Below are 72,089 nucleotides of genomic sequence, written 5' to 3'. Positions count from 1 at the left end.
AGTTAGTTGAATAAGTTAGTGGATTATATGTCTTACTTATTATATAATAAAATGTGAGTAGAATAAGTTGATGGAATGTGGGGTCTACTTACCATTTATGTAAAAGTGAAATGTGATTCTTATTGTGAGAGGAACTGAAATACAACATCCGTCCACAAAAAACAAACAAGTTTTACCATTTTGGGCCGTCCACCAAAATTAGGCTAATTCTAAAATTAGAATGTTTTAAACAAATACTAACTCTACATATCATTCTAAATGTGGACGCCACAATCCACTAACACTACTTCCACCACACTTTCTCGTCCTTTCTCTTACCTTACCAATTACGTATTAAAACCCGTGTCATTTACAACTTTGTGTATTTTTTAGGAAGAAGATAGTGGCAAAATGTGACTCTTGTTATAGAACTGATGTAGTATTTAATTTTAAAAAATTAATACATTTGTCAGTTGTACGATTCAATCAAACTGAGTTAACCAGCCTTAGATTCCGGCATTTCAAACTCAATATCTAAATATTAATCCTATAATGAATTAAAAGAACGTGTTTTGGTGAAGTTTTATCATCATAAACATATACTCCCTACGTCTCACTTTAGGAGTGATAGGGCTCGTTATAAGCATGGTTTTGTAGGGTTTGTTACACTAACAATGTGATAATGTGCGAAAAGAATGGTGAATTTGAGTGTGCAGGGGCTAAAATCGTAGAAAACGGCGAGCGCAGGAATAACTTGATCAACTCGGAAAAGAAGTGAAAATGACCAGAAACGGAGCTAAATTGATCAGTTGTGCCGACAAATTGATCCAGTGGAGTCTATCACCTGAATTGATGAGTCACATGAGAGAGAAAAAGCAGATGCAATCTTAGAGGGGCATAATTGTCAAAGATAGAATGGGCTTGCCCTAAGGATTCGGGTCCAACATCGTCCTATAAATATGGAGAGAGTGCACAGAAATTTGGAGTATGATCGATCATCATTTCCAGTCACCTCAAAATTCACTTAGTTTCTTAGCATGGAGTGAGGAGTCAGCTAGCTGCAGCAGGGCGACAGAGTTCATCTCTTCTTCCTCGACAAGGAAGGAGGGACTCGGATCTGCGTAGAAGTCTTCTTAGTTCGAGCTTTTGTAGCACTCCGACGGGTTAAAACAATTCCAATTCTGTTTTTAATTTATCGCGTTCATAGATTAGTTGTTTTCCATGTTTATTTTCAGCTACTACTCTAGTTTCCTTTCCGTTGATGCTCGATCTTTACATTTTGTGCTGGAATTCTGTTTTGTTGCCTTTTACCGAAGATCCTTTTATGAAATGTAGTTTTTAGTTCAAGTTGTTTCAGATCTGGTGTTTTCTGCTTTGATTGCTTTTATTTGCTTTAGTTCAGCGTTGTTTATGCTTTCGCATAAGTAGATTTACATTTCGGACCGCCAACTTGCATGAGAATAGGTTAGGTAGCTTAGATATGTTCTTATTTACATAATTTTCATATGGATCTATGTTCGTTTTGTCTGATTTCATGTTTTACGCTTGTGTTTTGTTCTAGATCTGCTTTCGTTGTTCTTATTTAGTTCCTTAGTGAGGAAGAAGATAGAAGTTTGTTAGAACTGCAATCTCTATCACCTTTTAGATGTTTACAGCTTTTAAGTAGTGCGCGCGTTTCGTGTCATTGATTCCGAGTACTTTTTGTCTTTCTATTTTTAGCTTAGTTGATCAAGTTACTTTTCTCAGTTCATGGCGTCTCTAGTTTAGCTTGATCCGTTTAGTAATTTAGTTGATCAGTTCTGCCCCTTAGTTTAAACTTAACCTACTTAAAGCATGGCCGTAGTCAATCTTCTAAATGTCCCAATCCCAACTCCACTTGCATTCATCTCTGAGGGATTCGACGCTTACTTCTGTTTACTAGTTTAATAGTATTGTGTGTTAAGGTCTTGAAGCACCCTGAGTCTCTCTGTTCACACACCCAGCGACCAGTAGTTATCATCCAGCTTGACCCGTCTGTCTTTTGATCTGATCAAGTTGTGCATGTTCTACGTGTTTTCAATTCATTTGTGAAATCAGTTTGACAACATGACAAACCAAAAAAAAATCGCTTCAAGGAGTCTCAGTCACTTTTCTGCACCCGTATAGTAAAAATGGTACTACCTCCGTCCCACAATAGGAGTCACATTTAGAGTGGGCACGAGTTTTAAGAAATGTAAAGAAAAATGAGTTGAATAAGTTAGTGCACTATGCGTCCCACTTATATATATTTGTTTTATAATAAAATGGAGTGGAATAAGTTAGTGGAATATGGAGCATATTTACCATTTGTAATAAAAGTAAAATGTGACTCTTATTGTGGGACGGAGGTAGTAATAAAGAGTTAAAGTGAAGAAATGGTATATAAGAGAGAGAATAATGTAGAGAAGACTTTTCAACATTATTCTCTTGCTTTACCATTTCTCTATGGGTGCAGAAAAGTGACTGGGATTCATATAGTGAGATGGAGAGTGTATTATTTTGTATGTCTAGAGCCTAGACTATGAAATATTATTTTCATAAAAATAATTCATATTCATTTAAAGCACTTATCCACTGCACTATTTCAATAATTTTTTTTCATTCTTATTTTATTAATTGCGTACATTATTAAAATTTGTGTCCCTCTCCAAATAATCTATAAATAGTATTCAACAAATACATTCTTAGATTTTAATCGTTTTCTATATTTCCATTTTGTTCTAAAAACCATAGCACTCATAGATATTATTATATTAATAGTCATGAAAAGTGAAAACAGAGAACTTGAAATTGACTAAACTCAAACCGAATTTGATAATAATTCACTAAATTATTTTAATATATAGTCTGTACGATGTTTATGTTTACAAGGTGTATTTTAAATGCCAAATATTAGGAATTTATTAAAATTTCCACTAATAAAATAAGAATCAACAGAAAGAATACGTCTATTATATTTGTATCTCGTATATGGAATACATCAATAAGAATCGTACCATCATCATCTGCGTATTTCCAAAATGAATCAATTAAACTCCACAGAAGAGAGAAAAAGAATTCAAAATTAAGAATCAACTAGGAACGATAGTTTCGAAGCAGTGAAGGCCGTCGAGCTCCACAGCAAACCTCGGCGCTCTCGCAGCCTTGGAAGACGCACCCGCACCTTCGCCCTTGCTCTTCTTCAGATCATCAATTTTGACAGCGGAAGAAGACCATGAAAACCCGAGTTTCTCGGCCCAGAACGAGCTGAACATGGACGTTGACATACCTGATTTGATTTAATACAACTTCAATCGAATTGGATGTCGGGGCTCAGAAGGAAAAAAGGAAAGGCGTGGAGAAAGTAGTGGAGAGGAAGGACAATTTATAGAGACACAGAAATAAATTAACGTTTCAGTATTTGAAACGGAATACCCTCGAAATTTCTTTCCTTTCTCGTCATTCCAATTGCTGCCGAATTTGATCACAAATACTCCATATAAATTTATTTGACCGAATCATTGACGTAATATAAAATTGACTCACATAAATATTTATAACACTGTATTTTGTATTCATAATAAAGAAAGAGATTTGCATTATTGCTTTTTAATTAGTTATATAGATAATGATAATTATTTATTGATTTTTTGCAAATAAGTATGCATGATTATCTTATAGCACCCTAATTCAGAATTAAGACCAAATCTCTACCTTTAGATTTTAAAATGAGTGGATGAGATTAAATCTTACGAATCTCAATAAATAGTAGATAAAATATCAACAAAAGAGTAATATCGTCATTATGTTATCATATGATAATTTTCGTGAATGTTTTTTATATTAACATAGTGTATTACAAATATCAACACTAGTACAAGGAAATATCAACACATATTTATAGAGATTTTTATATGGTTTTATTGAGATTTTTACATGGTTTTATTGAGATTTTTTGTTGTATTTGTTGATAAAAATCTAGTTATCCATATTTACGAAAACTAAAATAAAAAATATCAAATTTCATCATCCGAACGTCGTCGGAACATATGCAATTGAGATCTCGTTGGAATCCTTATAAAATTATCTTTAATTTGATATTTTTTTGCGAAAAAATAATTTAAATCGAGAGAGTTGCGTAAATTTAAAGTTTTAAGATGATTTTAATGAGATGGAATTGACATTAATACCCTCTAATTTTATTTATTAATTTTCTTAATTAAAAATATAACCCATGTGGCATTATTTTAGCCACTAGATCTTCTAATCTAACGACTAAGATTTAGTCTTAGTTTAAGATTATTAATTAGTTAGCAATTGATCACTCCCTTATTTATTTACTTAGATGAACGAGTATATATTTAAAAAGTAAAAAGAAATTTCCTTATACCGACAAAATATAAAGACCACATACAGCAGGGACGGAACTAGAAACTTGAATAAGCCTGTGCTAAAACTATAAAAAGAAAATACTATATATATAATATTTAAAATTATGGAGCATTTTATTATTCATACCCCCTTTATTGTTAAGATTATAAAATTTAGTAACTTTTTGTCAGTCTTATAAAATTTAAAATCAGAATATTAAATAGTATTCCCTCCGTCCTACAATAAATGTCACATTTGTGGGATGGCACGAGATTTTGTTTTGTGTGTTAAATGGAGAGAGAAAATATAATTTTTATATTCATGTGAAAGAGAACTTTTTTCAAAAAGGGAAATATGACATCTTTTGTGGGACAAACTAAAAAGGAAAGTATGACATCTTTTGTGGGACGGCAGAGTAATAAATTTCAATTATTTTTACATAATTTATGATCATATCCAGATAGGGATGTCAATCTAGCCCGAAACCCACGGGTCGATCCGAGTTACCCGGTAAAATCATAGGGTTAGGGTCGGAAAATCGCAACCCATATTCAGAAGCGGACTACACGGGCTAACTCGTTCGGGTCGACGGGTTATACGGGCTGGCCCGGGTGGGTTGCGGGTTAGCCCACGGGTTGAGCATTTAATATAAAATATAATTAAAATTTTGGATTATATACTTATATGAAGTATATTTGGTAATATCAATATTAAATATAATACAACATTTGATATGAAGAATATATGGTAATTATGTCTTATCTCTCAAATTAAGTTAGGGTTATATGAAATGCATGATTTCCATTTAATTGTACTCAGATTCATGTGTGATATTAGTTAAACGAAATGTTTATCTATTTTGTTTCAATTTTCAATTGCTATTATTTTCTCTCTCTTCATCACTTTGATAATACTTTACTATTTGCGACAATCTACTTTTTAATAATTTAGAATATTGGATTGGATAGAAAGTAACATATAAGATTACTATTGACCCGAATAGCCCGTGGGTTAGCTCTAAACCCGAAGATTTAGGGTTAGGGCCGAAAATATATAACCCGAAAAATTCACAGCCCGAACAACCCGCACCCAAATAGCCCGACAACCCGAGTGGATTGGCCCGAACCCGAGCGGATTAGCCCAATTGACATCCCTATATCCAGATACAGTTAATGTTTTTAATGATGTTTAAACAATAGTGTTTTGATAAAATTCATATTTTATATGTTACTTTCATATAAAATTAACTAGATTAACTAAATTTTAAAGGACTACTAACATTTTTATAATAAAACAGATTACATAAATTATGATATTATGAATATATGCAAAATAATCTTTTCAAAATAAATGCAAGGAAATAAGCCTACATTATTATTCCAAAATTAAAAATAGTGCAAATTCTAGTAATTAGTAGTAATAATGTTTATGTATTTCCAAATCACTCGATACGAATTGCTCCTATATAATTATGGAAATGCATTCCCAATATTACTTAGACAGAGAAAAAATAAAACATAAATTAATAGTGGACACACAACCGTAAATCCAATGATCATAATTAACTCTATTCCCTTTCCCCTTCCACATTCCCAACCTTCATTCTTTCTGAAGACGAAACGTAAAAAATATATGTATCATAGCAGGCTGCCATGGTTGAAGTACGGGGACCAGCACTGGCCAGGTCCCCGCTGGAGCGGCGGCTTGGCCTTTGCTAGGTCCGTCCATACTTATGGGTGACTTTAGTCCAATGTCACAGAGTCACGACGTAAGACCAAATACGATTGAAAAAATACAATGATTCATTTTCTTGTTTCACTTAAATACCAAATACGAGTAAAAATTAAAATGATGCTATTTTCATATATTTCACTTAATATATATATATAGGAATTGGGATAGTGATTAATACTGAACTAATTGTAAATAATAATCCAATGTAGACTATAATACTCTTGTAATCTAATAATTAATTAATTGGCACAAAATATAAAAATAATGACAAAGGGACTATCAAATGTTTTGTTAGTTATGTGAGGTCAGTACAACATTTGCTAATCCTTGAAATTTCAGGCCGATCTACCAATATTCAACTAAAACCGATTGACTTCTCACACAAAACAAAACAAAACAAAACAAAAACAACGCACATCATTGAAATTTCAAGGCGATCAAGATTCATGCAAAATAAACCAATACAATCCTCTAAATAACAATAACTACGCATATTATTGAAATTTCAAGCCACATCTATAAGCATATCCTCACATATCACATTTCTTACTCCAAGCATAATAGCATAATATCCTCACATATCACATACCTCCTTCTTCCTCCAAGTACTCTCACTCTTACTCTATCCATGGATAATCATGTTGGAGACGAAGCCTTCAGCGACAATATCATTCAACTTGGTATTGAGGCCGAAGCACGACGTAGTGAGAACAGGCGCCAACTCAATGTTGGAAGAGATCTCTTCGTTGATGAGACCAAATACTTCTCTCGCATTAGCACCATTGGCGTATCCTCCTACGGGGAAATTAACGGCGTTCGAGTCCTCCTGAATCAACATTGGAATTGGGTCGGCACTCTGATCGAATTAGAACGGTCGAATTGACCATTTCATTTGACGCCTATTATGTGAATTTAAATTTAAATTCGTTCCAAGACATGTTTCATTTCTTTCAAGAAATTTTCAAGCCCTATGGTTTACCTAAAACCTCTTAACCCATGTAATCCTTCGAAGGGACGTGATAAGTTCAATTGAACTTAGTTCCAGTTTCCTTATAAACCAATCATTGCGAGTTAGCAATTTTAATTCACAAAGTAACACCGGAGATGTTATTCTTGCCACCTTGGGTAATTTGAGTACTCTCCCAAGACCGTGATTTCTTTTCAGTATTTCATTGATCTAAAATCAGTATCATCCAAGTTAAGGCTGTTTGACTAAATTCCTAATGCAAGACTCTCAACGAAGGCAAAGCCTTAATCCTTTCCACATAGGTATGAGAAATAAGTTATGATGGACAGACATGGGTAAAAATGATCCACCCAACGACCCCGATCATGCCGCACGAATTAGATAAGAATAGTTGATCGAGGGATACACATATAACGAATAGAAGTAAGTGAGTGACAGGCCCTAGAAGTGCAATGCGGTTTGTGCTGTGTGATATCACTCGATCTAACAGGTCTAGAGGATTCGACTAGACTTCAGAGGCTAGAAGATCATGAAACTATCAGAAAGGGGTCGTTGGGTGCACTCTATTCCTTCAAAAACCTCAACCCACTATACTACAACTTAGCACAGGGAAGTAAAGGATCGATCCTACGAGAACGAAGGTGCTACGAAACTGCATTTGAGGATGTTTTGGGAAAAGGGGTTGGCTGCTGCCATGCAATTTTGTGGGTCGAGAACTTAAAACTACTGGGTCTAATAGATCAGAAGAAATTTACTCTACCTACTGTTGGGGTTTGGTGCCCTTTGCACAGCGGAAGACTTGTACAAAACAAATAAATCAGACGTATGATCTATTTGATCGATTATGCGATTAATCAATTCACATGTTAAACAGATAATTGCATGCTAGAACGCAAATAATTCATGCTTAGAAAATATAAATCCTAAACATGATTTCTACGGTTTAGAGTTACCGATTTGATTCTCCAAAGAATCGTCGATTGCTCGCGCCTTCTCCACGTGATGATCTTCAATACTAGACCACGGATCTTCTGACCGGTTCCCGAACTGTATTCCGATATCATGGTGGGCTGATCTTATCAAAATACTAGGACTCGAATAAAGAAGACAAAAGAAATCCTTTTGAGAATAGGTGAAGAATTCAAAATTCTCCACAGCTGGAGATTTTCAAAATTTTCGAAAATTTTTGAGAATAAAAATTGTGTTAATTATGTCTCCTTTATTCTCCTATTTATATTAAGTTCCTTTTGGGCCCAGACAGGGATCTATGGAAGGTTTTGGATATGGGCTCCCCCAATTAGCTTTTTACTAATTAAATTGAACCCACAATTTAATACAAGCCTATATTGGAATATTACGAGCAGCCACTACAGAAGTAATATTGAACTCTCCCCATCCAAATCCGAAATTACAAGTAATCCGGGTTTCCACTTTGTTTATTATTTATTTCACGCGCTTAAGATATAAATGTCCATTGATTAATTAATGTCTGCATTGGACTTAATTCATTTATATCTTATTAATTCCAAGAGTGGACTTAGCAAGAAACATTTATTTATTATTCATAGAGTAATAAAACTCCAACTGGCCAGTTTTCCGAATAATAAAACCTTGTTCGAGCTCCTCTTGAGGACATTATCAAACGAGACTCACCTCGCGCACGTTTCAACATAATAGCAATCCTAGCACCGCTAGATATTAATCACCACTACCCAATATATCAGGATTATTGGGTTGCGAAAAACCCGCATCATTTGATAAGTCAAAGTAGTGCATAATCAATACCGTATGCTCAATGCTAACATATGTAGATTAAGAAATAGTATTTTATCAAGAACTAGTCTTTCAGTAGATAGCATAAAGACATGTCTTGCTGTTAGATCCGTTCAGTGCTATACCACACTAATGTCATCTTATTTCAGTAAGGCTTAAAAATATGCGGACTGACATTGCAACCTTTCACGATAGGTAGCCAAAGCCTATGTAGGTTGTGAAATTCTTCTTTTTCTTTTGCAAAGCATTGCATAGATCTGACCATGTTACCTTAAAGTGGACGACGCCCACAACCGGTCTACTAAACAAAAGACTTAGACTTTGTTTACTTCTTATGCATTTAAATGTTTGTAAAACATCTTATAAATGCACAAGCAAACACAATGTAATAATAATAGTGATTCTATCCATGCGAGACTGCTCGAATAATACTGAATCGGGTTAAAAGTGGATTATAGAGTTTTACGTATACAAGCAAGATTCTATTCGAGCGAAACTTGCTCGAAACATGCTTTTCAGTATACCAAACCTAACAATCTCCCACTTATACTCCAAACATGCTTTCGAGTATACCCACTGCCAAAAACTCTCCCACTTATACACAAAGCAGGTATTGATACTAGATATATCGAACTACCATTCATTTCACAAGGTGAAAGAAAAATCTGCTTGGTTGTTCTCTGATAATATCTTTTTCACCATAATGTCTTTGCTGCGTACTTGATCTTTAATTAATTTCATCCCCATATGTGATTGCTTAGCTTAATAAACTCGTGTGTCCCTTGAGTTAGCCTTTACTAGAGTAATCCAAAAATAATACTCGTAGGCGTACTCAAACTTACGATTAAAGCTATTAGGAAGATATTCCTAAGGTAAACACATATTCAGAGGATGACTTACTCGATCACTGATTAGTCATAAAACTAAGACAGTGTAACCCCAAGGACATTACATGAATGACTGGTAAACTAGAATATAATTACTAGTCTTTCTCAAGCACTAGGGTATATTCATTACCTCAATCAAAATCCTTTGTCATGGTTAATATGATATATACTTGCTATACATAAGCACAACTAATATCAAACTTAGTACACATTATAGCATACATGAGACAACTATCTCCGAAACTAGTCTCATAATTCTTGATCTCGCTAAGCGTCAAACGACACTTGACTAGAGACAAGACAATTCCATCTTGAGAGGTATAAACCTTTTCATGGAATTTCTAATGCTTAAATGTTCCAAGCAATATGTAGATATGGGATTCCTAAGAGAATCTCAACATTCTTTCTAGCATCTTAAAAAGGACTTAGATGCTAAGAATGTAATTAGTTTCTCTTAAATCATTTATCTTAAACTGGGTAGACAACCAGTTTCCTACACTAGATGTCAATCTTAGTTGTTTGCAACTTTTGTAGATTTCATCATCGTAGAGTACCAATAATACCACATTTAATGCACTTTCAACTTCCTGGTGCTTACAGCACTGCAATGGGCAAAAGTCAAATTCCAGACATTTGACAATTTTGATAAAACACATATACTCTGATTTAGATGCTTGCCTAAGACCACGAAGGTCTTTATAAGCTTCCAATCATGCGTTTCTTGCCCCTAATTACATATCCATTAGAATGTTCTAGTAGATGATTTCCTCAAGACTTCTATTTATAGAAGGCTGTCTTGACAATCATAATACATACATTCTAATTTATGTAAGTTCTAATAGACAATAGGATCAAATAAATCCTGGCACAACGATAGCGAGAAGATAATTCTCTTTGGGCATAACCCATTGTCATTGTCTAGCCTTTTGAGATCCATATTTACACTTGCAAATATACTAGCTCCCACTGACTGACACAACCTATAGGTAATTTTGCAAGTCTTGTAAAACATGTTGTCTATCTTAGATTGTAGTTTGAAATCTATCACCTTTTCAAGGATGAATATCCAAATGAACCAATACTACATTGTAGTTAAAGGGATTATGTTCAAGTTGATCTAAGACTGAGTCTTACGACACTCTAGACCCATGAACTTGTTGTGTTCCAGTGGAACGCTCCCACTACGATATGATTCTTACAATCTTAGGTACTGAAGTTGATTTTATTAGTGCAAAAGTTTATAATGGTATGACTTCTTGGTAATGTGGAAAATCTGATATCTCTCTCTTTATTTTGAGAGTTATCACGTTGTTAGGCTTGTAGTTCATCTCTTGATCTTCATACAAGAATTATATCTTTGAAGATTACAGAACTTATAACCATACATCATTTGGGACAAACCTTAAAACATGCCTCAGTACTCAACTCCAATTTCTTGGACACTTTTCCAACACGTGTTGGAACAACATTACACCTTGAGATGTGCTAGACTAGAGACGCTCTAGTCCACAACTCGTGTTTTGTAGAAGGTACTTATGTTGGTAGTTTCTTTAATGTTTATCCCATCAATGGATTTTAATGAGTACAACTCATCACATAATCAAACTTGTCTTAGAAAGACTTTAATTCCTTCTTACATAACTATCCCATTCATTGATGAATGCTTGGATTCGTTAATGGAGATTAGACTCCCACTACTGATCATAATCCTTTGCTCGTCTCCTTATGGTGTAAAACATTAAGACTTGCTAGTCTTTCTATGTTGCACTTCTATAAGTATTCTGAATCTCTTGAAAAATCAAATGATTCTAACTCATAGTGCATCAAATAGACTTTCTCAACTCTCAAGCTATTTAACGATATGTTAAATTCTTGATAGTCTAGATCAGTTCGAACAATTTCTAAGTATTTTCTTGGCCTTAAGGCTAAGAGCCATAAATACTTTATCATTCAATGATTTAAGAAGTTGATGGATTGTTGAATACTCAACCTTGTAGCACTTATATTATTTTAATACTATGATGCTTTAAGCATCAACCATAAAACAACAGTTGAGCATTAATAGCTCCCACTGCAACAATAACCTAACTGGATCAAGATCTCTTACTTAGAAGTTGCATTGTCATGTAAGTCATTGTCCTTCTATAAAATAGGTCAATCCAACTCACAAAGCATCTTTTCTCGTTTTAAACAAACTTCGATGACAATCCAGGCTCTCCCTATTTCCATATCTAGTCTTTTGTTCAAATGAACTAGGACTTAAAAAAAATGCAGCCTTTATGAATTCGTCATCTATCATGTTACTTTCCTCTAATAGTAACACAACGACTATTATTTTGAAGATTTTCTACTTTTCAGTTAAACCTTCTTGTAGTCATTTCTTGTTACTTTAGGCGATGACTTGTGCCAGAAACTATTTGAGTGATCAAAAGATCCTCAAAACATTCTGTCACTCTAGGATATTCCAATCGAATCATCTTAACAGATTCTATTGATATCCATCTTTCATGGTCATTAACCAAGACTTGTCGAGCTACTTAAAGGAAAATAGTTTGACCTTATTCCTCAAAGAGCTTGTCAAGTACATGCATAATGCATTCTCGAACATTCTTCGTGGAATTATGTCGAGGAAATGGAGGACATGAATCATTGAGTATAAACTCCAAGCTTTCAGCGATGAGAATTTTATCCATTTTCGTTTCCGGTCTACATAATTTAGGCATTCGAGTTTTCTTTCTTTAAGGATCGCAGACAAATATTAAATGACATAATGAAGATTTGGCAAAGAAACTTATTATCACATACTCATGCTCAATACATAATCACAAATAACCACAAAACAATTATGTATCTTACAACAGCAAAATTTATAAATTGTATCCTCCTTTAGAGGTTAATACGCATTAAAGTTTTGACAATTTTACTGGTCACAACACCGACGCATTAAATTGTATCCTCCTTTGGAGGTTAATACGCCTAATGTTGCCTAAGCACGACCATCAGATTTAGCATTACAGAATTTTATTTCTACAACACACTCCCATGACAATGTTCATGTGATGATAACAAAACCAAGCTATCTCATAAATTTTGATTGAACCCTGAAACTTGCAGTTCCTTAGGATTATTGTCCCTACTTTGCAGGTGGCAATAATATTGGGAACCACTTTCTAGTTCATTCTATTTATTATGTGAGAAGTCCGCCCTTATGAACTTACTGTTTTCGTAGGATTTTTGTCCCTACTTTGCAGGTGGCAATAATATTGGAAAATCAGCTTTACAAAATTTGGAAGTCCAACCGATGGAGACCATATACAACGCACTTGTTGTAATCATCACTTAGATATTTTGTATGGTTTTTGCATAATTATCACATAAGCAGATAAAGCAGATAACCCACTTAAAATAGATAAACACCAAATAAACAGATAAATCCATTTAATGCATGGCATTTAAAATCACATGATAATTAACGACAATTATTTAATCTAGTCAAGGGAGAATCAATTAAATAATTAAGTTTTATCTTGGATAATGTTTATCCAATTCATTTAGGATTTATCAAGATAGATGTACTATCTAAACCCATTTAGGATTTATCAAGATAGATGTACTATCTAAACCCATTTAGGATTATTTTAGATTTTATTTCGATAAAATCATATTCTACAATTCAAGATAACGTTGATCTATGATTATCATTATTTAAATCGTACTAGGATATTACCAGATAGAAACAATTCCACCATTATCCATAAGATAAAAATAAAATCCTATCAACCAAGATTTATACAAATCTAATTCTATTTAGAATAGACATCCAGAATATATCAAACATTTCTTAGGATTTCTTAGATAAATAAATTTATTTAAATCCAATTAAATAAGTATTTCTTATATATCATCAACATCCTAATCTATCTAGGACATAAATCCAAAAGATAAGGATAACTTGGATTAATACTTATTTTAATCCATCTAGGATTTGTCTTAATAGAATAAAATCTATTCAAATCCATAGGTTAAAATAAATTAATATAAATGTTTATTCTAATTCATCTAGGACTTATCTTGGAATAAATTTATATAAATCCATAAAATAAGATAATATTATATTATATTTATTCAAATCTATCTAAGATTTAACTAGGAACAAATCCATATAAATCTAAAAGATAAGAATAAAATATTATATTATCATTATCCAAATCCACCTAGAATTTATCTATGAATATAATTCATATAAACTCATAGAATAAGAATAAAATAATATTATCATTATCTATATCCAACTAGGATTTGTCTAGGGATAAATCCACATTAATCCATAGGATATAAATAAATGTTAGATTGTCATTATCCAAATTTAACTAGGATTCATCTAGGATTTAAATCCCTACAAATCCATAAAATAAGGATAAAATCTATAATTAATCCATGATTTAATACAAAATCAAATCTTATATAATATATAAAATCCACAAAAGATATATTCAAATTTTATTTCCAAATTAATCTTGAATTATTTCCAAAATTGAATCCAAGGATTTGGAAACCCTAATCAAATTTGGAAACCGAAGTCACGGGACAAGACATCGCGACGTCGCGCGGCTGCTCACGGAGGGACGCTGCTGCTTCGTTTCCAACGCTGCTCCTGCGTCACCTCCGACAGCCTGCTGGGTATCGCAGCCGCTGATGCCCGGAACTCCGGCGCTGCTGCATCCTCTCCGCCGGCGCCTGCTGCTGCTGCGTCGACTTCGCTACTGCGACGTCGCCTTTGCAGCGCTGCAACTCGCTGCGCACGGAGCTCCCACTGCTCCGCCGGCGCTGCATGTTCACCGCAGCTACTGTCACAACAGCCCGTGTACTCGCGAGTCCGAATCATCACCGGCGTCACGCTGCTGCTATGCGTCGCGCAGACTGCCCAGCCCGAGAGCTTGGGCTGCGGACACAGCTTGGCTAGCTTGCCGATGATCGTACTACCTTTGCGAGCTATCACCGATTTGGGGCTGCTGCTGCCATGATCGACCAGACAGCCATCGCTGCTGTCACGATCATAGGCCAGCCCCACCGCCGAATGAATTGATTCACGGTTGGCGCAAAAACAATATTGCATACATCAAAGAATTGATTCACGTACACAATAATTGTTGTAATCACACACGCCATCATATAACATATGCATAATCATAATTCCTAGTAATCATGGCGTAAAGATTACTTTATTATGAGAATTAGTTTCCACCGATTTCTCCAAAAGTCACGGATAAAAACAACGCAATTTGGCGAGAATTGGTTTCGCAATTTATCAAACCACGCAACGAAGAAAACATGCATTCAAGCAATTCACATAACATGAAATTAATCCACATAATCAGAGCCAAACCTGGCTCTGATACCAATTGTTGGGGTTTGGTGCCCCTTGCACAGCGGAAGACTTGTACAAAACAAATAAATCAGACGTAGGATCTATTTGACCGATTATGCGATTAATCAATTCACATGTTAAACAGATAATTGCATGCTAGAACGCAAATAATTCATGCTTAGAAAATATAAATCCTAAACATGATTTCTACGGTTTAGAGTTACCGATTTGATTCTCCAAAAAATCGCCGATTGCTCGCGCCTTCTCCACGTGATGATCTTCAATACTAGACCACGGATCTTCTGACTGGTTCCCGAACTGTATTCCGATATCAGGGTGGGCTGATCTCATCAAAATACTAGGACTCGAATAAAGAAGACAGAAGAAATCCTTTTGAGAATAGGTGAAGAATTCGAAATTCTCCACAGCTGGAGATTTTCAAAATTTTCGAAAATTTTTGAGAATAAAAATTGTGTTAATTATGTCTCCTTTATTCTCCTATTTATATTAAGTTCCTTGGGCCCAGACAGGGATCTATGGAAGGTTTTGGATATGGGCTCCTCCAATTAGCTTTTTACTAATTAAATTGAACCCACAATTTAATACAAGCTTATATTGGAATATTACGAGCAGCCACTACAAAAGTAATATTGAACTCTCCCCATCCAAATCCGAAATTACAAGTAATCCGGGTTTCCACTTTGTTTATTATTTATTTCACGCGCTTAAGATATAAATGTCCATTAATTAATTAATGTCTGCATTGGACTTAATTAATTTATATCTTATTAATTCCAAGAGTGGACTTAGCAAGAAACATTTATTTATTATTCATAGAGTAATAAAACTCCAACTGGCCAGTTTTCCGAATAATAAAACCTTGTTCGAGCTCCTCTTGAGGACATTATCAAACGAGACTCACCTCGCGCACGTTTCAACATAATAGCAATCCTAGCACCGCTAGATATTAATCACCATTACCCAATATATCAGGATTATTGGGTTGCGAAAAACCCGCACCATTTGATAAGTCAAAGTAGTGCATAACCAATACCGTATGCTCAATGCTAACATATGTAGATTAAGAAATAGTATTTTATCAAGACCTAGTGTTTCGGTAGATAGCATAAAGACACGTCTTGCTGTTAGATCCGTTCAGTGCTATACCACACCAATGTCATCTTATTTCACTAGGGCTTAAAAATATGCGGACTGACATTGCAACCTTTCACGATAGGTAGCCAAAGCCTATCTAGGTTGTGAAATTCTTCTTTTTCTTTTGCAAAGCATTGCATAGATCTGACCGTGTTACCTTAAAGTGGACGACGCCCACAACCGGTCTACTAAACAAAAGACTTAGACTTTGTTTACTTCTTATGCATTTAAATGTTTGTAAAACATCTTATAAATGCACAAGCAAACACAATGTAATAATAATAGTGATTCTATCCATGCGAGACTGCTCGAATAATACTGAATCGGGTTAAAAGTGGATTATAGAGTTTTACGTATACAAGCAAGATTCTATTCGAGCGAAACTTGCTCGAAACATGCTTTTCAGTATACCAAACCTAACACCTACTGGGTCTAAGAACTGAGAGCGTACGGGACATACATGACTGAGAGAAAATGAGATATTTTAAAGTTCTAAGACAATTGGAGTAAACTTAACTAGACAGACTTTCCTAATTAGGACAGACAAGCATAAAGCGAAAAGTAAAGACAAATTTCCTTAAACTACCAGGGTCTGTAAAAGCATGCAGAAAAGTAAAAGAGACAAAGCAGATCGTACTGACAGGGTCTGGAAGATATGCAGAAAAAGTAAAGTACATGCAGAAAAGTACTGACATAAAGCAGATCTGGTTCTAACTACCAACAACTTCATCTTCTTCAGGAATCAAACGAGAATAGCAGATAAAACAGAGTATTAAACACCATGAAAACAGAGCAAACTTTAAATATAAACTTAAGACGAGAAACTAAAGTCTAAACTAATAGATCTACGCTACTGGACCTAAAGGATGCAGAAACAGAAAGTAAATAGCCATAATCATGCACAACGTAAACATCAAGCACCAAATATGCGAAACTTCAACTCTTAAAACATCACGATTCAACAAATCCAGACATCTCCATACGCAAATCCCCAACCTCCAACAACAAACCAACAGATCTCAGCTCCAAACATCCAACAATAAACAAAGAGCAAAAGTAAAGGCAAGAAATAAGATTAACTCAGCGAGATCCAACAAAAGCAAACATAAACTTCCATAATAACTAGAAATGGGTCTGAATCCAGTAGATCAAAGTCAGAAACTAGAGTTACGAACTTAAAAACCACAAAGTACTAAACGAAAGCAAGTAAGATTGTTTCTTCGCCTTCACAAGGCGGTGTTACACAGCAAAATAACGATGATAACGATGAGAACCACGGTGGCCAGATCCTCCATGTCCAAGTGCGCAGCAGACGAAATGAAAATTTGAAGTGTGGAACTAGAGCTAGAGCTAGGAAAGTGCAGAAGTGCCGTTCACGGTCTCTCTTGTTCTTCACGGTCTCTGGTGATTTTACACTCTTGCCCTTGAGTAAGACTCTTTAAAATAATCTGCTCTCGCTCCATTCTGCTCTTGTCGCTAACTTTTGATTCTCCCAGGTCCGAACGACAACGTCTGATTTTTACTTCAATTCCATCTCTTTTGCATCTGCCAGGTCAGGTAACAGCAACTCCTGGGTCCGACAGATTTACTACGCACCTGAACTCATAAATGCACATTAGCGCCCCAATTGCACAGAATTTTAACCCTAAACCGATGCATGAAACGAGCCTTATCAGTGAGCTACGAGGAAAGGCCAAAAGCAATCATGGACAGAAAAGTGCAACAGTTAAGAAATAAGTTGATCACTTCGGTGAAGGTACTTAGGAAGCACCACGGGAAAGAAGAAGCCACATGGGTTTGGAGGATAAGATGAAGAAGTATTACCCCGTGCTTTTCGAGTAGAGCAGCGCAAATTTCGGGACGATTTTTTTTAAGAAGGATGGAATGTGACGCCCCAGAATTTCGTTCCTTACCTTCGAGATAAATCGGATTTATTAACTTAATTAATTTTCGATTAGAAGATGTGTGAACGTAGAATTTCCGTTGTGGAGAATAAGAAATAAGAAGTTATTCATGCAAAAAGGAAAAGAGAATAAATTAGTACAATACTTTATGAAGAGGATTTACATATCTTGGAGAAAGTTATGGAAAAGGACTACACAATATTATTGATATATGTGAGATTTTTGCTACACAATGGGTATATGTTGAAATACAAAAGTGGAAGCTACAACTTAGCATTTCAAAGATGCCAAACAACAATATTTGGATACTAGCCTAATAGAGCAACTATATCTAAGTGTTTCCCTCATTCCCATCTCGATTTTCAGCCTCCACAAGCTCCAAGGATGACAACCCATATATCTACAAATTAGCACCGAAAAGGATATTAGAAATAGGCTTCACAAAGACTCAAGATTGGAGACTTCTTCAATTAGTTAGTATGACAATCTATACAATGCATCATCAATCTTCCAAGAAAGAAAAAAAGACAAGAATGAGCAAGGAGTGAGCTCATCCCTAAGGCCTTTTAGAGGCAACATCAGATTCTCTTTCCTCATCAACCGAGGCTGAGATAGCAGCCAAGAGAGGCAGCCCCAACTTACACCAAAATAGCATACCAAGCATAAACATCAAGTTCGAAAGGGAGCAAGCTGGCAGCCAAAAATGGGAGTCTTTGTCCCCAAGTTTCGGCACAAACAACAAAAATAGAGCACTATATAAGCAGCCCTATCTCCCTTCCCCTCTCCTCTTCTTTCGACACCACAAATTCACTCAAAATCAAGGAGTGCAGCAAGGAAATGAGAGGAGCAAGAAGGCGAGGAGAGGCAGCGGCGAAGGGGAGGAACAACTGCATAAACCGAGGATCAACCGAGTGAGGTAAATACCTCAACACCCCAACACCTTATCTTGCATCATGTGTAGAACAACCACAAGTAGTAGCCAAGGACTTAGAATTTTCAATAGGAATCTCATCTATTAGCAACAATAAGAACGACTCAGTGATCAAGAATCAAGCTTTTTAAATGGCAATATAGGTTACTGGAACTAAGTAGTGCGATTCCCAAACTTTGATCACACAAGTAATGAAAGCAATAATCGATCGAGAACTCCGAAAAGTTATGTAATAATTAAAGGGGTAGTGGGGAAGGGTGACTTAGCTTGAGAATGAGGGGTTGTCCGGCGACGAAGCGAGTGACGATGCGGCAGAGGCGGGATGGTCAGCAGCTTCGCTCGCCGAGACTGACGGCGTAGGCGCGATGACGACTCCGGAGTCCCACGCATGACAGAGAAAGAGATGGAGGGAGAAAGGCGATACCTTTCCGCTGGAGAGGAAAGGCGGCGATGGCTGGTCCACTGGAGCCGGCGGCGAGCGACACAGCAGGCGGCAGCCCTGCTCGTCAAAAGAAATATGCACATTCCTCAACAAGTCATCCACTCCATTTGCCACTTTATCATCCTGTAGAGATTGTATAGCTCTGAAATACCCAAAATCCAATACATTACAATCTGGGGATTGTGGTGGTTGGCACCTGATATGGAACTTGAACCCATCTGTGGAAGCAACAGCTAGAAAATCTGCATCATTGCGATTTATATGAGGCTTGGCATTGTCTTGTTGGATGAATATCTTCTTGCTTATATTATCTGGTCATTTCTCCTTGATTGCTGGTATGATCTACACATATATGATCTGTTACTGTTTGATTAAATAAGTAAGGGAAAAAATGTGTACCTTATGAATGAGGCAGTCTCTCATCACCTCCTTGTTCATTGATTCAATGGGTTTAGTCTCCATAGTCCCTTTTGGCCTGTTCTTTGAATTTCTATTTGCTGGCTCCATAGTTGTGAATGGAAAAATGCCTATTTTTCCATCAAAAAGTACTTGTTCATCTGCTGCAATTACTGGTCTACACACAGCACACATGAACATCACCTTTGTGATGAACCGCTTTGACTTACGTGCTCTATATGGCTCAATTTCATCGGGCAGAAGGTAGTATCTATCTGTAGCCTTAGTCATGTAAAACCATTTTTCATCTATGTGCACAACATTGTGCATTGAGTGATATTTTAGCTTACCATCCACTATGGTTGGTTGAACATGGCTGAGACACAATCTCATTCTTGCTAATTTGTTTGAGGCAGTAAGTAATGGCTTTATAGCATTTGTGTGTGGCCTAAGATGCCCTGCTTTCACAAACTTACCTACTGTGGTCTTACTTACCTCAAGTTTTGCAGCAATTTTGTGAATGTTAGATCTTTCAAGAACTGAAAATTCTTTTACCTTGGCAGCATCAAGCTCAAGTTTGTCTTTGTGATTGTAGCCTCTAAGTCTGTCTACTATGTTGACAAGTAATCCACTCTCTATTTGGAGCTGAGCTTCTGCCCACATTCTGTGGACTGTACCCCTGCTTACTCCAAACGCTTTTGTTGCCTTTTCAATTTCTCCATGTGGTAATACTCATGCCTGCATCCCTCGTAGCAGACTCTGATTTTTTTTGGTGCCTCCAACCGTGCGTGTTTCTATTCCAGCAGGCTCCTCCATTGCCCAGTGATGAAATTTTTCTGAGGGTACTAGTACTAAAAGTCTCATTTTGAAGATGTAGCTATTACTTTTATAGATAGGTGTGGTTTGAATTTCCCTCCACTAGTTTGAATTAATTTTCCTCCTAATTGTAGTAGGTGGTTGGGATTTCCCTCCCCAAAAATTCTAAAAATGTATGGATTAAGGTGGCAACACCTATATTTGGATATGGATATGCATCAATTGTTTTATGAAATGTTAGTGTATTTAATCCCAACTGAAATGGGTATGTTTCATTTTCCAGAATTGTTAGCTTGTTGTATTTAATCAATTTTCAGATTTTTCGAAAAAAAATTTAATTACATCAAAATCTGCATAAATTGATCGCAACAAAAAAAGGTTCTCAACAATTTAAGAATAGCCTTTACACCTCATTTCATAGCCAAGAATAAAAGAATACAAATAATGTGGGACTCAAACTCCACGACACACCTTCATTTAATACAAAGTCAAACAACTTCTTAAAACATGTGCCGGGTCAAACCGTGTCAAGCTTTGGGGGACGGAGGTAGTAGTATATTATCTAACTCTTCATATTGATCTATTATCTTCCTAGATTTTTATTTGAATATTAAAATGCAATTGTCCGGGCCTGGATTAATCTATTTTTGGCTGCTCGATTTACCAAATGTAATTGCTTTTCGGATGTATCAAAATCAAATGTAATTGCAAATTCTTGCAATATCTCAAATTCTACCTTTCCTCTTTTTTTTTTTTTTTTGTTTCTTTGTACATATAACGGATACCCCCCCTGTCCCATTAAAAATGAAACGTTTTCCTTTTTAGATTGTCCCATTAAAAATGAAAAGTTTTCTAAAATGGAAACATTTCTATCTCTACTTTTTCATATCTTTTACTTTACTCTCTTTTTTTTTCTTTGTACATATGGCAGATACTCCCTCTGTCCCATTAAAAATGAAACGTTTTCCTTTTTAGATTGTCCCATTAAAAATGAAACGTTTCCTAAAATGAAAACATTTATATCTCTACTTTTTCATCTCTTTTACTTTACTCTCTCTTCATTAACTAACAAAACAACACTACATAAATACATGTGTCGATTCCCAAATGTTGCATATTTAATAGGACGAAAGGGAGTATTTTTTATTCATGATTTTCTATTGTCTCCACAGAGTAAAGAAAGTGTTTAATTTCTGCTATTTTGCACTTTCATAATTTTGGAATTTATATTAGTAAAAAAAATTTGTTTGGAAGAGCATCTACGGGGTTTTCATTGACAATTAAAGAGGGCCTTAAAATTTGGTTCTAGTTGAATCTTTATGGATCTGGCTTGAAATTTTAATAATATGCGTAGTTATTGTTATTTAGAGGATTGTATTGGTTTATCTTGTATGAATCTTTGATCGCCTTGAAATTTCAGTGATGTGCGTTGTTTTTGTTTTGTTTTGTTTTGTGTGAGAAGTCGATCGTTTCTAGTTGAATATCGGTAGATCGGCCTGAATATCGGTAGATAGGCCTGAAATTTCAAAGATCAGCAAATGTTGTATAGTTTTGTTCAACGTGTCTTCCTCTTACACTTTCTTAGTCCATTCAACTACTCCTACTTTTTATTTAACTGCATTTTATTTATTATACTCCCTTCGTCCCGGCTAAGATGACACATTCCTTAGCCGGCACGGGATTTTAGGAGTTATTGGTTAATGTATTTAATTGGAGAGAGAAAAGATGGGTGTAAGTATTAAAATAGAGAGAAAGAAAGATGAATATTTAAATAAAAGTAAGAAAAAATGATTGGGTGTATTAATTGAAGAGAGAAAGTTATCAAAAAATGAAATGTGTCATCTTGGTTGGGACAAACTAAAAAGGAAAATGTATCATCATAAGTGGGACGGATGAAATACTTTCTATTTTATAGTTATTATATTTCTATTTATTTTTTGAAAATATAACTTTTATATACTTCCTCCGTCTCATGTTACTTGAGTCGTATTTCATTTTGGGCTGTCCCAAGTTACTTGAGTTATTTCTGCTTTTTTTTTTGCTAAAAACAAAACATTTAATCTCACTTACTTTATTCTTTCATTTACTTTACTTTTTGTACTTTATCTTACTTTATTCTCTCATCTACTTTATTTAACTCACTAAACACAACTTTCTTAAATCTCGTGGCGAAAAGAAACGCATGAAGTAACAGGGGAGGGAGAAAGTATTAGTTTTGAATATATAATTACATATATCCTTTTTATTCTAACTTTTTAAAAGAACTTTCAATTTTAATATTTTATCTCTCTCAATTTAATTAATTTTATTGCATATAATATAGTACTATCAAATTAAATGTGAATTTATGATGTTTCTAGTAAAATCCTAATTGCATATTTTCCCATGAAGTAAACAATGAGCTAAAGAAGGTTCAGTCCAATTATCCAACACAATACAGGAAACAACATAATTAACTTGAAATCAGTAAATTGTAACTATTACAAAACAAGGGCATAGTACTATTACTATACAACCAAAAAAAACATATATATTGATTACTATTTGTAACTCAAATTAGTCTGTGGCCCAAGACTTTGAAATTCCTAATCAAACAGTCTGAATCTCATGTCATCATCGCTCTCCTCTTTGGCTTCTTCCTGCAAAAGTTCAATAAAATCAAAAAATCTCTTGTTAACTCCAAACCTGTTGGAATCGTAGTCCGGTCAACGCAATTGGACCGGGTCGTACAAGTGACGGATTATTTAATTTTAAAATAATTAAATAATTTATAATCGATCTACGCTTCGAGTAGATGATTGTAGTATATTCACTTTCTCTAAACCGATTCCCGGTGAGTGTGAAATAATATACTCCCTTCATTTCACTATAGTTGAGTCATTTTATCATTTCGGGAAATTTCTTCATAGTTGAGTCATTTCCTTATATGGTAACTTTTTCTCTTTCTTACTTTACTTTCTCTTAGTTTACTCTCTCTACTTTATTCACTTCATACTTTATTCTCTCTACATTTTCATCTCTCTTACTTTTTTATCTATTTATTTAACACATTCAATATTCATTTCTAAAACTTCGTGTCGAAAAGTTTCGCCTTAACTATGGCGAAACAGAGGGAGTATTAAAGTATGTCATGATATATGGAGATATGTAATTAATTATTTAAATAATTAATTAATATTATTTTGGACACGTAGATAAAATAATGTGGCTTCGTAGAATGCGTGCACATTGATCGGGTCGTCCAGATATATTTCTGGAATGAACAACTACGTGAGAGGTGTCTAGATACATCCGTCCAGGTTCATGCTCCATTGTTGACGTTTATAACGTCCGTAGCGGCTAGTAACCCCTGGCGGTTACAATCTAGTCATTATGACACACATTATGAGTGTTGACTCCATCAATTCAAATGAGTGGACTTGGCCTATAAATAGGCATGCATACTCTTGCATTGTAGACATCAATTCACAAGCATTCTACAAAGCATAAGCTCTCTCTCTCTCTCTTGCATTGTTCTTCTGTCGAAGTTATGTCCTCACCTCCATCCAGTTCGCCAGAGCTCTGCTGATAGCAGTGCTGCTTCATCAGAGACGTAGTCGTTTTATCTTTGGGGACGAAACGTCAATCCGAATAGCACTACTGGGGCGTATCTCGTCTTGCAGAAAGAGGACTCCTCGACTCCGCTAACAACTTTCACGGTTTACTTGTTTCGAATTTTTCTTGCTTCTTGGGTTGTATTACGCCCGACTAATTTTATCTCTTGTAATACAGAATCCCCAACAAAACCTGCAACTAAGTTTGACATACATTCACACATAAGAAACTTCTTACAAAAAATGAGATAAGCTCATTGATAAGGCTAGTTTCATGCATTGGTTAGGGGGATGAATTTTGTGTTTTCCTGGGTCTAACAAGGTTTTATAAGCCAAGTGTGTGTAGAGAAATCGCCAGCCCCAGGAAAAAGACGAAGATTGCCTGGAAGAAGAAGTTGGCGGGAAAAGTGAGCGGAAGAAGGAAGAGTTACTAGACTAAGGAGCCTCCAAATGGAGGGCAAAATGGGAATCACAAGAACAGTCTAGAAGCTCTACCTACTATAAATAAGAGCACGCGATCAACATGAAGATATCTCTTTTTCCACCTCGGCTCTTAGCTTAGCTCTTCCATTTTCTCTACACACACTTTGAGGGGAATCATCTTGGGGAGTTCACGTTTCAGATTTAGTTGTGGTGTAACACCGTCTCTACGGAGGCGAAGATACAATCGTTATTTGCTTTGTGTTTACATTTTGTATTTCTCCGAGTCTTCGCTGTTCAAAGCTCGATTGTGCTTTGTTATTCTCTCGTTGGATACTTCGTATTTTGCTATGGAGATTGCTATTTTGGTTTCAGTTATGATATTGTCCTTTTATTTGTTTGTTTTGGTGGATATTGTTGGCTGATCTGAGTTTGGAGTTTGAATTGCATGGAGATTTGTAGTTGATCAGTTGAATCTAGTTGAATCTATGAAGATCGGAGATGGAAATGGTGTTTGATTGTTGTGGATGGCTTGGATCCGAAGTGGATGAAGCATCCGACGTGTAGATCTGTTCGCATTTGCATGGTTATGATATTTTAAATTCTATTTACTCGTTTGCCTCGTCTAGCAGTCATAGATTGTGTTAGTTTCAGTAGTTCTTTGTGTCAATCGGTTTAATTTCGTTTGCCCTGTTTCGATCTTTGTTTGCTCTATTCTTCACCGGTTGTTTCGTGATAAAAGTTAGAGAAGATGATGTCGCTGTTAGTAGGGCTGGGGAAAAATATCGAAAAAATGATATATCGCTCGTATCGTATTGAAAAATATCGAAAAATTATCGAATTTTCGATATATCGTAATTTTCGATACGATACAATATTGTATCGTAAGTTTTCGATACGATAACGATATGAATTTCCTTATATCGCGATATATCGTTTCATATCGAATATACTATATATATCGATATTTTCGATATATCGTTTCATATCGAATATACGATATATATCGTATATATCGAAACATATTGAAATTCAATACATATTAAAATTTAAAATTATAAATATATATAAATCTATTTAATTAATTAATATATTTATAAAATATATACATGAAACCCTAAATCCCTAGGATTTGGAACCCTATCGCTCACCTCACGCTCACGCCGTCTTTATCTCAAATCTCAATCTCACTCTCACGAATACGATTCTCTCACAATTCATCGTCCACGCCTCCACGGTCCATCTCCGGCGACGTCCTCCAGCTTCTCTCATGCTCCCCACCGCATCTCTTATCTCCGGCGAGCGGCTGCAGGCTTGCAGCTCCTATATTCTACAACCCTTCAGCTTCAGTAGACTCAAATTAATTAAGTGAGTATTTTAATTTATGTTCTATATAAGCAATTTCATGGTTTATAAACTTCCAAGATGATTCCATTCTTTAATTATCTTACCAAATTAAGTTGGTCACTTTTTATTTGAAGCCAAGTTGTTGTACAAATGTGGTATGCTATTTATTTGCAATGGATTTAATTAAGTAGTGATTAAATATGAATGCATCAGCATCATAAACGGAAAGTATTCAGTATACTCCAAATCCAATCATTCTCAATATGTCTTTAATATGTGTGAATATTAAGGAGCAATAATCAACTGTTGTGTTGTCTGTTCTAAAGCAACAATCAAATTATAAGTATGTATGTTTCTTGGTGTTGTTCAGGTTCTATGGAAAAATTTTGAAGGATGATTACCTTCTCCAGATGCAGATACAGACAAATCCCCACTTGCATTTGATGGTCCCTGCATAAGATATTAAAACTCATTCATTAACTCTGAAAAGGTAAAGTTATACAAGTTACTGAATCTTATTTTATACCATAAGTTGTTTTAATGAGATTATAAGCTCAAATGAGATAAGATAAGAGACATAAGATATTCACTTTGTTGTTATTTTTTCAGAATGGAATCAGAAGCTTCTCATGCGCTTCCACTGCCACCTACTTCTGAACCATCAAAGCAACAAAGCACTTCAACAAATGATGAGGGTACTAGTAGAAAACGATCAGCAGAAGATTCCTCAGAAAAACCTCCTTTAGCTCCTACAAAGAGAGGTAGAAGTCAATATTGGACGCACTTCGAAAAAACAACGACGACAACGAATAAAGGAGAAAGAAAAACAGGGATATGCAACTACTGCAAAGCTGAAGTACCAACTCCTACTGGGAGTACTACTGGACTGAAGTATCACTTGGAGAAGAAGTGTGAATTAAGTCCATTTTATGGTGCGAGTGGAAATGACAAGGGTCAAACTGTGTTGACAAAGGAGACTATGGGAAAAGGAAGTCAGATAGTGCCTCATTCTTTTAATCAAAAAAGGTGTGAGTTGAAGGTCACGGAATATGTTATTACAGATGAAGTGTCCTTTCGGGCTGTTGAGGGAAAAGGATTCGTTGCGCTTGTCCACGAATTAGAACCAAGGTTTCGAATTCCCGACCGAAAGAAGGTAGCAGGTATGGTTTTTGAATTGTTTTTAGATATGAAGAAGAGAATTAAAAGTGTGCTCAATGGGCAAAGAGTGAGCATTACTACTGACACATGGACTTCAATTCAGAATATCAATTACATGGTCATTACTGCTCACTTTCTAGATAGAGATTGGAAATTACATAAGAGAATAATTAATTTCACGAAAATCACTAGTCATGTTGGGGAAGAAATAGGAAAGATGATTGAGTTTTGCTTGAGAGAATGGGGGATAGAAAGAATATTTTCCATTGTGGTTGATAATGCTTCTTGAAATGATACTGCGATTGATTATTTGAAGAAAAGATTGCATATTGAAAACACATTGCAATTTGATGGAAAGTATTTGCATTTGAGATGTGTTTGTCATATACTCAACTTGATTGTCAAAGATGGATTAAAGGAGCTTAATTGTGCAATTAAATCTATAAGAAATGTTGTTGTGTTTATTCATTCTTCCACTTCTAGATTGAGTAAATTTAGAGAGTATGCAGTACTTGCCAAGTTTCCTTGTATGTCAACGGTGCCCATGGATGTGAAAACGAGGTGGAATTCAACATATAAAATGCTTGATGTTGCATTGAAATACAGAAGGGTGTTTGAAAGAATGGCTGAAGAATGGATTCCTTTCATGAGATACTTTGAAGAAAAGGATGATAAGGGTAAACAAAGAATGGGACCTCCACTTAAAGAAGATTGGGATAATGCAAAAGCATTTGTTCATTTTCTCAAGAATTTTTATGATGTCACTTTAGAGTTAACTGCATCAAAAACTCCTACATCCCAAATGATTTCTGTGTCTATGTTTGCTCTACAAATCGAGATTGAAAAAAAATGTGATGATTCAGATCAGATTATGTCAAAGGTTGCAAAAGCAATGAAGGTGAAATTTGACAAGTATTGGGGTGATTGGAATAAAATGAATCCAATTATTTTTATTGCCAATGTTTTGGACCCGAGGAACAAGCTGAAAATGCTTCAAGTTAGTGTGAAGAAATTGAAGAGATTTGGAGATTCTAACCAAGAGGTTCAAGAGTTGTGTGACCGATTTAAAAATGACTTGGTGACTTTGTGGGTCGAGTATAAGGGAGTGAGTGATACATTGGTTACTCAGATACCACTTCTAGAAAATAGTGGTGATGGAGATGATACCGGTCCATGTGGTTCGGGTCTTTTTGATGAATTGTATAATGGAGTTCAAGAAGAAGTTTCTCAAGACCAACTAAATCAAATATCTAATGAAGTGGATAAGTACTTAGCCGATGAGATGGAGAAGCGATCTAATCCTTGTTTTGATCTTTTAGAATGGTGGAAAGTAAGTGGAACAAGGTATCCAATCCTTTCGCTCATTGCAAAAGATATCTTTGCAATTCCAAGCTCAACCGTAGCTAGTGAATCCGCCTTTAGTTTGGGCAAAAGAGTTGTAGATCCTTTTAGGACTAGTTTGAGTCCAAAAATGGTTGAGGCATTGGTGTGCACCAATGATTGGCTCAAAGCGGATGATTTTAGCTTATACAAGGATCCAACCGATGACGACCTTGCTTTTTATCAAGAAATTGAAGAAATTGAAAAAAGTAAGTGTTTCTTTAATTTATGAACTTTATTTGTCATATACTCCCTCCGTCCCATTAAATATGCAACATTTGCTTTTCGTCACGAGATTTTATGTAGTGTTGTTTTGTGAGTTAATGAAGAGAGAGTAAAGTAAGAGAGAAGAAAAAGTAGAGAGGGTAATATTTCCATTTTTAGAAACGTTTCATTTTTAATGGGACAGACCGAAAAGGAAAACGTTGCATTTCTAATGGGACAGAGGGAGTCTTATTAATTCCATTTTATGTTTTTTTTAGGCTCAAGTCACTCAACCATTACTCAAGAGACTCGAGATAGTTCTCTAAATGTATCTTCTACTAGTTGATCCACCAAATGATGAGGTATTAGTCTTAAATTTGGTTGCTATCTGATATGTGGTGGCCATTAGGCTTCTTAATTGAGATTGAGTTCATAAGTAAATTATATGAGTTGATATGACTGGATTGGTCTATTATTATAGACTTTGATTTATAAATTGTGATTAAGTTCATAAGTGGTACTACATGAGAAGATATGGCAGGATTGGCCGATTGGTCTATTGTTCTAGACTTTGATTTTAGCTTGTGTTTGCAGAGCTCTCATTTTGCTAAAGCAGATAGTTTAAATCATTAATTTATTTGATAACATTGATATGAAGCTCACTGCATTAAACTGTCTGCTAACATTGAGTCATTAGTCTAAGTGACTAAGTTATCTATGACAAAATTATTATGTAACACTTCAAGCAATATATAGTCAGTGCTATTCTCTTATTTGTGTTTGTAATTTGTCAATTAAATGTCCACTTCTTTGTGGTGTATATCTAATTGTATATGCCCATTTTATTGTTCAATTCTAATCTCTCATCTCTTTTGATCTTGGATTATGTAGGTTAATATTTCTAGATGATTTCGACAAGATGAAGGGTTCGGTGTTCAAGAATCAAGATCAAGATCAAGACAACTACTAGTTTTTTTTTGGAATGTCATAGTGTTGTATTTTGATTATGGAGATAAGAACACTATTTATTTTATTGTATTGATGTTTTATTAATTTTGTGTCATTTTTCAGTTTTGAAATCATTTTTTTTATATACAGGTTTTCGATACGATACGATACAATATTTCGATATATCGTACCGAAATTCGATATAGAACGATATATCGAATTTCGGTACGATATATCGAAATATCGATCGATAACGATACAAATATTATCCGTATCGAAATTTCGGTATATCGAAACTTTAGATACGATAACGATATGAAATTCTTTCATATCGATATTTTCGATACGAAACACGATACAACATTTTCGATACGATATATCGTATCGACACACCCCTAGCTGTTAGTTAGCCCTTTAGTTGGTTAATCTGCAGCTTTTTCCGTCGTACTATGCCATTTAAGGAAATGGTCCCCACGTTTAGCTTTTCCTATGTCTAGGCTAGCTTAGGAAGTTGTTTACCCAGTCAAGTAGTTGTTTCAAATACTTTTAGTCATTATGCATGTCCCTGCCTAGATCTAGCTGTTAGAGTAGAATATTTCATTTACCAAGTCTAGAATTAAATCTCAACCCCGAAAATTGCGTGGCAGAAGCCAAAAATAGTTTTCAGGTCTTTGAGCATGTTTACTTGCACATCTGTCTCTGTGGATTCGATCTCTGCTTCCCTGTACTAACCTTTTTAGCAACAGCGGGTTGAGGGTTTTGAAGGGCGAAGGAAGTGATTGTGTCCCAACGACAGGTAACCCAAGGATTCTCTGAGTTCTTAGACCCGGTGCCTAATGGATTCTCTGGATCGGGAGATTTTATTTCAAACACACCTCACTGACTTATCGCACTCTTTACTCATATTCAGGCGTCCACGAATATTGGAAGAGTTATAAAACAAAGTATGAGTTATAAAAGATAGAGAAACGAAAAAATTGGTACCATAAGTTTAAGGTGCAAATGAGATTCACAAATTCACTAAAAATATTAACCTATCATAAATACATAAATGAGATTCAATAGAGAGATAAACCTATCATAGGTAGATAAATGATACAAATGAGATTCAATAGAGAGATAAACCTATCATAAATAATCAAATAGATAGAGTAAGTTGATAGGTGTACCAATATTGAAAAACAAAACTATTTTACGTGGGAAGATGTAGTATGTGTTTTTATTTTTCATAGGCGGTTGTAACAGTATAAGTTTATGTTTTTTACCTTTTTATTTATTTTAACAAGATTTAATAATTTATATGTATATCACAAATTAGTTCATGTATTTTTAGAGTACAGGAAGAAGGGTTTTCATTTCCGTTTACTACAATCCAACGAATTATAACGAGATTGAAATGGAGTCGTGCTATTTTTTAGTACAATTTAAACAAATAGTATTGCAATACTAATATACTTGAACAAATAAATCAGTATTAAGGGCATCCTATCCAGGCCTTAAGTCCTCTGCACATCATCATTTCCCTCATTTTCCGCGCTAGACAACAACTCTCACAGCCCTATAGGCCCCATCCAAGCCCCATTCGCAACAAACATTAATTTCCACTATTTACAACTTCAAACTATTTTACTATTAAAATTGAAAACATTGAACAATTATATTTCGGAAAATTCATTGTTCATTCAAAAATTATAAATTACAGAACCTAGAAATTTATAAAATTACAAACTCTATAAATTAAAAATTACAATTCCTAAAAATTCAAAAACTACCATTCATAAAAATTAAAACTTTAAACAATTATATTTCAGAAAAATCTTAGGAATAATGTAGAAGGAATGAAAACGTTGTGGAGTTTAAATAGACAAAAAAAAGCCGGACCCCAGGTGCAATCCGACCACAATTATTTTCTAGCATTGCGGATGCCCTAAATACTCCATCCATTAGCCAATGTATCCCCCATTTTTCATTTCAGTCCTTCTACCAATACATGATTATTTATTTATTTTATTAGGTGTTGCAGAGATTTGGGGATAACATAAGTTTTATAAGAAATTAGTAAAATATGAGACATGGAGAAAAAGTAATTATAGTGTTAGTCGTTAGTGTGTCGCACATCATTTGTATGTTTTGTGAAACAATTCCAAAAATAGAACTGAACAAATCAAAATGGCAAAAATGCGGACTATTTTTGGGAACGAAGGGAGTATATAAAAGTGACACTAACTTTTTTGCGTATGTAATCATTCACATTACTAAAAATTGGGTCAAGTCAAAGTTAGACACTTAGTATACTATATGGAGGGAGCATACGTGAATGAAGGGCAAATTGAATAAGAATGGCATTTTCATTTCCGTTTCACTCTGTTGGAATCATGTCATGCAGTTTGTTAAATCATTGGAGAAGCTCTTTCTATAGGCTTGCTACTAATCCTACTATACATATGCCTTATCACAACAACAATTGAGTTCTCAACTAGCATTTGTTTCAGGCTGTTCTTTTTCCTTGTTCTGGACCATTATAGAAGTCCACAATCACTATTTAACTCCTCCTTTACTTCTAGATGTGCATATAGTTTCATGATTGCCAAGAATTTAATAAGCCAGCAAAAAAGAGTAATTACTATATATACTATGAATGCAGCAATTCATACTTAGTTTCTTACAAACAAACTAGTGAATGCCTCCCATTGTATGGGGTATGCATCGAGCAAATGCGGTGTTAGGCCCTGTATTTTAAAAGTGCAGTAAGACAAAGCAGATTCTTTAGCTGAATTCAGTCTCTACATACAATTTTTAAGCTTCTAACTAAAAAATAACTAGCACCAACAGAGCAACGACCAGAATTGATGACTAAAAACCAATCTGAACAATGATCACTACTCTACCAAAAAAAAAACACGAAAAAGAACTGAAATGAACTTGGCAAATTATACTACATTGCAATATCAAGACTGTGGAGAACAAATGTATAATCTTTAGCACCAACTACAACACAATCTTCACTAATACATACAACATAACCCAATAAGAAGAAACTAATAGGGCCACTTTAACTTCACAAAATCAAGAAACACAGCAGTATTAATCCAAAGAACAATACCTCAAACTTTGAGCATTTGCATCTTGTTGGCAAACGCAACGGCAATCCAATCCGGCTGGGCGGCCGACCACTGCAGCTGGTTAATCTCTGCACCGGAAGAGTACATGGACATGGGATCAATCCCATTGGGGCCAGCCACCGTGGGCAGCTCCCAAAGCAACGCCTGGGCATCGTCACCGGCAGAGCAAATATGCCTAGCACTCTGCGGCGCCCACGCAATTGCATTCACACTAGCACTATGCCTCTCCAGCTCCGCCACCGGCATTGTCGGAGACCTGATATCCAATATCACAATTTTATTGCTATCCATCAAGATCGTCGCCATATACCTCAAATCCTGCTTATTCCAAGCCAATCTCAGCAACGGCGTATCCGGCATGGGGCTTTCGTAGATGATCGTCGAATGCTCCTTATCCCTCAAATCGAAGATTCTCACGGAGCCGTCGGCGGAAACCGACGCGAAAACCCCAGCCTCGCCCCACGCTATGTCGTAAACCTCCTTGTCGTGCGCGATCAGCTGCGTCTCCACCACGCCCTTGTCGATATCCCAAATCGTGCAGGTCGTGTCGATGCTCGACGTTCCGATCCTCCGCGGCTCGACCTCGTTCCAGTCGAATGAGGTCAGCGGAGCCGAGTACTCGCTGGTTTTGCTGTTGTTGAGCGTGGAGACGGCCGCGATTGAGGAGTCCTTGACCTCCCAGAGGCGGAGGAAGTCGCCGGAGGAGGCGAGGAGGTTGGAAGGGGCGGAGACGGAGGGGTGGAAGAGTAATTTCGTCGGGGGGTAAGGGTGGTCGAAGGAGAGAGAAGGGACGGGCTTGAGAGAGGATGAATCTTCCGAGAATGAGAGGATGTCGACGCGGTTCTTCAGCTCCTCGATGAAGCTGCCGACGGCGACGCGGCGGCGGTTCACGGCGGAGATGGCCATGGCGTAGATTGGGTAGGGGGATTCGTAGGTGACGACATTTTCAGGTCGGGGGTGGGATTCCTGGGTCGAATTTTCCATTGAATTCGTGGAAATCGAGAGGAACTGGAAATCTAGGGTTTCGAATTTCTGATGATTTATTTGAATCTTCGAGTGTGTGTGGTCTGATTGGTTAAAGAGGGGTGACTTTTTCTTTGACCGGCGGCTTCGTGGTGGCGGGGCCCACACCTATCCTTTTCACTTGACTGGAGACTTGTCTTTGCTAACGATTTTTCCAATATTCCTGTTGATTAGTAAGCTGGGGCTGAAGCCTGGACCAATTTATTTTATAGGCCCATGACACAAATTTAATTGGCCCATTGGACCAACATTCTTAACTTTTTGTCGTCTTTCATTTTCATTATATACGTGTCATTCAAAATATGTGTCGTAATTCGTAAACGACTTTTTAACTCATTTCATCCACAATCCAAGTGGGTAGACTGATTTTGATGTTTTTTAGCAGCCGTCTGCGGTTATATTTCTATTTTTCTGGAATATATTATTAAAAAAATTTCTATATGCTAATGATAAATTTTGACTCGTGTGAAATAAGAATTGTATCTCTTGATTTGTAAACTAATTTTTTTATACGATAATGTTTGTTATTGTGTAGTGGAATGAACCCGTGTAGGTGTAACTGATGATAGAGAATCAGGTAAAATGGAAAACTTTCATACTATTCCAATTTACTAAATACAAATGTGTGAGTGAAATAATTGTTTTCACATTTTTTAATTATAAGTTGGGAATATAGAATATGATGTTAGCGCGCGCAAAGGAATAGTACTATAGTCACTATATCATAGTAGTAATATTAGTATTTTATTCGGTGGAAACACAAAATAACAGAGTAATTATGTTGATCAGACTTTATAGCTACAAAACAATAATTACAGTTGAAATTTTGATAATATGTGAACAAAAAGTTGCAGAGCCCTATATACATATTCTGTATAAACTTATTATAAAACTCAATATTTGATGTCCACCGCTAAATACATGCAACCTCATTCGAGTATATATTCCAACATAACTGTAAGAAAACTGGGTTATGGGTTACTATTTACTATGATAACATTACATTTTAGAAGTAGGAGTATTTACTCAAGAGGGTCATTTTTAAACTAGAATTGATGAAGGAAAAAAAAAAGGAATCATGTGTCAAAACTAACCTTATAGGAACATAACACAATCCCGAAATTATATAGATCTTATGTATGCAATTCCTACAATGCAATCTTATTTTAATGCATCATATATGATTCATAAAATTGAAAGTTATGTATTATGGATACTTTAGAGGGGATGATAAGATAGATACACACAGTTCAAGGGGCAGAAGACTGGTCAAAAAGAGGGAATGTATATATGATCTAGTCAGGTGCCAATTGGTTATTAAATTAAAGAGTGATAGATCATAAAGTTAAAGCACCGCCATTAATATCACCTCAAAACCTAAGGTGGTAGATGCTCCATTTATTGCTATCTTTCTCCATCCTTCAACTCTTTCATCATCTTTATTTATAATTCCCAACTGCCTACTATACTCTACTCCATTTTTAAATTGATTATACTGTTTTGCAAACTTATTGATTCATAATTTAATTCAACACACTTGTGGTTTTAACAACTTTTTATTGTAACAGCATCAGAGATCGGAGGACAATATATGTAAAAATATGTAACAAATATTAATACTACTATTTTTTATTTCCTACGTTATTAATTCCTCTTGCCACCGGCTAGGGGATTATTTCCTCACCCCCAATGAAGCGCTAAGTGGTAGAAGACTGGTCAAATAATTTGTTCCATTAACATGAGTAGAGATCAAATCATTCCGCTCATATATGCTTAAGAGATGAGGTGGTTTAATATTATTATTTTTTTAAGAGCAAATATTGCAATGATTTGTAGTTAAGACAATTAATTGAACTATTATTAAACAAATTAATGCTATTTGTTAAAGTGGCCTCTCACTGCAGCTTAAGTTCTCGATCTCAATCATTAGTTGTTAATGGCAAAAATCAGCTCGTCATATATTGCGGTTGGTTTGAACTTAAGAGCATTAAATTTCCTATGGATTAACTAATTAAATAAATAATTTCATAATTAATAGATTCAAATTACATATTTTTTGCTATCGTTTTATATTATTTATAGTAAGCTTTTCAGAAGAAAAAAAATAATAATTCTGTCTTGAAACGTGAAGTAATTTGCAACACGATTCAAGCTTCGAGCCAATACTGGATGAAAATTATAGTTGATCTTATTGAGTTTGGCACCCAACTTATTTTTTTAGGCTTATTTGAAGAAGAAATAAAATAAATAAATAAATATTCGATTTTAGCAACATTGGCATTTAATTTTCTTGATTTTTTCTTTTTCATCTGAATTTCTGGGGGGCAATTTCATTCAAAAAATTTACTACTACTTGATATTTGTAAGTGAAAACTGAAACGTTCAGTATATCTATGCAAAGATTATGGCATTTTTGTTAACAAACTAAAAATAATGGGATTCAATACTCACCTTAAATAAATAAATAAAAAGCAAAATAGAGTATTTATATTGGAACATTAAAGTTGGTGGTGTAAAACACATTCGAGAATCAGAGTTGTCTTTACTGCCGCATTTGTCGCTGATCGTATTTCTATTCTCATCGTTGCCCTATTCTCTATAAATATATACACAGTGAATACCAACCCATTAATCAAATTACAGTCACATTTAACTTAGAGATACATCAGCTTTATCTTAATCTTGTTAAGGTTTGGCAGTATAGCCTCCTCCCCTAATATGTCGTAATCCACTCCACCCCAACCCTAGGCAAAATATTGTGGCCCACCAATTATATTTTTCAAAAGAAATGTCATGTCATCCAAAATAAAGATATTAATAGTAATAAGACTAAACAAAATACTAAAACGGTGTGCTATACCTAGTACTAGTAGTAATAGTGAACAAATCTGAATTTGATAGGGTCGATTATTAGTTCATATGATATGAGCACATGTGATGATATCCAAACATTGAATTCATTTCATTTGAGTACAAGTAATTATTTCATTTAATGTAGAGTCGTTACAACTCAGGAAAAGCTCATCATGGTTAAGAGAAAAATGCAAAAGTAAAACACTAAAACCCTCCATAAAATGAAAAATTAACATTTTTTCCATTTTTAACATACTTCAACTAATGTCCACTTATATTACTACAAATTTGAATGTTAAATCCACATCCCATAACCCACGAATAAAAATTTAGTGGATTTATCAAATTGAGTACAATGTTAGAAATTACCTTTTTCGCATTTTTCTCTTTATGTAATTTGAATTATTTTAAATTTTACTGCAATTAAAAAAAGTCTTTTTTAACTTAAGTATGAACACTGGAATGGAAACAAATTTTTGCCACGGCGCAGACAGAAAAAGAATTATCGAAAAAAATGAAATGGAAAAAAGAAAAAGAAAAAAGATTGAGGGGAACAGTTAAGCAGTGGTGTATAAAAGGTGGGAGTGGCAGGGTTGAGTTGAACAAAAGTTGGATGGATTTTGATCATGACGCTCCTCTGCTTCTCAACTCCCCTTATTTTCACCAACAAAAGGTAAATCAAATAAAATAAAATCAATGTCCATTTCAATTCCACCTAATTCCATTTGTGAATTTGAGCAGAGCATGGATGAAATGAAGCTATTGTTTAAGCTAAGCATGGAGCTCCAAGAAAGCAGGGTCCGAGCAGAGCACGACCTGAAATCGCGCGACGCCCAAATCCTCCGCCTCAAGGAGCTCCTCGCCGGCGCCATTAAAGAGCGCGACGAAGCTCGAGAAAACTGCAAGAAGATATTGTTGGAGAAGATCCTGGTCCACCAGTCAGCCCCCAATTCAGCAATCTCCAGCATCGAAGACGAGCCCGAGCCCGCAAAAGGAATCGACGGGTTGTCCTCCTCCGACTGCGAGGAGAGCATCGCCTCCTCGCCCGACAGAGTGCCCGTGGAGCTGATCAAAGGCCCGTTGCCGGAACAGGGGAAGCTGCTGCAGGCGGTGGTGAAAGCAGGGCCGCTGCTCCAGACCCTCCTCCTCGCCGGCCCTCTCCCGCAGTGGCGCCACCCTCCGCCGGTGGTCGACCCCTATCAGATTCCGCCGCCGCCGTCCCCGCATTGGGCGGGCACAAAACGTGAGCTCTATAACTGGTGAATTGCAGAGAGTCTTGTCGTTGAAATTGGTAGTCAAGATTAGGAAGATTTTGGAAGGCGAAAAGTGAATGACCTAGTTTTGGTTGGGGGGTCTCTTTCTACTTTCTATGCATAATTATTTTTAGTACTCCTACTATTGTAGACACCTACCCCAGCTTTTTTTATATGTATATTCTTCGTTTCTCATCATAATATTGTACTCCTAATTTAGGGAATGTAGTAATGCTAATATACACGAGTTGAGGTTAAAATTGTTTTACTTTTCTTCATTCTTGTAAAAATTCTAAACTACACACTAATAAAATTGTCCTCACTAAGTCATCAACAGAAGTTCACCCGACTATTTTCTCTTTTTACATGCATAATGTGTTTATACAAAACTCAAACACAACTCATCCACATGATGACAACAATAATGCACAAACCAAAAGTTCTTTATCGTAATGGGTTTTTTGGTTAAAATTGTGATAAATATTTGGATTAGTAACCTCATTCCACCAAATTAAAAGTACTACCACATTCAACAAATTTGACATTCTCTCACATCACAACAACTACACCGAAAAGTCGAAAACTCATTGCTCACAATCCCTGAACTTGAGATTTTTCACAATACAAAACAAGACAATTTGCTCAAATTTTTCATTCAATTTGGTTTTTGACATTTTCTTATGAATAAGCTGCCTTCTCTTTTAAGTGTGTAATGACTACCATCAAATGATCTAGCATCAACCCAAAGGCCCTCTAACTAAATACAGATAAAAATTTTAAATTGCTGGGGCCATGGCCCTTTAAAATCTAATGTGATTTTGACCCGGACTCTATAGGGGATTATCCTAGCATGCAAATAGAGAGAATTTGCATAGAAATCAAGCATTCAATAACAACACAAAAAATGAATTATTATCATTATTATTTGATCAGCTTATGAAGCTCTCACAGATCTAATTCTATTTACAAAAACATAGTAGATTTGCTTGCTTCTTCAAACGTCGACATGGTTTTAATTGGCTTCTTTGATTTTTTTTTAAACTTTGATTTTTCGGATTTTTACTATAAGGAGCCTTAGATGGGTCGGTTAACATGACCATCCTCATTTTTACTAATTTTTGGGGAAAAAAAATCCAACTCTCTAACTTTGTTTTGAGAATTCGAATCATACAATTTACAGTACAAGATTTCATAACACTAAACTGTTTTCTTGTGTGTACTTTCTGGGGGCACCCGTTTTTTAAATGAGATTTGGAAGATTTTAGGTTATATTTTACCATTAGCCCATGTTCTGCGCTAAATATTTGTTTCTAAATTTGACTATATGTATGAAACATGGGAAATTAATAAATTTGATGTGTATGGGCAACAACCATGAGGTGGAGAAGGGCCAGCATGTCGGCCTGAGTGGGTTCCCACAGATCTCATTTGCGATCTAAACCCATGTCTTAACTGTTTTTAAGTTGAAAATTGAAATTATATCCCTCTTTAATCATTTTTTTGCAACTTATCTTTTGTGATTTAGTTTAACCTGCCTCCAATCTTTGCTACTTTCAATTATTGTGTCCCAACAACCTTTTACATAATAATAGTAATAAAATGTTGTCCAAATTTCCTTCCTTTTTTTCTTTCTTGAAAAATGAATTTTAATTCTTAGTTAACCATAACTCAAAGACGTTATAAAATTCTATAATTGAAATGTTTTGAATTCGCTATACGTAGTACTACAATATTTTCCATCTTATGTGATGTTGTAATAATCTTATCTACTTGCGATGTATTGTCTTATTTAAATTATATACATATATGGAGTATAATTCTAAAAGAAAAGTAGAATTTCTAGTCGTAAAACACAGTTCAAAGGGGACCGTGACGACTCACCAATTTTTGTTCCTATATAAAGAGTAGTTTAAAGGTCCAACTAATTTATTATCTATATGGAGCTGTGATATTATAGGGACTAAGTAAATCATTATTCAATTAACATTTTCTTTAATTATTAAAGTGTAGCATGAGAAATTGGTTATAACTTTTAACACAGAAGAGAAACTAACAACCATTTGAACTCATAATTAGTTGGTGAGTTTCAGCACGTGAATGATGTATCAATATTAAACAGTAATCTGTAAAAAGAAAAAAAAAACATTATGTAGAAGTTCAACACGTAGTATTTGGGTAGAAGTTCAACACGTAGTATTTGGGCCACTCATCAAAACTCAATTTTGGGATGGCCCATATATATTAAACTCATTAAGGAGTTGCACTCAATCAACTACTTTCTTCCCCTTTCCACAAGCAATATATCTTCCAACTAATACCATTAAACACAACTTGACTAGAATGTTGTACCATTAATGAATATTCTTATGAATGCAATCACAAATGATGCTGATTATAAGGTTTCGCAAATTATTACAAGAATGAGCTGAACCAACGTGTAGCTTCACAAAAAACAAGTTCGAAAATGACCGAATACAATGTATGTGGTTCGTTACATCTCAATATTTTCATTTTTAATTTTTTATCATATATTATCTGTTGAATTGTGCCAAGAAAAAAAAATTAATTTGACACACTGAGTTCGAGTATTTGAGTTTTATGTTTAATAGTGTCACACTCATCCCACTCTTATGCATGACCAAACGTGGAAAATCATGCATTATTTGAATATTGAGGTATTATGTTTCCAAAACTTTATTGTGATTTGTGGGGTTTCTTACAATTTATTTGCGCCCTTCATGTCGGGCTCGTTTTCAAGCCTTGGATCAATTTTCCTATTCAAGTTACAAAATATTGGAAATAGCCTATAAATTGAATAGAAAAGAAAATTTAGCGGTCCAATACTACGCAATGAATATAATACTCTTTTATTTCAAAGAAATTGTTAAACTTTTCTTTTTAATTGACTCAAAAATTATTTTAAAGAAATTCTCTCACATTGATCTACTCATGTTACTCACATTTTTCTATTTCGTCTCTTCGCAAACAACTTACACTATTTCTATTTTGAGTAAGAATATTAAAGTTAATTAAGCTTTTTCTTATTAAGTGATTTCTCGTTAAAATTAAAATACTAATTTAATTACATCAAAAATCAATCTCAAATTTATGATATAAAATGAAAATGGTGAATAATATAAGACTAATGAATTGTAAAAATATATTTTCTTTCTCCTTTTAACACATACAACACCTTTTAATATTATGTGTCATTGTTCAATTGTCATCCACTTTATACGACGGATGAAATAATATTTATAAATAAAGAAAAAGGAGAAATTTCCATTAATGTAGTATTGGAAAAATTCGCATTTATGAGCCAAGAGGTGAAAGTTTTGGTTACATGAAATCATGAATTGGAGCAAATAAATTGACATATTTTTGTGAGCAGTGATAAACAACCAAATTTTGTACAACCAAAATAAAGTTATATTAATAATTTGATGTATTAGTTATATATTAAAATTATAAACATAGTAAGTGGATAAGTTAAAAAGACTTATTAGCCTTTAACCTCATTTTTTATATTTATATTTGAATTTTCTTTCTATTATTTTTAAAATTTGAATTAAAGTAGGCACTAGTTACATATATAATTCTAAAAAAATAAAAAAATTATAAAAAATTATAAATATATAACCACAATATTATGCACTTTCCATGTACTATATATGTATCTAATATTTTAATTAAATTCATAAATAAACCTATTTTTTTGTCAAATAAACAAGAATTTGGTTGTACAAAATTTGGTCACATAGATTTATTGTATTTTTGTCAGAATCAGTATAGCTTTCCACACTCTTGAATGAATCAATATATCTATGTTGAGATTCTAATAATGTACACATTATAGGAGACTCTAGTAGTTTATGTCCCATGGACAGAGCAGTTGATAAAGTTGCGAGCAAAATTGATTTTCCCTCCCATTGATGACATATGTTGAGCCCGAAACATTCTTGTTTTTATTTTAGAGATTCAGCAAAAAAACATAATAACGTCTGTATGTACAAAATGTTGGGTCCACAAACTGAATCAACAAATGTATCCTCCCATTCCAATTTCCATCCCCACTACCAAACAAACCTCTTTGAATCACAGCACTCCCAAACCCCTTAAAAAAAAGCCAAAAATCGAATCCTCAAAAGTAAGAAAAGAAAAAGCTACAAGTGGAATCACCACAACGATTGATGCCTTTTTTTTTTTCTTCCCCTCAAATTCAGGCACTTGCTCCAGTCCTCCCCATCCCGTCCCTCTCATCACTCGCTCTGTCATTTCATCAAACATGTGCTATTCAAAAAGGTTTAGCTAATTTCATGTTTGCTTGCGTCGTCGTCGTAGATCTATTGCGTGATTGTATTGAGATTTTATCGAATTCTGGAGAGAATGCTGAATTACTTAGTTCTTCATGGTTGATCATATTCGGATTTGATTTGGATTTTTAAAGTGGTGAAAATGGATGAGAGAATGAAGAAATACAGGCAGTTGAGTCCGGATAGAGCAAAAGTTTGGACTGAGAAATCTCCCAAATATCGATACAATCATCACTATAGCTCTCCGCCGCCGCGTCATGCTGGGAAAGTTCCGGTTGTTTACTATTTATGCCGGAATCGCCAGCTTGAGCACCCGCACTTCATGGAAGTCCCGCTATCTAGTGATGATCTTTACTTGAGAGGTAGCAATGTGATTTCGGATGTAAATATGTTACAAATGCTGCTGCAGCTTGATTTTTGAGTTTTTTTTTTTTTTTTGAAGATGTGATTGAAAGGCTTAATGTTTTGAGAGGAAGAGGTATCGGTTCAATGTATTCTTGGTCCTGCAAGAGGTGGGGGCAGTAACATTCTAACTGAACTTTGATTTGATTTCTGAGTTTTGGATTTCAAAATCAATTTTGTTGATGCAGGAGCTACAGGAATGGGTACGTATGGCATGATCTTTGCGAGGATGATGTTATTCATCCTGCTCATGGCAATGAGTACATTCTCAAGGGTTCAGAGATCTTTGAAGATTCGGATCCAGGTAATCCATTTTTATATCAGTTGTTTGGCTAAAAAATTTGATAAATATGCAGGTTTGATTGGATTGAATTGGAAAGGTGAATTTGCTTACTCTCTGTAATTGGTGAATCTTGTTTTCTAGATCGCTTTTGGTTACCTAGTTCGATGAATATGCAGCGTTGATTTGTTTGATGAATATGCAGCGTTGATTTGAATCGGATTGGTAAATTTGCTAGTTTATGCGAGTCGATGAATCTTGTTTATTAGGCCTCTTTAGTTCCGTACCGAGTAAACTCATTGTCATATCCATGTTGTTGAGATGGTATGCATTTCTTGAGGGGACTGAATTTGTAGATGTGTTTGCTTAGCTTCTGCAAAATTGACGAATCTTGTTTCTTTAGGTCGCTTTAGTCCTGCTCCGACTTTTATGATACAGGGCCAGAGAGCATTATCTGGGCCGCCTTGCCCCCAGAACCAGGAGGAGTCATCTTCTTCGTCTAGCTTGAATGATGGAACTACAAAGAGTTTGCAGGATGATGAGCTGCCACCTCAGCTGCAGCCCCCTTGTGCATCCCCAGAATCAGGTGTGGAGAAGGTTTCGTCTTGGAATGGCCCTCTAAGCCTAACAGAGTACAAAAATGAGGGCATTGCTAATGCTTCCACTCAGACAGAGTTACAAGAATGTGCAGTTGTGGAGAAAGGTGTTTCGACTGATGATGGTTCATTGGAACCTCACCAGACTCAACCTTCCGAGATTCAAGATAATGCAGAGAGATCTGGGAACTCTGTTTCGCCACCTCCCTCTGCTGCGTGTGCTGCATCAAGTGGTATTGGGGAGAAGACGTTGGAATCTCTCATCAGAGATGACGTGAGGAAGCTGAACAGCTTTAGGATACTCGAAGAAGAAGGATACCGGTTCCCATCAAGAACAAAGCTCAAGATTTTAAATATGATAACGCAACTAATCTCCTGTGGTTATGTACAAGAGAAAGATCGCAGCTTTGGCCTTATTCCAACCTACGGGCCTAGGTATTCCAGCTCCAAGTATCTGTCGACTTCAGTAACGTTGGGAGAGATCGATCACCTGCCTGAGAATAATCAGCCAATGGGGAAGAGGGTTGCAGATAAAAAGTGCTTTAGTGGGAGTTTGGCTGAGAAGAGTGTGGTCGAAGCAGTTGCACCCACTCTCAAACGATCTTCTTCTTACAATTCTGATCGGTATGGGCTGTTGTTTTTCTTAATATTTTGATGCATATGAGATAGTGTGAGTGAACTAACAAAACTCATTTGCAAAAGCAGTCAGCATATTGATTCAATAAATGATAAGGAAGAAGACAGTTCCACACATTCAAAATGCGTCCCATTATCAATCAAGGCTTCTTCTCTCAGTAAGCAGCTAAGATGTGAATTACTGAGATCCCCTCTATACGAGAAACGTAGGATCTCATCCGAGAGAGGGGAAAGCTCGCGAATCACTGACCCTGGCATGTTGAGTGAGAGCAAGAGGACGACAGATCCACGCTCAGTCAGAATTGAAGAAAGTTGAGTTCCATCTCCTTTGAATAAGCAACTAGTGGTTTAGAGATTCGTTCTCATTTAAACTTTAAGTTAAAACATTTTCTCTTTTACTTCATCTCCTACAGGCTTGCATCAGGAGCTCGGGTTATTATACAATCCACAGCATCGTGGGATTAAGAGAGTTAGTATTTTATTTTATTTATATCGCATAGATGAGAAGAGAGGGATCAATCTTGAAACATCCTAGTACAAAATCAAGAAATTGATGTTGAGGTTTGAAGTGAAACAGATGAATCTCCAAATGTGGTCCAGATCTGATTCTTGGTTTCAGGTTTCAGGTTTGAAATTTCAACTTCTCCTTTGACAGTTGTAAAAGCATTTACACAAATGAAAAGGGATATGAAAAGCATTAGATAAATCTTCTCCTTTGCTAGAGAATATATTCTGCATTGTCCACTGCCCCTACTTTTTACCACATTTCCTTTTGTTATAAATATGGAAACTTTGCATTGAAAGGTGTAAAAATGTCGTCAACATTATATCAAAAGTAACAGATGTTAAGTGATGATTGGGGCAGGAGAAACTGAGATATCTACATGCATACTTTAAAACCTATTCCTATGAGCCTTGGAATTGATGCATGAGGACGTGTTAGAAACAGTTTGGTAAGTATTTAATAAAGAAGCTCACCTGCATATTCTACAATCGTCTTTGAAGCCGAAATTCATGTAAATGTTAATAAAGAGGGAGACGAAAATGGTAAAATATTAAACGGGTCCATACACACTGCCACATGATATGTCTACCTAATTGTAATTACGTAAATCTCTCCATCTTCTTTTTGCTCTCTCTCCAAATATCTGATTAGCAATATGTAGTACCGCATGACAGTATAAATCACTAAATTTTTACTCAACGAAAATGATTGTAAGTGGAATCTATGTAGCAACTTTATGACCACATGAGAATCTATGTAGATTGTAGACCACTAAATTTTTTAACTAACGAAAATGACCTACCAGCGGAATCTATGAGACTGACTTTACAGATTTGATGTTTTATAAAAAAAAAAAAAAGAAGTTTGTAGATTTGTAATAATTAATACAGTATTTCAATATAGTCCGGTTTTATGAGATCATCACATGTTACAGGAGTATATTGGATCACTAAAATTCTTCCCGCTTATCAAGATTCCACTATAAATCATACGAATATTCACATTCGAATCAATTGAGTATTCTGCAGATCAAAGGTAAATGGAAGTACTGCGTAATGCATATGGACTCTCAATAGAACTCTCTGTTAAGAATTGATTCATTGAATCCGGCCCAGTATAATTGGGCCTTATTTGTGGCCGACTTTGAATGCAAAAGCCCATTAGAGGCTTCTTTTAGCACATATTTTAAATTGTGCCCCTTTTATATCGACACGGGGCTTTACAAAAATGGCACGTATGCTTGCTTCTATAACAAGGAATAAAATAACTGTAATCCTTATTTGCACGAAATATGATGGGCCAGTATTTCCCTTCCAACCTTGCCACCATGTGAAACACAAGGTCGGGTCCCTATTCCCAATTCGTGGCATTGTTTGTGTTATATGCACACCCAGTTGTTGCGCTCCATACAAAGGTCCACATTTATTATGAATTCATTTTTCTTTTTCTAATATCAGGCTAATTCTTTTATTTTATGGTATCCACTGCCAGTATCCATAATAATATTTCCATTTTCAATCGCAATTTATTTTTTCTTTTTTACTGAGATGAGATCCATTTTTTATTTCTCAAATACTTTATTAATTATATATTAAAATCTATATTTAATTAACTAAAATTGTATATTCTGAGGGATCATTCATTAATCACATTTTCTACTCTCATTTCCAAGTTTAGGTTAGTAAAAAGCAATTAATGTACCCGGTCGAAATTCATATTTCGTACTTCTTAGGATTTTTTGGATGGGGTTGATTATTTTCTCTTTCCAATCAACCATTAGAGTCAAATTTAAGATAACTAGTTTTACCACCCGTGCTATGCACGGGCCAAGTGATTTTCAAAAAATAAGAAAATATATTTAAAACAAATTAAATAAAAATAAAGAATGTATAGAAAATATGTAAAAATTATTGAAAATCAAGAATAGAAACTATTTATATTTTGTATTCAAAAGATTATAAAGATTTACAAAACAAATGATCAAGATTACAAATGAACCATTTTATATGTAGCATATAATTTATATAATTATAAACCATAAACTGTTACTTAAATAAAATATTGCTACTATTAACAATCCTTCAATCATGAAATATATGAAATATAGTGTAATAAAAAGGACATGAAGGAGGAGAGCCGGCGGAGAAAGGAAATGTCCTTTTCCAAATACGGCTTCAAATTCATAGTTTAAGACTTGGAAATAGTCGAGATGGTGGAATCGAATTAGATTGCGTTTTTATTTTTCCACATTTGGGGATTTTGGATTGGTTTGGGTCGAATGTTTAATGTCTAGATAATCTTAATAGCGCATAATTTTACCAGAAGTTTGTTAACGTGGAGGAACTATGAAGCTGTGATTAACGTTATAGCTTAAACAAAAAAATATTAATTAAAATTACATAAACTTGGGAAGTGCAACATTCTACTGTAGCAAACTACCAATCAAGTGGTAATTTTGACCATGTAGACAAAAAACAGGAGGCGAACGACCGGTGTTCATACTATTATCAATTTTATCTCCCAACGAAGTAAAACAGAACATAAAATTATATGAACGAATATTTTTCAAGAAGTGAACACTTTTGGCATCATTAGAGAAAGAAGTACAAACGCAACAAAACTTCAGTAGGTGTTATCATAAAAGGAATCTCAATATTCCCACTCATACAACAAAGGGAATATCTCGGACTCTTAGGTTTATTCGGTTTGCCAAAACGTTCTTCATACCAAAATAGCGCACCAGAATGCGAACAGGAGAACAAAGCATCACCGATATCCCAATAATCTACGTATAAAAAAATTATTTAATTTCATTCAGTCAAGTAGAAACTAATGTTTTATAAAAAATCTAAAACAATTAACAAAAGTTAAAAAAATTGATAAAATTGATATAATTCAATCTCAATAATGATAGAAAAATGCCTCCAGATTGAAACAAAAATGAAGAAACAGTAGTGCTCCCTTCCGTATTAGATGTATCAAGTTCATCACTAACAACATCGTTAATAATAATAGGATTCTCAACAAATCCACCAAGAAAGCCTTAAAAAAAATGAATATTAGTTGAACAAAATTAACAAAAAAATAATTCATAATTTTATTTCTTTTAAATATATTTCCTTAATTTTTTAAAATCCTTTGTCCCGTACATAGCGAAGGTGGTAACAAATAGTTGGGAAAATGAATATAATTAATAGTCTCTACTATATTTCTTTTGAGCGATATAATTAATAGTTTCTACTATATTTGGGAAAGTAAAACCAAACTATTGTTATCAAGATTGAACATTTCATACAAGTGCTCAACTAATGCAAATAGAATAGTTCAACTAAAAATAAATACAAATATAATCATGTGATTCCAAAACAAAACAAAAATGTTATAAATAAAATTCATACTTATTAAAAATAAAATTCATCCATAATATTAATAACATTGTACATGATATACCTAATTATATGCTATTATGAATAAAATAAATACAACAAACTTTATAATTAATATATAAATTATTAAATTAAAAAAATTAGCCAAATATAATGAAAAAAATAATTTTCTTTTTTATATATAAATACTAAGCCACAATTAAATGGCCCAACACATTAAAACACATAGCCTAAAAAGACTATAAGCCCAATCCGATTCATTAAATTGGCCCATACATCTAAATAATGCAGGCCCAAATTATAATTCCAAACTTACACAACAGATTAGCTGTAAATTAAGAAACAAAACCATAATTTATAGTACATCATATATAAGCCATTTTCTCCTTATTCCTTGTCGGCGCTGTTCGAGAAACCCTAACTACACACTCATCTCCTCCGCCGGAAAATCAGATGCTCCGTTTAATCGCCGGCGCGGAGGACAACACTACACCTTTACAACTCCGAACTACGATTCCTTTTCAGATTTGCAACTAAAATCCTAACAAAACAATCTCAAACCCTAGAAATTTGACACTGAAAAACCTCAAATTCATTTTCTTCTTCGACAGCTTACCGATGCCTCCGTCGTACCTTCAACCTAGACGACGGAGACTGGCGTAAAACGGTAAACCACAACAAAAGGCCATAGATATGCTACTAAATCAGACCAAATTCGGTTTCTATTACAGGTATATTCCAAGAAAATTTCGACTAATATTCAAAAAGGTCGAAGATTGGGTGTATTCTGACTTATTTCATTGTCTTTTTTGCCAGAATCGGAGAAGAAGTGGATTCAACAAATAGATCGAAAATTTGGAAAAAAGACCACAAATATTTGGAAAAACTAACTGATGAGATTAGTGTCCTCACACAAAGTTCATTTATGGAATATTTTTCTCAATTGCATTCGGAAATATAGTTGATAGACTCAATTCAAGTTACCAACTTTGTGACTATTGACAAAAATTTTTTAGAACACTATTAGGTTTCCTATTTAGCAAAATCATTGCATAAATGAAGATTTTAGTGAATTTCAGAATGTGTATAAGGCTTCAGAATGTGCTGGGAAATAAAGACTACATAACCATCTACTTCAAATAGAAAGTTAATGGAGGTTAAACTATTATGCTTTTTAATTAAAAAAAAATACTTACACTTGTTTAATGACAGGAAAAAAACTGAAAGACAATGAAATATGCAAGAAGAAGAAGAAGGAAAAAACGAAGTAGCAGTCGTTCATCAAGCCAATCAGAGGTATAATACTCACCTGAAGCATCAGTTGATACACCTTCATAGGAGATAGAAAAAATATGAAGAGATAGCAACTAAAATCAGTTTTAAAAGATTACTAAAATAATTGCTTGACTTGTAAAAAAGAAACATAGTTTGTGATCTGATCTAATCTGAGTTTGAAAAAGCCAGTAAAAAAGTCTAGAACAAAATAGTACAGAAGAGTCTAGCAAAAAAAAAAAAGGTGTTCTTAAAAAGGTATTTACTTAAAAAGGTTTTCCAACATGATCTTTCAATTGCCAAAATATTAGGGTTAAAAAGAAAATTGCAGAATTTGAATATTGGGACAAATAGACAATGATTTGTTTCTGAGAATGATAGGAAAATTTAGGTACTTCTATGGAAATGTGCATTGACTATTAGTTTCAGATCTAAAATGTAGTATAATTAGAGCAACAACACATTTAAAAATCATGTATAACTTTATATCTATATATCATCAAGTAGAGTTAATGAATACAGATGTCTATTTAAATAACTATAAGAAGAGATAGCAGCTAATTCAGTTTTAAGAAATGACTAAAATACTTGCTTGAGTTGTAAAACAGAAACATAGATAGTGATCTGATCTAATTTGAATTAGAAAAAGCCAGTAGAAAAGATTAAAAAGAAACAATGCAGAAGAGTAGCAAAAAAATAGAATCAGTAAACCTTATACTATACTTACTAATTGGAAGGCATCAATTTTTATCTTACTTAGGATTTAAGTATGTCCGAACACAATTCTGCTAAATGATAGAAAACCAAAGCAAAGATACATAAAACAGATAAAACTAAACCCAAATAAATACTTCAATAAAAAAAAAAGTCATCAACCATCATTACAAATAAAATTCAGCTTAGAAGTGTTTACCAATACCAAAATAGTTAATGACAAAAATCAAAATCCAGAACTGCTAACTGATGTAACATAGTCCATCTATTAAACCTCCAAAAAACTAAGATGAAAGTTCAGAAACGTTCAAAAACTTAACCAATAAAATGAAAAACAGATAAACTCTTAAGATTTTCCAAATCTAATCACCTCCAGACAAATCCTGAGTGTAGCTGACAGAAGCCTCATCATCATCTTCAATCACATTCACTTTCTTCATCTTCTTCTTGATCTTCTCAAAAGATTTAAAAATAAGGTCTGCAACACAAAATATATCAAAAGACTTGTACCATAAAAGGATCACATGTTAGATATACTTAACTACACTACAGATCTTTCAGAAAAGCACAAATTATTTGAATACTTCTCTTTATTCTTTTCAGGTGCACAAAATCAGAATCTATCAATAATAACAGTGATAATGTTGTCATTTTGGTGTCAATATGGCTATTTGTAGAAAGCATAAGCAAATTCTGAAAATAAATAATTTACTTTGCCTGATTCATGTGCTTTTGAATACAATGATGCATGCTTGGAATATCTATTACCCTATATTTGTGAACCAATTTCTTGCATGCATTCTTTGGAAGAGAAGTTTGAATTCTGGTGCCCTGTAAACAAAAAATTAGTAAATAGAAACATATATATTATATAAAACTTTCTATATTTCATGTATTCTGTTTTGGTAAACATACTAGCTATCATGGAATACTACTTCCAAAGTGCTATCATTGTTGTCTCCACAATTGTATTCATAAACACGAATGCAACGGACCTTGATGGTAGAGTTGTAACTTTAGGTATAAGATTGTCCTGCAACTAATGAATGGTGTCATTGTTTGAGATACAGTGCTTTCTGCTATTGAAAAGAAATATTCATAAATCAGTGACTAATTTAAAGAATGTATGCAGTATTTAAACTAACATCCTATTTTGTGCAGGAAATGATCCCAATAGATTGCAAATAGAAGTGACAAAAAAGGCAAATCATTGAACAGAAATTGTAAAATGAGGTCAGTACCTTTTTATGAGAATCAACAGATCACTTAAATTGAATAAGACTTTGTATTAAGTTCAGAAACATGAACAAATAATTTCATTCATTAGTTGCAGGAACTTCTTGATCCAAAATATGAATGAGAGATAGCACTCAAGATTTCACAGATGAGTTGCATCACGGCAATGACAAATACAGGTTAGTAAACTACCTTCATAGTGTTATGCTAAGTAGTTATGGAAACTTATAAAAACATAAGTAACATTAAGGCATAATATGAAACTAAAACAGAAAAAAATAGTGATAAAGCACAAATAGCAGAAACTGAAAGAAATACATTAAGAATAAAGACTGCAGTTCATAGAAGAATAGATAAACAATAAATGAGTAGTGATTTAAGTGAGAATAGATGAATTAAGAAGAAGAAAGATTCTGAACTTTTTCTGATGATGACTCTGCTGAATGATTTTGGTTGAGAGAGTTTAGTGAGGGTGGCTGAAGGAGTGAGTGGTAGGGTATTTATAGTGTGAGTCCTCTTCAGCATGCTTGTTGGAAAATTGTGCGTGTTCCCCAAAAAAACATAATCATGAGAGACCTTCCACATAACAACTATTTTCTATTTATAAAAAATATCTGATAATAATATTTAGACTTAAAATACTTTAACAACTTGCATGCCAAATATTAATAGAAAGTCTTTTACACTTATATTCATATTCATATTAATATTAATATTAATTAATATTAATATTAATTAATATTAATACAAATATAAAATTAATATTAATATGAACATAAGTTAAATATTACAGATTCATGTCTCATAAATTTGGCCTATTCAATTTCATAAGTTTGCAACCATAAAAGGTCATTTAAGGCCCAATTAATTTCAGCAATTATTAACTTCACTTGTGTTATATATATGTGACTTATTGAGTTTAAAAAAATAAAACTAACCCTAAAAATATAATAGCCGCCTCTCACTCTGAACTCTTCAGAAAAAGGAAAGAGAAGGAAAAGAAAAGCGGCCTCTCTCTCTTCACTCTACAATCATTATAGAGAGAAGATAACATTGCAAAGCATAGGCGGCTACAATACCTACTCTCTACTGCATCAAGACATCACCATATTAAAAAAAAGGTACTCCATGTAATTCTTTCTTTTCCAGCTATGTCCTATACCTATATTTGACAACAGTCATATCTAACTTACATGAACTTAATGTTGATGAGGTATTAGAGATTATTATTGTTAGATTTCAAATACAATTACTACTCTTTGCAATATTAATTCTAGAATGCTTTGCAAATCCTATCATCTATTTATTTAATAGGATGTATTATGTCTCCAATTCAATGCTTAGTTTTTAATATATATATACTACTTGATAGGTTTTTCATTTAGTATGGTATCTGTATACAACAGATTTTTAAATTTATATTCTGTCCCACTCTCTCTCTCTCTCTCTCTCTTATTTTTCATTTTCTAAAATTTTAATTTCATTCTCTCTTTCTTTCTCTTTTTTTTTCATGTTCTAAAATTGTGACTATATTAGCTCTCTGGATTTCTCTGACGCTGCTTTTTTGATAATCCTAAATATAGGTTTTAAATATGAATACTAACATATTATTTAACTTTGTTCAAGGATAAATTGATATTATTTACCTTTGTTCAAGGATAAATTGCATTGGAAATAGATAATTGCTATTGCTTTGCGGGAAATTTTTTTGTACATTTAATATCTCTCGGCCTCTCTCTCTCTATGTCTCATCTTCTAAAATTATGATTTTATTCTCATTTTTCATTTTCTAAAATTCTGATTTTATTCCCTGCCTCTCTGATATCATAGGTACAATTTCATTCATAATTTCAAATGTATACAGTATAGGTTTTAAGTATGAGTACTAACATACTATTAATATTTTTTCAGGAATTAATTGCATTGGAAAGAGCTTAGAAGATAATCTGGAAGAATAAAAAATATATATATATTGTGTAATATAGTAGTAGTATTTTCTTACAAAAGCCTATGCCAGTATAAACACATAGGCTGCACCCTACCCCCACACAATTCTCGATACATACAAAGAAAACTGATATAAGTTCAACTGGACTTTACAATAAGATCACAAATTTTAAGCTAAGATGCTGCCAAAATTTTATGATGTTTCCCGCCAAAAACAGTGCCACATGGCATGCCAAAAAACTGGTACTTTATATATTGATAGATTAATTAATATCTATGGGGTCTAATCACTATTGCGCACTATTGTTCAATTAAAAAATATTATTTTTAAAAAGTGAAAATACATACTCCCTTCGTTCCCTAAGAATAGAAATTCTTTCACTTTCACTAATAACTGGGACCTCTTTTATTGATTGATCTCTGAGATGGCTAATCTCAGACAATACAAGCCAAGTACAAAGGTGGTTACAAGATTTCAAGTAATCTACAACAGTAAGATGTCTAGTTGTTACAGATTGTCATCCTAATTGGAACCCTAACTCTTTCCAGATTATTGACCAATCTGGAATCTGAGTCCTTGCCAATTAGAACCTGCACACTAAGATAGACAAGTTAGAATACTAACACAAGACCCTTTCAGATCTAAGTAACAACAAGAAACTACAACTAAGACAGAACAGTAAGGATATGGCTCAGGTCACAACAGTGACTACACTTGGCCAAGGACCTCCCCACATGCTTCTACCACAAGTCACGGGATGAGAAACCATCGAATGCTAGGTCAGAACCCCTAGCCACACCGATTGCCACACAAACTGTCAGAACCCCTCGCAATCACCAGAAACTCACAAGATCCTCACAAGTTCTCACTTCTTGAACGCCAGACTTCACCAGATTCAAACCCTAGGTAAGAATCCTCCAAGCACTCTGATGGAAACCGAGAAAGTCTCCAAACTCAAGATCTAAACCGATAGAACCCACTAAAACAAGGATTAATCGGTGTAAACTAAAGATCTGAGGAGTTCACCGGCGAAGTCGCCTGAAAATAAGAGAGAGAAAGAAGAGAGAAGGCAGAGAGAGTTCTGGAATGAGAGAGAGAGAGTGAAAACTGAATAGGGTAAGTGAGAGGTCGGCCTCTCACTTAACAAACACAGCTCAAGATCAACGGCCTCAAAGCAGGATCCGGGTGAGAGCTCCACGTGGCAAGCATCGGTGTGGTCAAGGTAAGTAATGGGTCAAGCCGGATTGGGCTTCCCATACACAATATTGGGCTTCAGCATTTAACCAATTGGGACTAGTCCAAAGCAATTAAATACTAAGGCCCAAACCATAAGTAGACCACAAATATTCAACATCCTAAAAATAAACTTTTTAGAAATTTCTTTCTCTCTAATAAGCTGTGATTCTATTTTTCACTAATACATTTTTCATTCTAAATCTCTCCTACTTAATCAATTTTGCATTACAACCTATGTCATTTTAAAAGTTTTTATTTTTAGGAGATCGAGGGAGTATGATAGTCGAACTCTTAAGATATTTCTATTATTAAAACACAAAAAACTTGTGTGTCACCTACTATGGTACTTTCTAATGTCTCAATAAGTATTTTACCTCTTAAGACATCTCAATTGTGTGCATTATCCATGGTAGTAATATATTTAAATGTACCTAAAATATTATAAGTAGTAAGAAACATTCCTATACATTTTTGTCGCACCATACAGATTATTCTAGTAATATGCGTCTTTTTCTTAATTTTGTAGGTAATTAAGATGATCATATTTGATATTTGTATGGTACGTAACCTCAAACACACAAAAAAAGTAAGTAGAATTAACAAGAGCTTATTAAATTAAACCCAAGAGTAAACCCGAGTTTTTGAAGGGTGAAACGAATGTGGAAAAACACGACCCAACTCCATCTTCAAACTTGAAACCGGAAACAAAAAAATTAAACCCCAGAAATTCATCAACACAGATCCAAAGTTTGATGAATTTGTCAGTAGTCCGACAAGGTCTCGTGGGTGTGGGTGATGAAGAAGACCTCGTAGATGACGCTGGCCAGCCCGGCCCCAACGAACGGGCCGGCCCAGTAGATCCAGTGGTTGGCCCAGCTGAAGCCCACCATTGCAGGCCCGAAAACCACGGCTGGGTTCATTGCGGCCCCGGTGAACGGGCCGGCCGCAAAGATGTTGGCCCCCACGATCAGACCGATGGCAATCGGCGCGATGATGCCGATCTCGCCCTTCTTGGGGTCGACGGCGGTGGCGTAGACGGTGTACACGAGCCCGAAGGTCGCCACGATCTCGAACACCAAGGCTGACCACGCGGAGATCCCCGCCACGCCGAACGTCGGAACGGCCTGCGCAGTACAATATTTGAATGTGAACAAAAATTTAGAAAAATTTGAAATTTGAATGATGATGTTAATTACCATGCCGCCGGTGGTGAAGATGAGGAGGGCGGAGGCGGCGGTGGAGCCCAGGAGCTGGGCGATGATGTAGAGGATGCCGCGGAAGAGGGTGATGTGGCCGCCGACGAAGAGGCCGAAGGTGACGGCGGGGTTGACGTGGCCGCCGGAGATGTTGGCGCTGATGGCGACGGCGACGAAGAGGGCGAAGGCGTGGGCGATGGAGGCGGAGATGAGGCCGGCGGGGCCGTCTCCGGTGAGGCTGTTGTAGGCAATGCCGGCGCCGGAGCCGGCGAAGACGAAGATGAGGGTGCTTATGAATTCGGCGACGGCGGCCTTGATGGCGCCGGGTTGGCTGAACTCGTCGCGGTTGCCGATGGCGACGCGCCTCAGCGGGACGTTGAAGTGGTCTCTGGGGCCCGGCATTGGTGGAGGAGACTATAGAATTAGAATGAGGGGTTGTTAAGTGCACTACTCTTATATTGCCCGAGTTTCTGCATGGTACCGCTCTACCCGGTTGCCGCTCATATTATTACCTCATTTTTCTTCTTCATTTTTTTATTCTTCTTCATTCATCCATACTACTAGTACTATGGAGTACCCTTTTCTACAAGATTAAAGATTTATAGCTCTCGAACTTATTTTTAACACAAGTATACTCGCAAGTGTACGGGGCTAATGTAGCAAATAGTAAGCAAAGAGTATCGTATCCACAGAGACAATGAGTGTCAACCTAATTACCACGAACCAACCTCAACTACTATCTAGATGAATCGGAATTTTGATTTTTCTAAATCTATTTAAAAGCAAGGTAAAAACAATTAAAAACAAATAGATAACTAAAGCAAATAAGAGAAAACGGATGTAGATCAAGGATGAGGAAGGTAGAATCCTACGGGATCGATAACAACTATCTTATGCTCAACTAATTTCCAAATTATGCCAACAAAGGATCTCAAGGGTTATTAAGCTATCACTAAGGTAAAACTATATCTTTTCACAAAACATACAATTTGTAGATTGCTACCTAGAACCGAAGTGTCCTTCCTAGAACTAAGGTAACAACTCTAAAAGCTCCTAAGATACCTAGCTGCATTCAAAGGCTCAAATCTGTCGATTATATTAGCAAAGACGTCAACTTCTCTTCTTTCAAATTAAACTACTTGCATTTATAAGGTGATCAATCAAATAAACGTATAAGCACAAGAGAAGTCAAAATAACCACATGAGCCAAGACATAGAAAAAGGAAATCAATTAAACATAAGAATCATTGTATCTCCCCCGTAGAACTCTACGAAGGGTTTAGCTACTCATGTTCAACACAAAAGTCAAAGAAATATTCAAAGAAATATTCAAAAACATTATTTGAATAAGAATAAAACTAAAAGTAGAAACTCCTAGAATTGGATTGGGCGGATTGGAGGTCTCGTCTTCAATCTTGCGATGAATACTCGTCCTCTGCTCGTTCTTCTCTTCTTTCTAGGTGAAAAAGTGGTATTTTTGGGGTTGGAGGCGTGTAAGTTGTGTTTGGAGGCGTTTCCTAGGCATATATATACCTAGGGTTGACTTTGGGCCCGAAATAAACTGTCGGACGAAGCTGGCGGGTCGCCAGGTTGGGTGTGCGTCGAAGCTGGCGAGTCGCCAGCTGCTTAGGGCATTTTTCTCGTCTTTTGCTGGCGGGTCGCCAGGTTCGTTTGCATGCGAAACTGGCGGGTCGCCAGCTATGTCACTGCTCTGCGCAGTCTTATTTAAACGGCCATAACTTTTTCTGCCGAACTCCGATTGAGACGTTTAAGATATCCACGTGAAGCTCTTTCGAAGACGAAGAGAATGGTATGCATTACATGCGAGTCGGACTTCAAAATCTCCAGAAAAACTGTCTCGAACCAAAGCTACTGCGCATCCACCTATTTTGTACATTTTTTCTACACATTCTTCACAAAATGGTCAAAATACCAACATAATAGAGAAGTAGTTATAACCATGTAGTACACATTATATGATCAAAACCAAGTAAAACTACCCTCTAAAACCATGTAAAATCCAAGTGAATCAATGATATACTATTATTTGTTTATTTATTTTATAAAGTTTCAGCATCATTGTGCTCAAACAATTGAATCGAGGTAGGATGTGCTTAATAATTGCTTCTGCTTTTTTTAGAATTATTTTTCTCCTCACCTACTAATAACTATACATGTGTGCCCTCTTTTAAATTGAAAACAGGGAGTACTACTCGATGACTTCAAAAACTAATGAGAGCTACAAAGTATTAATTTTATTTTTGTTCAGTGACCAAACTAAGTTTTTCACAAAATACTTCAAATATGCATCAGATTTAATTGGCCAGTATTCCATTTTTATAGTTCACTCTATGATATTCTTATATCCTATAGAATTAGGTTTTCGACCATTCAATAGAAATTGTCTATATTAATTTATGGAACATTTTCCTTTTTTACACTTTATCATTTATCGTCTTCATCATTTACTATATTATTTCAACTAGGATGGAATGAATATTTGAATTTGTTCTAGATGTGTTAAAAGCACTGGCGGAGAAAATGGAAATTAAATTCGAATATTAACTCACAGAACACGACAAACAAATCCGAAACATGAGATGCGATTGGATTCAATTTCAACATCCGCAATGAGGAATGTGCCCTAATAATTATTCTCACCACACCTTTTGCTATTTTGTAATTCAATGTTTCTATCATATCTGTCCTTTGTTGGGTGTAATTTTATTGTTTCTGCAGTAGTTATATAATGCTTCGATCACGTGTTTTATACACTATATTTCTAGAAAGTAGCGATAACATCCACAGTTACAACAATTCCATATGAGTATCCTACTTATGAGATGTCTCATTTTCTTTTTTAGCTTACCCTACTAAAGATGTCACATTTTCATTTATAGAAAAAGTTTTCTCAATCATTAATATATATATTATATATATCTTCCCTCTACACTTAACACACGACACAAAACCTCCTAAAATCTTATGTCATCCCAAAAGTGTGACATCTTTTGTGGAAAGCAGGGAGTATTAAACAACTATTCCATCCGTCCCTAATAATTTGTCATCGTTTGATCTGACACGAGTTTTAAAAAATATAATAAAAAATGGGTTTAAAAAATTAGCAAAATGTGGGGCATACTTTTATCTATGTTACATAGTAGTAGAGTCATTTTGTCATTTTGGTACGTTACATAGTAGTAGAGTCATTTACTTTTTTTTTTAGCAAAAGTCAACATATTTCTTCTCACTTACTTTTCCCTCTCTCTTACTTTACTCTCTCTATTTTTTTTCTCTTTTCTTTTATAATCTATTTATTTAATACACTACACATCATTTTCTTAATCTTCGTGCTGAAAAGAAATGCATCAACTACTAGGGAACAGAGTGAGTATTACTCCCTCTGTCCCAAAAAAGTTGAGTCGTATTCCTTTTTAGTCTGTCCCAATAAAGTTGAGTCATTTCCTTTTTTAACAAAAGACAAAACATCTAATCACTTTTTTTTTATTCCATCATTTACTATACTCTCACTTATCTTTCCTACTTTTTTCATCTCTTATATTTATTTAATATAAATTCTTAACCTCCGTGCCCAAAAGTTTTGTCTCAACTTTTATGGAACGGAGTGAGTACTATATAATAAAATGTGAATATGAATGAGTTTGTGGAATATGGATGAAAGGTAACAATTTTTGAGAGACAAATGAAAATGGAAATAAGTGATAAATTTTTAAAGAACGAGGAAGATAAAATTTTGCACGACCTTCGGCTCTTGTTAATTGAAATACAGTAGTAGTAGTATATTTTTTTTTTGGCACATAACTTAAGAGTGATGTTTAGTTTATTAAGTGGAAAATATAAATAAGATAATAAAGTTGAAAAAATAACGCATATTAAGTGGCACATAAAATGTTTATTTATGCCAAAGAAAAAAAATGACTCGTATATTTTTGGAATATCTGTAAAATGATTATGATTCACTTAACAATGGATGGAAGAAGTATACGTATTTTACAAATATTAGAATTAGACACAATTTCTTCAATCTAAATCAATGCACTGACAATGCAATGGAATGCTGTACCATAGCAACCTAAAAGAGTTTTTGTATATTTTCCACCCATTTATGTATTTATCACATAGTCGAGTTAATTTTTATTTAAATATTCTGTATTATTGTATGCTACCATTATAATCCAGACCTGTAATTGAAAGTTGAGGAAATAAAATAGAGTGAATCCAATAAATCAATAGTAGTAGTACACATTTATTAATTTCGCATAAGATCATTACTAGTACTCCACTAGTTTATTATTCAAGTATCGGGGCACTCGTAAACTCACTTGGAATAACATGTTCATAAACGTTAATTATAGTACAAACGAATTGTGGTTCATAACTCAAAAATCACGACGTTGACAGCTAATTGCCTAATTGAAGTTTTTTTTCAATTTATCGGTGTTTTATGCATTTTGTCAATCGACATTATTAGCACACGTGAACTAAAAAAATCACTTTTAACATGACTATTACTTCCTCTTTTTCCACAATAAGAGTCATTTTTTTTATTATTTCAGCATTCTCCCTAATAAGAGCCATATTTCATTTTATTATAAATGAATTTTATTATAAATGGTAAGTAGGCCTCACATTCAACCAATGTATTTTACTCACATTTTATTATAAAACTAATATATATAAATGAGACTCATATTCCACTAACTTATTCATCCCACTTTTCTTTACAGTTCTTAAAATTTGTGTTATAACCAAATTAAAATAGGACTCCTATTACCGGACAGACAGTATACATTTGTAAATTAATTCAGTATTCATTGACAGTTTACAGTTGTCTGATAATTTCAAGCACAAGCCAGATTTAAGATGAAAGCATGGAAAATCATTTCTATCAAATAAATTGCTCACATTTTAACGTGAATTTAATAATAAAGGTAGAAATCATTTCCACTAACATTTTTAACAATATTTTATTGTATTTCTTAAAACTCATGTGAAATCTAAGTGTGACAATTAATGACAGACAAAGAGAGTATAATATGACAAACATGCAAGGCTAAGGAAATTTCATATGACTAATTATATAAAGGTTTTAATTAACGATGAAAAGGAAAAGGAAAACATACTTTAATGATCCTTGCCTACAACATTTCTTCCCAAACTAAAACAACCATCGCAATGTACGTACAATGCTTGGAGACCCTTGAAATACAGCCCAATTAGTAGTACTATATGTTGGGTTCTGTCGTTTTACAAACAACGCCTTAAATGTGACTAAGACAAAACAAAACGCATTTTTTAAATTTATAATCATACCTTCGTTGTCAAACAAATTGAAAAATTCAAATTTGTTATATGGATTGATGAGCATAAATAATTGAGCACCTAAGCAAATTGTTACTTGGCTAACATTGTTAAGGACGAGCCGCTCCGCCCAGCGTGAAAAGTGATGTTTCGACGTTTAATAAATTCTAAACTTGTGATTCAATACACTTACTAAATAGGCCCAAAACCTTAAATCCTCTTTATTATTCTAATGCCCAAAAACAAAATTACCTAAAATGGTAACCCAAGTATATGGAGTTGTACTTAAATAGGCCCAAAGGCCCAAACCCAAGTAACCCAATTATTCTTCTTCACCGCAACTGCGCGATCTATTCTACGTCTGTACTTCCAGCACACTTCAGACATAACAGTATTACTCCCAGCATTCTATTTTGGTAGTCCTTTTTAATAAAATGTGGATTGAAATTACATCATCTTTAACCATGCTCCAAAAATGAGTTTTGGTGTAGATAATCTTCTTCAACCATACACCAAATTCAAACTCATTTTTTATGTTTTTTGTGAAACAACACCAATATGGTGTTACTGCAAAAATTTTGTGAGATAAAAACTCAAAAATGGTGTAAGTCTTGAATTTGGTGTAAATGGTGGGAGTAAAACTACATTTTAGTATAACATATACTCAAAAATGGATTTGAGTTTGGTTTAAATGGTTGGAATTGGTGGAATGTGGTACCACGATCCTAACACCTATTACCATTTATGAAAGATTCTAATTGAAACTCCTAATATATAGGACGGATTAAAATGAAAAATCAGATCAGCTAAAGTGGACAGATGGAATACTTTTTAATTAAATAGAAAATAACCCACTTATAATAGGACAATTTAAAAAGAAAAATGACTCACTTGCACTTGCAGTGGAATGAAGAGTAAAACTTTATGGATCCCCTTGTTTAGTTGTTCTCTATTAGATTTGTCGGTGCCCGTGACAGAGATGGCATGCATGGTGACGTGGTGGAGCATGACAACCGGCGCCTAGAGTGGCCTGTGCCACCATTCAGATACACCTAGGGTGAGTAATAATATTCTTTTAGGTTTTTTCATTCTTTCACATTCAAGTGATCAAATTCTATAAACACAATCATAATTCACATTCATTTCCTCAACATTCTCTGACAAAATTTATCTCTTTCGAAAAATGGATCTAATCTGGGATGAAAATTTCTTCCTTGATTATGCTACTGAAATCGGCATGGATACCATGCCTACAATCTACATGGAAATGGATAACGAGATTGACGAATTTCTTCATTTTTTTTTATTTTAGGATTTGTCTTAGTATTTAATTTGTTAGGATTTATAAGTTTTCAATTTATAGGATTTATAATTATTTAAATATTTTCACATTATATATTTAGCACTCATATTTTATTTTTTATAACTGGAATAATGAATGGTGTAAATTAAGGTAAGACGTGTGGGGCAGAGCAACCTCATTGTAGAAAATTGAGGTATGCGTAGAAAAAAAATAGAAATGGTGACATGACAAACTATAGAGGTGTGACGAAAGGTCATCCGTTTTAGATGTTTTAAACGAAACAAAGAGAGTAAGGCTGTTCTACCTTCATACCAGAAGCCAAATACTTTGCTCACACACTTACACACACTACTTGCCGTCTCCTCTCCTGTCTACCAACCGAGTTGAGATCCTCTGCTATGCAATCTTAAATTTTTGATACGGCAACCAATAATACAAATAAACAAAATATAATTTTTTTTAATACATATACCTATAATTTTATTATTGCATTAGGAATAGCAAGGGTTGCTACGCAAAATTGCATAGCAGATCCAAGTCGCTACCAACCTCCCCACTCTTTCCTTTACCTCCTCTCCGTCGCTTCAAATTCATTCTTCCTTCTACGGTATTGCACTTAAGGCCAAGGCCGCCCTTTTCTATATCTCCGGTGTCGACTTTCACTCTTATTTGATTAGATAATTATATCTCTATCTTCTTTGGCAATAGGCCTCATGTCTCTAATTGTACCTATACCTTCAACTATATTTTGCAATTATATAGCCGCTTCTAACGACATGTATTTCCTTATATCTTATCACTATGGTGTTTGTTCGCTTTCCTAGATAATATAGTAGCAACATATAATCTAAGTTAAAGTTGGTGAGATTATTTAGTATAAGGAGATAATTATGACTAATTATCCCATGAATATCTATATAGATAAAGTCATGAAATTAAATCTAATGAACCAAACATAATACTACAAATTAAATCATGAGATACTTCCTCAGTCCTACTTTAGAAGTCCCGATTTATCATTTTTGGGCATCCCACTTTAATTTAAGAGTCCCGGTTGGAATATTCCATAAATGGTTATAGGCTTCATATTCCACTAACATTTTATCACTCACATTTTATTATAAAACTAATACTCCCTCCGTTCCAGATAATTCGTCTCACTTTGACTAGGCACGAGTTTTAAAAAATGTAATGAAAAGTGAGTTGAAAAAGTTAATGGAATGTGGGTCCTACTTCTATATATTAGTTTTATAATAAAATGTGAGTAGGAATGAGTTACTGGAATAAGAGGTCCACTACCAAAAATGGTAAAAAGTGAAATGGGACAAACTATGTGGGACGGACTGAAATGCAAAAATGGGACAATTTATCCGGGACGGATGAAGTACTTTATAAAAGTATGACTCATACTCCCTCCGTCCACAAAAAATAGAGCAATTTGTGTATGGCACGGGTTTTAATGTAGAATTGGTAAAGTAAGTGATATGATTTTACCTATCAAAGTAATTATTTGAGAGAAAGAGGCGTGAATTTGTAGAGAGAAAAAGAGAACAACCCTAGTAGAAGTGCTAGGGGGCGTTTTCACACCAGAAGAGAGAACGAGATTAATACTTTAATTCTTCATTTTGCTTGATAATAATAAAAGACTCCACACATATTTATAATATGTGTGGTACAAAAAGATCTAATATAAACTAGGAAAGTAAATCAAAAGCAATCAAATCCTAACCACTATGGAAAGTAAATAAAATCATAATAACTAAATAAATATACAGAGAGAATATCAGCCCCCTTCCGGAATAAAATAGAATACCATGTCCCTATCAGTAAGAGAGAAGGGAAAAAAGTAAGAGAGAAAGAGAAAAAGTAAGAGATAAAGTGTTAGTTGAATGATGTGTAGGGCTATTATTTGTTGAAAACTTTTCATAAATGTATGTGCTCTATTTTATGTGGACGGCGAAAAATGGTAACTGTGCTCTATTTTTTGTGGACGAAGGAAGTATTTCACTATCTTTTTTCACCAATTTTCTTTATGTATCTTAAAATCCATGTCAAATTCAATGAGACTCCTAAAGAAGGACGGAGGGCGTATAATTTTTCATATACTTAGAATTAGTTTGTTCCATCAATTCTGATACAAAAGAGTGAACTTAAAAAATGGTCTCTGGACTATGGGTTTATCTCGCCCATAGTCTCTGGACTTTAAAAATATCGCCAGTAGTCCCTAGACTAAGGGTTTATCTCGAAATTGGTCCTTTTGGCTTTTTTTGGGTAGGAAAATTCCAGTGTGAGGGGTTTTGGGGGGTTTGGACAATTTGGTCTTTTTACACTTTTAACATTTTAAATCTAATATTATTTCAGTTATGTACTAAATTTGATACTCCCTCCGTCCCGCTTTAGGAGTCCCGGTTGATCAATTTTGGGCGTCCCGCTTTAGGAGTCCCGGTTGAGATAAATTAATAAAAAATACTTACAAAGTGTTAAAAGTGGGTCCCAACATCCACTACAATTAATAAAAAAGTGTTAAAAGTGGATCCCAACATCCACTAAAACATTTATTTATTGGACACCCAATTAAAAGTGGATCCCAACATCCACTACAATATTTATTTGTTACACACTTAAACACTTTCTTAAAACATGTGCCCGACTCAACCGGGACTCCTAAAGTGGGACGGAGGGAGTAATATTTCAAAATTATCATTCTTCTTCCATTTTGTGATCCTTCACTTTGTTTTTTTTTTTAATTTCAATATTAGATTTAATTTTATAAAATTAAATTTTAAATTTTGATTTTTAAATATTAATAATTTTTTTAATTAAAACTATTAATTCATGAACACTATAAATATTGATTAAAACTAGTATTAATTTTTGTTATTTAATGTAATATTCAACTAAATTGAAGAAGTACAGAAAAATAATATTAATCATGATGGAAAAATAAGAGCTATTCGTTCGGTTCGGTTCTTATAATTGTTTGTGATTGAATATTATGAAGTTGACTAAAAACTTGATCCTACTAAAAATTTTATATAGGAGTATTTTTGTTGAAATTTTCTAGTAAATTTGATTGTTTTCAAATTAATAAACGAAAATTATATCGGTCTTACATTAGATGCATATTTATTTCAAAATAAATCGTGTTATATGATCTATTTATGATTAAAGCTATTAAATATTGATTAAACTAAGGTGTTGTCATACCTTATTGATTAAATATTATACACTATCAAATATTGATTATTATTAATTTTTCTTATTTAATAATTTTTATAATTAAAATAATTTATTGATATTTAAAAATTGAAATTTAAATTTTTTGTAAAATTAAATCTAATATTGAAATAAAGAAACAAAGTGAAGGATGACAAAAGGGAAGAAAAATGATAATTTTGAAATAATATCAAATTTAGTACATAACCGAAATAATATCAGATTTAAAATGTTAAGTGTAGAAAGACCAAATTGCCCAAACCCCCCAAAAGGGCATTTTCGTACCAAAAAAGGCCAAAAGGACGTGAGATAAACCCTTAGTTCAGGGACTACTGGCGATGGTTTTAAAGTCCAAGGACTATGACGAGATAAACCCATAGTCCATGGACTATTTTTGAACTTCACTCGATAGAAAAATTAGTTTTGATCATTCTATAATCTATATATATTCGAGATTAGTCGCTAACGTGTGCACTGTCATCACATATTCCAAATTTCATAATTGATATTCCTCTATTTTTTTGGCCCTGGTAGTTTGCCTTAAATTGGAAACCAACCAAATTGAATGAATTTAAAGGGACACCCAAACATTTTCCATGTGATTTAATATTAGATTCGATATATTTTTCTCAACTAGTCGTTTTGTTTATGATTATGTTATGGATTTTCGACTTATGTTAAAATATTGACTAGATACGAATGAAAGTGAATTTTATCCAATTCCAATTCAATATCTCAATTTTTTACTTTTATTGTATGTAAGTTATAAAGAATGTATTACTAGTACTACTATTTATTACCATCAACGTATCTAGACAATACATAAAAAAAAATAGATGAAACGTCCATTTATTGGTTGAGCCTGAGAAAACTTTTTTTCAGAATTATTAAATACATATGGTATAGATCAGAAAGCTACTTGAAAGGAGAGTGATAAACGTGAAGAACACAATGGCCATTGGTTGTGGAAACCGGACATTTTTGGCACGTCGCTTTTTCATCAAATTAATCAAAACATATGTGCCTTCAACAATAAAAATACACGAAGCACTCAAATAAAATCATTACGTGGACTACTTTTCTTCTTCAATTATTTGGTATAGTATTATAGTAGTATATTTTATTGTACACTTCTTTTATCTCCCGGTATAAATTTTATAGTAAATCAATATAATCTTGAAAAACAAAGATATGGGTATGTACTATAGTATCTCCAAATATTTTGTGATACTTATACTAAAAATATCGTGTAAACTTTGAATTTGGTGTAAATGGTTGTTGTAAAATTATTTTTTAGTGTTAGATATATTCAAAAACGACTTTGAATTTGGTACAAATGGTTGGAGATGCCATAGATTAGACGGATTGACAATAAATAAATTCACGATATTACATATCAAACTGAATGTTCATGGAAAAATTAATATATATTTTCAAAAGTTATAAGAATATCAGACGATAATAACCCTATATAAATAAATAAATGTATTTGTATGATAAGGTTTTATTGCTAGAATGCAGGATATTGTGTGTGTATGTGTTGAGAGTATATTGGTTAACGTCAGATTAAATGGTAGATGAAAAGCGGTTATGGGTTAGCTTAAACCAACCGAATCAAAAGTGATCAAAGTAGCACACGCTTTTAACACTTGCTAAATCGTGACTTCGCTGCCAAAATCTTGAAAATGTCACTTATATATATTTCCTTTTATCAACATTAATTTTGTGCACCCGTTAAATAATGACTTACCCTTGCATCTAGACACAATATATTAATTAAATATTCAAAAGTCCGTGTCATTTATCAATGTACGGCACTTCATAAATTTCAACTAATACAATTAATTAAACAAATAAAAATTTATTACTCTAGATGTATCCTAACACTAATAATACTGGTTCATTTTAGAGTGACCTAATATTGTGGCCTTGTGAGATAATTTATTGAGCTGCTGCAATATGCATTAGACATAAGCTATTTAATCTTTTTGAAAAATATGTGGTCTTTATTGGTATAGTAGTAATACTTTTAATAAGCTATCAACCTTTTAAGATAATAGTAGTAATATTTTTCTTTATTGGTATAAATCAGTTTACTAGAAGCTATTTAATCTTTTTGAAAAATAAGCGGTCTTTATATGTATATACTTTTGGTTAAGATTAGCCACTATTAGAATACAAATTGAATTCCTTAGGAAGTATGGTGTATATCTAGGAGAGGACTTTGGATTTTTTTTTTTTTGGAGTATTTTATAGTTTCTGCGGGTTATTTTTCTTGTCCTAATATTTGCACTTTAGCTCCACTAATAAAACTAATGCCCTACTGATAGTACATGAAGTACTCCATCCATCCTACTAGTGGAAGAGAGATAGTACACGTTTTAATTTACAATTACAACATTAAGAGAGATAAAAAACGATTAATATATATTGTTAATGGGGAATAAATTTCACTTTATCAGAAAGATAAAAAATTTCCTAAAATAAAAGGTTTCTAATTTTAAGTGAAGCATCAAAATAAAAGTAGTTTATACTTTTAAAGGAAATAATTAGTTAGCAATCTTGTTTATAAATTATAAATATACATATAAGTCAATATAGGACTCTGTAATTGTTTTTCAGCACATAATTAATATAAAGGCACATATAATTTATTAGTAGTGTCAGAATATAATATAGTATTCTGAATATTCTTTCTCATGATCACCAGATCACACCATATATATGTGTATACATATAATAGCTAGCTGGATAGTGGAATGAGGCGGACGACTCGATAGAGATAATCCCTTTTTATATAATTAGGAGTATACTATTATTTTAACGTATAGCTGTATAGTATTTCATTTTTTTCATTTTGTTTTATTTTAATAATTATAGAGTGACGGTAGTTACATAAGCATTAAATGTGCAAATATTCATCGCGTCGACTTAAATTAGGTCTTGATTACTAACTGAAGTGCAATAATGTTTTTCTTTGAGATAGTAGTTGTTGCTTTTTTTATATAACAATTTGTGTTAAATTAATTAACATCAAAGATTATGATGTATATCAGCGCCGTGATACGCATGCATTATCTAGGCTAGGGGGGTACTTCAAATATACACGTTTTAAACCTTTTAAAGAGATGTACTCTCGAATAATATACAAGAACAAAATTGGTAAAATAATTCTACCTATTAAAAATATTTTAGTGCTAGCTTGTTTCATTTTTTTTTCAAAAAAACATTGAATGTGCATGGAATTTCAAGTTCTAACTCTGAATCCCGTGTCAAGTCGTCCTGGTCGATCATCACAGTATAAATTAATAGATCTCGAATAAAATAGCAATATGGAGTAGACGAGTAGCTAGTATTATCTAAAGACGAAGTAATTGCTCTTTAATTAGGTTCAACAGAATCACACCAGATAAGTTGTTATCAAGTAGAGGGGTGTAGTGGATGCTAATTTTTATATGATTTTATCTGGTGGGGAAGGCTTTTATTTACTTATAATTCTCACACATTATCAAAACATTATCAAAACTAGTGTTATCACCCATGCTATGCACGGGTCATAATATTTTCAAATAATGAAAATAAATTTTAAGATAAGTAGATTAAAAAAACGATAAAAAGAATATAATGAAGTTTATAGTTATAATAAATAGTACTATATTACATTATAAACATTTAAAAATATTACAAATACACAAAGCATTATAAATGAAACATTTCATGTTCGAAAAACGATTTTATACAACTTTCATGTCTGATATAAGTTGAGCAAATTTTTTATCAAAAAGAAAATTGACTCAATTTTATTGGAATATCCCATAAAAAAAATATGACTCAATTTAATTGTGACGGAGAGAGTACTAACACGTCATGATAAGAAACATATTCAATTTATCAAAATTTCTATTTGGGTAATGATTTAAATTTTATAAATTAATATTTTCTATGCTAGTGTCATTTTCATCTTATTATGAACCAATAGGCTGCAATTTTATTAAAATTTAAAATCTCAAAAAAAATTAAATATAAATGTAGTAGTATATTTTAAGTTTTTAATTCATGTAATTTATCAACAAATTAGAAGAACGTGGAACAGGTAAAAATAAAGCTATAGAAATCAATCAATAATGTTTTAAATCTTTTTTTTTTCTTTATCTATACAAAGTACACATGTCCAATTAATATGGATAGATGGTATATTAGTTCAAAACTCCAAATTATAAAATGAGAATATTTATTAAGCTTAAATTTAAATCTACAAAATTTACATTATTAAATCCCACTTTTTAGCCCAATATACATACAAATATATACATGCGCCTATTCCCCTCCATCGGTCCTCCACAATCCACAAAATCAGAATCTCGCTCAATCTCACTCCGCCGTCATCGCCGTTGGCGAGCGGTTCAGCTTCTCCCCCGTCCGCCAATCTTCTCTTTCTTCTCTCCCCGCCACCAGCTTCGATTTCTCTCTCCCACGCTTTCTTCTCTCCCAAATCGAAGACCCTCTGATCATCACACAATCTAACTCATCTTTCTCCAGCAGTGTCGCCGCCGTTCGACCGACCTCCGATCTGGCAAGGAGCAGATTTGCTTCTATTGTGTTGCATTTTATTGAACCTCACCCGCGCTTCTTCGTCACAGCCTCGTCATCGTGCCTCCTGCCTCGCCAGTTCCTTCTGCACTGCTCCACCGCGCAGCTTCGCCGCTGTCCCTCTCGTCTGCACCTACTTTGCTAGCCTCACGGTGGTGACTGATGTGCTTTTTTTGTTATTTTTTTGTGTACTCCGTAGTTCATATAGAACTTGTAAATGTTAGTAGTACTTACTTTATAGAGATTTAAAACTTCTGTCAAAAGCTATTAATGATGTACTATATTTAATCTTCTCTGAAAAACCACCGTTTCAATGCAACAAATTTTTATCCAATAATATCAACCTTTTCTTTGGCCAATGAATGATTTTCCTGCCCAAATAACTTTTCAATGGCATTTTTGTTAATTTCTCTACAACTGCCACTTTAGATTAGTTATAGATTCCATGATTTTTTTTAAAAATGAAAAAGTTATGATCATACTCCAAACAAACTAGTAAGCACCCGTAAGAAAATTGTAATGTTAAATATATTAGTTTGTTGATAAATAACGCAAAGTCTAGTTGGTAGCAAGAAGTGGATAAATAAGCATTAATATAAAGTTGAAAAAATACCTAATTTTTTTGGAGTGTGGTATCTAGTTGAGAAAAGAGTTGAGTGTGTAAAGTTGGAAAGGGCAAGGAAGATTGGTGGCTACAAATCTACTTCTTATTTAACTATTCACGAGCTTGGCTTTCCACTCCACACACTCTCACGTTCACCATTTAAATTAAATTACTACTACTTCTACTCCTACTTAATTAACACTAAATATTTATATAAGTATACATGTATGCCCTGTATTCCCATCTCTCTCATTCCACACTTTCACTTTCCACTCACTCCAATCCAAGTTCAAACTCACAGCGATGAAAGAATTATCGGCCTCCAACGATCACATCATCGCCAAAGGAAAGCGCACGAAGCGGCCACGCCCCTCCTCCTCCTCCTCCGCCTCCGATGTCACTTCCAATTTTTCCCCGACCACCTCTACCGGAATATCAAGCAGCGCCGAAGAAGACGAGGATCTGGCCAACTGCTTGATCCTCCTCGCCCGCGGAAACAGGAAAGACGGCGTCAACGTCTACGAGTGCAAGACTTGCACCCGGACTTTCCCCTCCTTTCAAGCATTGGGAGGCCACCGAGCCAGCCACAAGAAGCCTAAACCCGCCCCACAATTCAATCAAGAAGATGAGTTTGAAGAAGAAGAGGAAGAAGAATCGAAATTCGTCAAAATCAACACGATTACGCTTTCACCATCAAGGCCTAAAATCCACGAGTGCTCAATCTGCGGATCCGAATTCTCGTCGGGTCAGGCCTTGGGAGGCCACATGAGACGCCACCGTTCCGGCCACAATACGCCCAGAAATATGCTATCGTTGGATCTCAACCTGCCTGCACCCATCGAGGAGGCGGAGTTCCACGCTGGTGGATTGTCACTACTCAGGGGGTTGACAATATTAATTTGATGTGAATAATTATTTCTAGTTTTCTTTTTTTAGTATAATTCTATGGTTTTGGTTAATGAAAGTTATGGAATCACAATTAAGTGGCATTACTCACACTTGCCGTTGTTGATCATCAATCTTTGAATCGAGACAACTATCTTATTTGGTTTTTACGTTTGGAGTTGAAATATATTGGAGTGATCAAGTGGTTATAATTCATGGTTGCCTTTCATTCACGAAAAGTGAGTGATGACGCATCTTTTTTATGCTCTTTTTGTTTCTTACTATTTATTTTTAGTTTTCATGTCATCTTTTTTTTGTATGTTGAGTAGGATAAGAATGGGTTGTGCAACAATCCAAACTTAGCTAGCTAGGATTGGGCATAACATAACCAGCACCACAACTAAAAGACGTGGGTTAGTTTCTGTGTT

General features: G+C 34.3%; 6 protein-coding genes and 2 long non-coding RNA genes across 10 annotated transcripts; 5 read left to right on the top strand and 3 right to left on the bottom strand.

Moving 5' to 3' along the window:
- The first annotated feature begins 26,690 nt into the window (after positions 1 to 26,690).
- LOC148933263 (uncharacterized) lies at positions 26,691 to 29,792 on the top strand. Its single transcript, XM_089059787.1, has 3 exons — positions 26,691 to 27,240; positions 28,102 to 28,827; positions 29,728 to 29,792. Exons 1-3 carry the CDS (start codon positions 26,691 to 26,693, stop codon positions 29,790 to 29,792), a joined length of 1,341 nt encoding a protein of 446 aa, XP_088915913.1.
- Positions 29,793 to 32,687: 2,895 nt separating this feature from the next.
- Positions 32,688 to 33,952, bottom strand: TTG1 (Transducin/WD40 repeat-like superfamily protein). Its single transcript, XM_048120042.2, has one exon. It carries the CDS (start codon positions 33,874 to 33,876, stop codon positions 32,875 to 32,877), a length of 1,002 nt encoding a protein of 333 aa, XP_047975999.2. The 5' UTR covers positions 33,877 to 33,952; the 3' UTR covers positions 32,688 to 32,874.
- A 3,338-nt stretch (positions 33,953 to 37,290) lies between these two features.
- On the top strand, positions 37,291 to 38,299 carry LOC125219806 (uncharacterized). Its single transcript, XM_048121885.2, has 2 exons — positions 37,291 to 37,441; positions 37,510 to 38,299. The coding sequence occupies exons 1-2, from the start codon at positions 37,382 to 37,384 to the stop codon at positions 38,029 to 38,031; spliced, it is 582 nt and encodes a 193-aa protein (XP_047977842.2). The 5' UTR covers positions 37,291 to 37,381; the 3' UTR covers positions 38,032 to 38,299.
- A 3,792-nt stretch (positions 38,300 to 42,091) lies between these two features.
- LOC125218398 (protein SOSEKI 3-like) lies at positions 42,092 to 44,954 on the top strand. 3 transcript variants are annotated; one of them, XM_048120057.2, is made up of 6 exons: positions 42,092 to 42,696; positions 42,777 to 42,846; positions 42,925 to 43,040; positions 43,420 to 44,236; positions 44,315 to 44,560; positions 44,662 to 44,954. In XM_048120057.2, the coding sequence occupies exons 1-6, from the start codon at positions 42,477 to 42,479 to the stop codon at positions 44,711 to 44,713; spliced, it is 1,521 nt and encodes a 506-aa protein (XP_047976014.2). In that variant the 5' UTR covers positions 42,092 to 42,476; the 3' UTR covers positions 44,714 to 44,954. The 3 variants fall into 3 exon arrangements, with proteins under 3 accessions (XP_047976014.2, XP_088918941.1, XP_047976015.2); XM_089062815.1 differs by having other exon boundaries at positions 42,094 to 42,696; positions 44,318 to 44,560; XM_048120058.2 differs by having other exon boundaries at positions 42,627 to 42,696; positions 43,455 to 44,236; positions 44,315 to 44,559.
- Positions 44,955 to 49,248: 4,294 nt separating this feature from the next.
- On the top strand, positions 49,249 to 53,425 carry LOC125185571 (uncharacterized). The gene is made up of 5 exons (XR_007170187.2): positions 49,249 to 49,435; positions 51,287 to 51,358; positions 51,453 to 51,540; positions 52,341 to 52,482; positions 53,273 to 53,425. It is a non-coding gene; the product is annotated as an uncharacterized LOC125185571 (long non-coding RNA).
- Positions 50,297 to 51,454, bottom strand: LOC148933262 (uncharacterized). The gene is made up of 3 exons (XR_016134598.1): positions 51,041 to 51,454; positions 50,894 to 50,956; positions 50,297 to 50,603 (listed from the first exon to the last, which is right to left on the bottom strand). It is a non-coding gene; the product is annotated as an uncharacterized LOC148933262 (long non-coding RNA).
- Positions 53,426 to 55,132: 1,707 nt separating the features above from the next.
- On the bottom strand, positions 55,133 to 56,171 carry LOC125223485 (putative aquaporin TIP1-1). Its single transcript, XM_048126659.2, has 2 exons — positions 55,742 to 56,171; positions 55,133 to 55,669 (listed from the first exon to the last, which is right to left on the bottom strand). The coding sequence occupies exons 1-2, from the start codon at positions 56,141 to 56,143 to the stop codon at positions 55,307 to 55,309; spliced, it is 765 nt and encodes a 254-aa protein (XP_047982616.1). The 5' UTR covers positions 56,144 to 56,171; the 3' UTR covers positions 55,133 to 55,306.
- Positions 56,172 to 70,928: 14,757 nt separating this feature from the next.
- LOC125223706 (zinc finger protein ZAT5-like) lies at positions 70,929 to 71,831 on the top strand. Its single transcript, XM_048126968.2, has one exon. The coding sequence runs from the start codon at positions 71,080 to 71,082 to the stop codon at positions 71,677 to 71,679; it is 600 nt and encodes a 199-aa protein (XP_047982925.2). The 5' UTR covers positions 70,929 to 71,079; the 3' UTR covers positions 71,680 to 71,831.
- Positions 71,832 to 72,089: the final 258 nt, after the last annotated feature.

This window comes from Salvia hispanica, chromosome 1 (assembly GCF_029641045.1).
Source record: "Salvia hispanica isolate PSC_SH4W2 chromosome 1, Shi_PSC_v1, whole genome shotgun sequence".
Lineage (NCBI taxonomy): Eukaryota > Viridiplantae > Streptophyta > Magnoliopsida > Lamiales > Lamiaceae > Salvia > Salvia hispanica.
The sequence above is the reverse complement of the archived record's forward strand: the minus strand, read 5'-3'. Positions and strand labels throughout refer to the sequence as shown.

Excerpts from the sequence above, each read along its gene's own strand:
- LOC125223485 (XM_048126659.2), bottom strand. The coding sequence starts at position 56,143 with ATGCCGGGCCCCAGAGACCACTTCAACGTCCCGCTGAGGCGCGTCGCC. Across the intron at positions 55,670-55,741 it reads TCTTCACCACCGGCGGCATG|GCCGTTCCGACGTTCGGCGT; the intron begins GTAATTAACATC and ends TGTACTGCGCAG.
- TTG1 (XM_048120042.2), bottom strand. The coding sequence starts at position 33,876 with ATGGAAAATTCGACCCAGGAATCCCACCCCCGACCTGAAAATGTCGTC.
- LOC125223706 (XM_048126968.2), top strand. The coding sequence starts at position 71,080 with ATGAAAGAATTATCGGCCTCCAACGATCACATCATCGCCAAAGGAAAG.
- LOC125218398 (XM_048120057.2), top strand. The coding sequence starts at position 42,477 with ATGGATGAGAGAATGAAGAAATACAGGCAGTTGAGTCCGGATAGAGCA. Across the intron at positions 42,847-42,924 it reads TATTCTTGGTCCTGCAAGAG|GAGCTACAGGAATGGGTACG; the intron begins GTGGGGGCAGTA and ends TTGTTGATGCAG. Across the intron at positions 44,561-44,661 it reads TCAGTCAGAATTGAAGAAAG|GCTTGCATCAGGAGCTCGGG; the intron begins TTGAGTTCCATC and ends CATCTCCTACAG.
- LOC148933263 (XM_089059787.1), top strand. The coding sequence starts at position 26,691 with ATGGAATCAGAAGCTTCTCATGCGCTTCCACTGCCACCTACTTCTGAA. Across the intron at positions 27,241-28,101 it reads CGACCGAAAGAAGGTAGCAG|ATCAGATTATGTCAAAGGTT; the intron begins GTATGGTTTTTG and ends GTGATGATTCAG. Across the intron at positions 28,828-29,727 it reads AATTGAAGAAATTGAAAAAA|ATGATTTCGACAAGATGAAG; the intron begins GTAAGTGTTTCT and ends TAATATTTCTAG.
- LOC125219806 (XM_048121885.2), top strand. The coding sequence starts at position 37,382 with ATGGATTTTGATCATGACGCTCCTCTGCTTCTCAACTCCCCTTATTTT. Across the intron at positions 37,442-37,509 it reads CTTATTTTCACCAACAAAAG|AGCATGGATGAAATGAAGCT; the intron begins GTAAATCAAATA and ends GAATTTGAGCAG.